The sequence below is a fragment of the Ornithodoros turicata genome, chromosome 1, assembly GCF_037126465.1.
Source record: "Ornithodoros turicata isolate Travis chromosome 1, ASM3712646v1, whole genome shotgun sequence".
Taxonomy (NCBI): Eukaryota; Metazoa; Arthropoda; class Arachnida; order Ixodida; family Argasidae; genus Ornithodoros; species Ornithodoros turicata.
The window spans coordinates 30186206-30257600 of record NC_088201.1 but is presented as its reverse complement, the minus strand read 5'-3'; the positions used below and the strand labels follow the sequence as shown (position 1 = coordinate 30257600).

Below are 71395 nucleotides of genomic sequence, written 5' to 3'. Positions count from 1 at the left end.
TCATGTGAAGGAAACGGCAAACGCTGTCTAGTAAAATCATGTTTGTCATGTGTAGCTCAATTCGTGTAGAGTAGTGGAAAGAAAAGGAGGAAATGGCTCTGCACCGAACACAACGTACTCACCATCAAAGTCATCAATTCTTGCTGCAGCCTGTAACATAAAAAGCATACCTCATATTAATGTGCGGGTTTTAGATATATTGTGGAGGAGTTGTCGCATTTTTGTAGTTACATTCCTGTATTTGGATTAGTTGCAGTTCCAATCGATAGGTACGTCTTGAACAAATTTCGTGCCGCTCTGCTTCACTAGACACCAAGCCCTACTAAACTGGCGATTAAATTGGAATTCTAATTGCCCATGTGTTATCTTACAACAAACAAGCTAAACTCAATCATAGCTTGTTAGTCAACAGTGGCCAGTCTGTTGATTAGGCTTAGGGGTTAGCTGAAGTCTACTACACAACAATAGTATCAAACAGTACCGTTTGGCTACTGAGTGTCGTCCAGAATCAATCTTCCGTTGTTCATCACTGCTTTTAGAATTACTCCCCACAGACAATGGATCGATATTCTGTGAAGCCATCTTCCAAGAGCGACCACACAGCCGAGTGCCTGCCAAACCACGCTCGGTTCAAAAAATAACGACTGCACCGGAGAGCCAATCACTGATCCAACGACCCAACTGCTAGCACTGCACTGACTGCACTGCTAGCGCTAGTGGCGACTAGCGACTCCTGCGTCAATGATAAATATTTTTCAAATAAGCGAGTAATATAAAGTAATTTCCCTTTTACTTGACCAAAGTACAACGAAGATATGTTTATTCATACTTTTTGCTCTAGTAATTAAACAAAAATGTCTTTGTTCCGTTCGTGACACGTCATTTTCGTTTTGGTAGTAGCGGTATGGCATAGTAGCGGGGGGCTAGGGCGCGATAATCGATAGTTTTTGACTATCAATTGTTCAACTATCGATTTCGATACTATCGCGATAGTTTTTTCGGGCTATCGATAGTATGATAGTATCGTGACATATAGATGGTGCACTTCACCTAGCTTCACATTGTTTGAGCCAAGCCAATCAAGACAATCCAGCACACCTTCTGAATTCTCGTTTCGCTCCTGCAAACTTTCATTATACTTCAGCAATTCCAGCACTTACTATCATGGTTAACTATAGCATTTCCTCGTAGTAATCCGCCAAAACTAGCCAAAAATTCAAAGCAGTTCTAGAGTGTACTAGAACACCTTTCTAGTCTTCTAGTACACTCTAGCAGTTCTTTGGAGCTTCAGCTTTCTGGAGCGGTCCCTACGTGGCGCTCCGCTCTCATCTTCCTCAGTGCCGTGTATGCCCACTGACCTCTATGTATAAATAGAGATGAGTGCGGGTATGAAAATTCGTACCCGCAACCCCACCGCAACCGCGGGGGCACAACCTGCACCCGCAGCAATGTCATTGACTTTACCCACATCCGCACCCGCACACCCCGACGCCTATCCGCATACCCGCCGGTATACCCGCAGCCCAAAATTTCACAGGTGCCTATTAATATTATATACCATGGATGCGGAATAGACGGGTTTACATTTAGCAACATTGATTTTTTTCTGGGAATGAATATGCCCACCAGAAGCGGAACCGGTTAAAACCGGTATGAACCGTTATTGTTTTGCTCCAGAGCGCGGTTTCAACAGTTCGGCATGTTTTCTCAGTTGATCCCTGCTGTTTGGCCTCGGCTGATCGGCTAGCAATATCTGTCGGACAAATTATTCCAACGTTACGGGCTGCTATAGCAGCATGCATTGGACATTAAGGTCCTGGGCCCCACCTGTGTTTGCTGGAATTTGTAAATTATCCTTTCGTGCTTATTCAGTACATGGACTGTCGTACTGGTTATTTTGCACATTATTCTGTCGTGGGTATTTATGATGAAAGGTGGAAGTCACTGAAAAGTCACTGTGTTCCAGCCTCAGAACATAAATTGTCTCATGTGGGTATTTATACTGTTTACAACGGCATGGCCAATTTACCTGTGATAAAACAAAGCAAGCCCCCACCCGGTCTCCTGTGTCCTTTGTTGCACGCATGTCGCTAGTGTTGATTCTTCTCTGTTTACAAATTGCTTGAGTTTTTGGTCTTGGATTTGCTTTCAACAGCGGTTCTGACATTCCGCGGCTCGACATCGCGATGGAACGCACGCGCAGCGCGAGCGCCCGCCCCGCGCTATACGTAATGGTGACGTACCAGGTGACGTCATTATGACGGAATTTGTAGTAGTAGTAGTAGTAGCAGTAGTAGTAGCCATGTCCTATCCCTTTTGAGTCAGGGTGGGCTATGCTCGACTTCTGGTAGAAGGTTCGCCATAGCCTCTGGGACTAAATAAAATACACTAAAAATACACTCATAAAATACACACGGGATAACAGAAAGAAAAGTCTAGTTTAAAATGTTCGTTGCTTCTTCACGGTTTGCGTTCAGGTTCAGGTTCAGGCTCGCTTCATCCCTTTTGTAGCAGGGCAGGTATCCTAATATATAGGGCACCACAAGCGAGAGACTAGACAAAAAAATGTCTAGAAGGGGGGGGGGGGGGGTTGAACGACGGGGTCGTTCGGGAGATGTCGCTGGTTTTCGGGTTTCCAGTGTTCGTTGGTTGATTCTGATGTGCTTGACTTGGCTGCCGGCGAAGGCATGGGCTTCAGGTCTTCATGCTTTCGCTTTCGTCATGGTTTCGGTTTCGGAATCTGGATCTGATGTGGGCGCTGTACTAGTTGATGCGGTAACGTTCTTCGAGTTGGTTGATGTAGGGTTACTGTTTCTCGTTTTCTGTTGTGTGGCTTTCTCCCAAGTCAGTAGAAGGCGTTTCGTTTTCAGGATGATCTCCTCGCTGGTTGGGTGGAAGCCGAGGAGGGGCGCGGTCGGTTTCGAAGAGGTGGTCGTATGGAGTGCCGGGCATCTTAGCAAGATATGTTCGATATCCTCTTCTTCTCCCGTATCGCATAGGATGCATATCGGGGGATCCTTTCCAAAAAGTTCGGAAAGCCTCTTCCTCGTTAGTAGTGAACCCGTTCGGGCCTGAAATAGTAGTCCACTGGCTCTGTCTCCTTTGTAGAATTTCTCTGGGGCTGGTGCCAGCTTGTTTGCCGCGTACTTGCTCATACTCTTCTTTTTTGTTACAGTTGAGTGCCATATGTCTTCTTCTATGAGGTTCATTTCCCTTTTTATTTTTTTGTTCCATTCGTATTCGTTTTTGGTCAGATGCCTGTTGGTGTCTTTGCTGTAGATGCGGTCAATGTGATTGATCCTTTTTATCCAATTAGTGCGGACGTTCGTGTACCGGAGGTAGCGAAATATTCTTGTTATAAGTGTGTCATTGGGCCTGTGGACTAGCCTACCTAGGTATCGGCTCTTCGATCGTGCTTCCCGGAACAAATACGTTGACCAGCCTAACTCTCCCTGGATGGCCGGATTTGGTGTAGCAAAGGAGCCATGGAGAATCCACCTCCCAATCTCTCGTTGTTGTCGTTCCAGTTGTTTCATTGTATCGTAGGTGAAGCAGACGACATCGTTGGCATACGTGGCCGCCGGCACGGCAATGGTCTTCCATAGTAGTTTGCCGACCTCGTATGGTTGGTAGGAGTGACGCGATAGATGCCAAATTTGGCCTTTCTTTTGGTTGATTTTGCGGATGATGTTTAGCTCGTGTTGGTGTAAGTAGTCCCTTCTGTTTTCTATCGTTACACCTAGGTAGGTGTACGAATCGGTGGACTCCAGCTCGAAATTTTGGAGGTGAAATGTTGGCACGGTAGGTGATGCAGCGAATTTCATTATTTTTGATTTCTCTTGGCTAAAGCGAATGCCTTCGGCGTTTCCCATATTCGAGCACAGGCTTAGAAGGTCCTGCATATCTTCTGCGGTGTTCGTAATCAGGATGATGTCGTCCGCGAAGGCTAGGGTCGTTACGCACGTGCTCTCTCTGCTTCCGTCTGTTTTTTGGGAGTGTAGGTACATCCCTTTCTTGGTAGAGTCCAACTCGAAGAGGAGGTCGTTAATGAAAAATATTAAATAATGTTGGGGACAGGGGGCAGCCTTGTCGTAGGCCGACTAGGGAGCCTCCATGTGCGTCCCCTTTTCAGGGAGGCGACAACTCCGTCGTCTGCTACGAGCGCCGCCATCTTGACTCCCACATCGCATTGGGCGTCAGCGGTGGGTTTGCGTTTTTCTCGATTTTTCGCGACAGGAAGAGGGTAAAAGCGGAATGAGGGATAGTGGCAATGCAAAACTGTCATATATACTAGTAGAGCTGGCCATGGGTTGTAAAATATGTTGTTAATGCTTTGTAACGTTTGTCTAAACACATCACTGCACCTGCACACGCAGTCGTGTCTCGACCAACGATTTACAATAGTAAGCATGGGAATGTGTATAGACAACAAAAATATGTTAATTGCAAGCAGATTTTATTACAGCATCTCATTTGAATAGGATAGAATAGAAATAGAAAGAAAAAAATGCAAACGTAGGTCGCACTGGTGCCGTTTTACTTGAAAACGACGTTGTTTTAGCGACATGCTCCTGTCGCCAGTGCACCCTCAATCGCAGTTGTACAAATTTGTCCACGATCACATGATATAGTTCTTCTTTGTGTTGGGTCACAAGCCGGAAGATTATTGTCCACGTTATTATGAATAAAAGTCGACACAGTCTTGAAAGGTGACTGCATCGCATAAATGCGTTTCGAAGCAGATATCGCACTGAATGCCTCTTCACATTGTACGCTGCACGCTGCCCGAAATATACCGAAGATTCATTGCACATGGTACGTGTTCACGAAGCTCCATGAGCTTGTTGTGGCTTTCCGGAGATTTAACGTAATTTAATTTAATTTAATTTAACGTAAATAACCACTGAGCAACCAGAATACACCGTACACACCGCACGCTGCAAAGGTGCTTGCTTACCTCGCACACGTACGAGCTCCTTGTTGGTTCCCATTCTGCTCTCTTTACTTGCGCGAGCCAAACCTCTTTCCGCTTTTTTGATGCTGGGAAGCGATACAAACGCGCACGTTTCCGAGAGTGATTGGCACACTTGGGCACACAGCACCATGGAATTTTGCTGCACGACGTATATCATGCGAGTAATGCGCATTGCAGATCTCCACGCACGCTGCTCTTCGTCCACCAACCGAATGTATTTGCTCAATCAAATAGGAACTACTCAAACAAGAGCGAGCTGGTTCGTGACCTAGCTCTTGAGCCGACAGACCAACGACCTCATACCAACAATACGGAGATGAACTGAGCATTAGAGAAAAGAAAGAAGGAGCATATTCATGCGTAAAGTGCAATGCAAAAGAACTGTGACCCGAACGTGGTACACGCAGAAAAAATGGGACGGAACGCTGGTATTACACGAGGATATGACTCGTGGAACGACCGATTTCAGTAGAAATAGAGGCTGTTCTGACACGTTCTGTTCCACGCTGGATTTAAAATTCCGGAGGGATGAGTTGCGATATTCGTTCCCAAAACATACAATGACGCTAAAATACAGAAGAAATGCAATCACTTGCGTGTACATGTGCCGGATGGCCGCTCGAACGCGCAAAATGCACAGCCGGCAATGGGCAGCGCGTAGCAAGTTGGGAGTCAAAATGCGCGCTCCGCGCGAGGGCGAGGAGGAAAGGCGGCGTTGGCATGGTTAAAGGGTGTCTCCTCCCTGAAAAGCGGAGAAGCCGCAGCAACCCATGGAGGCTCCCTAAGGCCGACCTCTAGTCTAACTTCTCCCGACTTGAAGTCTCCGATATAGTATTTGCTGGTACATCCTGTATAGATTGCCTGGATCATTTCTGTTGTGTTCGTCGAGATTTCCATGCAGTGCATTTTTGTTATTAGGGCGTGGTGTGGGACGGCGTCGTAGGCTTTCTCCAGGTCTAAAAAGCCCAAGTAGAGGTCTTTGTTTTCGGCTTCTGACAGTTCTATGAGCTGGGTGATGATGAAGATGTTGTCGCTAGATCTTCTATTCTTACGGAAACCATTTTGCAGATCAGATAGCTTTGTATCGCATTCAAATTGTAATCTCTTTGCTAGTAGTGCGGCGAAAAGCTTATATATATTACTTTGCAGGGCTATTGGGCGGTACGAGCTGATCTCTTCCTTTGGTTTGCCTTTGCCCTTGTGCAACAGTTGAATGTCTGCTCGTTTCCAGTCATCGGGTATTACTTTAGTATATAGTATATCATTGAAGCAATGTGTTAATGCCTGGAGTGCCTGCGGTTTCATTGCTTTGATAAATTCGTTGGGCAGGTTGTCCGGGCCCGCTGCCTTTCCCGATGTGAGCCCACGGATCCCCCTTTCCACTTCTGCTACAGTAAAGTATTCCATGATGTCTGCTCTGTTAGAGTTTGGCGCGCTTTCGGTTGGCTTTGGGATGACACTTCTTCTTTGAAGTTCCCCTTGCTGGTTAGTGAAGTACGTAGTTAAGAATCGTTCTATATCTGTGGCTGAAGAAAGCAGTTGTTCGTTCTCGTTATAGAAGGCGTACACTGGTGAGCTGTTTTCGTGTTGCTGAAGGTTCCTGATGTATCTCCAGAGAGCTGCCCCGCCTCTCTTGCCTTTTTCCTTGATGTCACTAGTGATTTTTTCGTGGAAGACCCGAATTTTGTCGGTTACCATAACACTTACTATTGCTTTCTGTTCTTGGTACAGTCGATCTTGTTCTGAGTAATCCTCCTTTAACTTTATGGCTTTCCTTTTTGCTCTATTTAGCTGCTTTCGGTGGTCTACTGCGGCTCTCAGCTCATCGTCGAACCAAGGCTGATTCCTTCTTCTAGTCGACCTTTTCTTTGATGTTTTCCCGACCGACTTCATCGCTGCATTTTCTATTTGTCGGATGAGCTGATCATAGTCAACAGATGGTGTGTTAGACAGGTCGTTCTCGAGGGTCTCGGCAAAGTCTTGCAGTTTGTTCACGTCCTGTGTTTTCCAACGCTGTCTATTCTTTTTGTCGCGATGCCGCTGGCGTGATCTGGTTTGTCTTCGAGAGGCCGGGTGAGTTACCGTGACTGATAATTTGAGGAGATTGTGGTCGCTGTCGCAGTTAAGCCTTCCTTCTTCGTCTATAACGAGCTTCAAGTTATCATTGGTCTTGCTGAAGGTCTCGTTTACCAGGAAATAGTCGATAGCTGATTTTTGCGTTCCTCTGATCCATGTAGTTTTCCCCTCGCAAGTCGGTTCCAGATTTAATATTCTTAGCCTGTTGTTTTCTGCAAGAGTGCGTAGTTTGTCTGCTGTCTCGCGCCCATCTAATTCCATGCAGTGGCAGTTGAAGTCGCCGGTTATGATTATGCGGAGTTTCTGGTTGTTGAGTTCGTTTAGATCCTGCTGTATGCAGTCGTAGATCGTGTTGTTCCAGTGTCTAGTGTCGCTGCTGGTGCCTGTTGCCATGTACGCGACACATACCGCCACTTCCGTTCCTTTTTGTGTTTCGAATACTGACCACATATGCTCTTCGCATTCTTTTACCAATTTTGCATTTACATACTGGGATTGATACACGAATCCAACACCGCCTCCTTTTTTTATTCCGGTTTTCCGATTTGTACCAATCCATTGCCAGCCTGTATTCAGGAGTGGCTGTTCTTGGTTCTGAAGGTGAGTTTCTGTGAGCGCATATACATGGATGTTCTCCTCTATCCCGTTTCTTTGGAGCTCCTCCCATTTCATTTTCGTGCCTCCCTGTAGATTTAAACTGGCGACAATTAGGTCTTCGCAGTTGTCGTATCTTTGCCTTCGTTGGTTTCTTCTTCGGGAATGTCTCCGTTGTACAGGTTGTATGGAGTGTTGTGGTGGGCTATCAGCTGCTTGTTGGTAACGTGGAATTGCACGATGTTCCTCGGTTGATTTGTCGTTTGGATTCCAAGGGGTCGGGTGCTGGTCACTGTAGTGCGGTTGGTTGTGCAGGGTTTCTGTTAGTATCGGGGGCGATAGGGTCGGTGCGGGTTCAAGCCCATCGCAGGGTTCTGTGTGCGGTTCCATTTCACGTATGTCGGGTTGTGAGGGTATGAGTGGCGGGACCAGGGGAAGAACGGTTGTGATCCGGGTCTTTGGAATCTGGGGTAGTAGGGAGGCTGGTGTCTCCTTTCGACGACTGGATCGATCTTTAAAAAAGTCATCATTTTCATGGCAATACGTTCGGCCACTCTATCACTTCCCTCGGGGGAAAAGTGTATGTCTACCATGCCGGAGTCTCTTACCCCGCGTAGAGCATGGTAGCTGTTTAGAAAAATAACAGATGAAGAACTGTGGCACGCTGCTCTTAGTTGGACGTTGACTTCCCTGATGTTGTCTCGGAGTTCCTGCCCTCTGTCTTTGACGAAGGGAATGGAGCAGATACCAAAAACTTCACTCCTCGAGTCATTGCTCTGTTGGCTAACAAACTCCATTATCGTGGATACAACATCGCTGGGCTCTTTACCGCTTAGTATATCATTGAGTCCTGCCATTATGATGGTAAGCCGTTCTTCATCTTCACTTGGGGACTTTTTAATCTCGTTAATTATGTCGTGTGCCGTCGCGCCTGGGAGGCCACTAACTGTGACGCGCTTGTCGCCGCGGAGGGTTTGTAGTAGCGGCTTCTTTAATCTGTTCACATTGGAATCTCCGATGAGCCACACTCGCTGTTCATGTCCAAGTTTAGGGGGACGATTCTCTCCGACATTCTGGCTTTGGTTATCGCTTTTACTTCCTTGTCTGTCTACTCCTCTTTGTTCCCCAGCGTCCTTTATTGGGGAGGCCTCGTACAAGGGAACGCGACCTCGTTCTTTTAGGGGCTTAGTCCGTTGCGCGGCTTCCTGACCTGTTTTTACCTTCTGAGCGTAGTTTACTCGCGTTTCGCCATTTTCTAGTATGTCGCTGTCTCTGTTTTGCATATTTGATGTGCATATTGTCGAACTGTCTCCTGTTATTTCTTCTACCGTTTGGAGGGCTCTCTGGAGTCTGGCATTTTCGTCATCTACTTCGTTGATCTTTAATGTCAGCTTTTCGATCACTTCGAGTTGATGTTGGTTCTGATCTGCGAGGCTCTTGACCTTCTCTTCTAACGTCTTTATATCTTCTTTAGCTTGCCTGGCTTCAGCTGTTTGGGCTTTTATGGAGCTCTCGAGAGTAGCGAATCTCTCACATAATCCACATTCGAATGGTTCTTGTGAGTGCTGTGCTTCGTCGAACGTAGCGAAGCGCGTTTCATCGACGAACATCCAGCGGAAGCACTGGTCACATTGAATCAATTTGTCCAATTGATCCTGATTCTTCTTTTTCCCCATTATGTTAAGCTAATGTCACTTACTGGGAGAACGAGAAAATTACTGACCTGACGGAGACTTCAAAACTGCGCGCTCCCGCACCGCTCCGCTCGTCCTCCTTGTCACCTCCTCGTCCACCCGCTCGTCCTCCTTTGCGTCTCCTCCATGTCACCAGGCGGCGCTTGGTGGCTTCCACTTCCGCTCTTTCAAAATCTTCATGCTCTGCGCTGTGGTTCACGTCAGTAGTCGCGGTTTGTGGGCCTGTTTCTCTTTCTGCCTTGTCTTTATTCCGCCCGGCTGTCTTTCTTTGCACGGTAAAACCGAGAGCCTGGGATAGGTCGCAACTTCTTGCGCCACCGGGTAATCCTGGACACGATACGACGACGTGCTCAACATCTTCCAAATGGGCGCCACAAACTGTGCATTTGGTGTCCGGTTCGTCGAAAAGGTCTTGCCTCCTCTTCTGGGTCAAGAGGGACCCTGTTCTTGCTTGGAACAGCAGGGCGCTGCCTTCATCACCTCTATAATGTTGGACGGTGCACGGTGTTTCTTTAAATGACATATACATGTGAAGGCTTGGACGTTGCCCCATGTTTTGCCTCCATATATCTAGGTCTGTCTTGGCAACTTCCGTTTTGATTGTTTTGTCTCAGTCCCTAACTGTCTTGGCTAGGTGCCGTGCTGTGTCTTTGCTGAATTTTGAGTCAAGGGCCGTGATTTTCTTTATCCAATTAGTTTTCACTTTCTTGTATCGAATATATCTGTACAGTCTTGAGGCATAGTTTTGTTTCGGCAGGAAAGCCAGCCTTCCAAGGTACTGGAGCTTGGACCTGGCCTCTCTGTGGGCATACGTGGACCAGCCCATTTCTCCAGTTACTGCAGAGTTTGCTGTAATCCCATTCCCTCCGAGACACCATCTTCCCAGCTCCAGTTGGTGTCTCTCGGCAGATTTCCAGAAACTTTGGGTCAGGGTCAATACGTCATTTGCATATGTGACAGCAGGTACCGCTATTGTCTTCCAGAGTAGTCGACCAATTGTATATCTGTTATAACTCTGCCGTGCTGCATTCCAAATAAATCCTTTTAATTTGCTTGATTTGCGCAGGAGGTACACTTCATGGGTGGATACTATATTTTTGTCATCTGTGATGTGGATACCTAGATATTTATATTCACTTGTTCTGGATATTTCTTTGCCTTGCAGATAGAACTTGGGGTGATGGTCTCGGCTCAGGTTAAACCCCATCCAGTTTGTCTTGTTTGCACTAAAGGTCAGGTGGTCTTCCTCAGCAACCTTAGTGCATACAGAGAGGAGATCTTGCAAGTCTGTTTCTGACTCTGCGAAGAGGACTATGTCATCCGCAAAAGCCAGGCTTGATATTTTTGTGTATTCTCTCTCTCCTGCTGTTGTGATGGTTGTGAAGCGAAGTCCTGGTCCATCTTCATGTAAGCTTTTTAGTAGGTGGTTCACATACATATTAAATAGGGTTGGCGAGAGTGGACAACCCTGTTTTACTCCAGCTGTCATTTTCACTGGCTTTGATGTCAGGCCAGCCAACTCAAAGACTGCCTGATTGTCTGAATACAGGTTTTTTAGCAATGTTAGAGTGCCATCATTGAGGTAGGCCTGGAGCTTTGACCAGAGATTTTCTTGTGGAATAGTCATATGCCTCTTCCAGGTCCAAGTACGTGATGTATAGCTCAGAGTTTTCCTGTTGTTTGTATTCTATTGCTTGTGTAAGAATGAAGATGTTGTCGCTGGTCCTTCTGTGTGGTCTAAAGCCATTTTGTGATTCGTGTAGGATATTCTCTTTCTCCAGGCTTGCCTGTATTCTGCTGTTTAAAATTTGGGCAAAGAGTTTATATGTGTTGCTCAGTATAGCTATTGGGCGGTAGGAGTCCAATACTTGTGGATCCTTCTCTTTTCCTTTATGGAGTAGTTTAATTGTCGCTTCCTTCCAGCTCTGCGGTATGGTCTTGGTGCGTAATATGGTATTGAAGCCTTCCCTGAGGGTTTCCACCGATGTTGGCTTCAGTGACTTCAGGAATTCATTTGGGATCCTGTCATTTCCGAGTGCTTTTCCGTTTTTTAGGCGTTTGATTGTCCTTATCATTTCCATGGTGGTTATGGGTTCCGTTATATCTAGGTTCGAGAGCTTTGTGTGTTTTTGGTTCCCACGTATATGGACCACTGGAGTCAGTTTGCTCTGCTGTTGGTTGAAATGTCTTGTCAGGTGTTCCTCTATTTCTTGTTTTGTAGAGAGCATCTTGTTACCATCCCGTAGTTCTGGCTTCCATTCGCTTGATTTTCCCATCATGTTTTTGCAGTGTTGCCATAGCTTCTTGCTGCCCTGTGCCCCTGCCTCTTTTATCTCCTGTTCCAGTTGCTGGTGATATTTGTCGATTTTAAGTGCTACTAGTCTTTTCGTCTTTTCTTTTTGCTCTACATAGCTTTCCCATAGTGCTGTTGCAGATGGTGGATGGTTCCGAAGTGCCTTTCTATGTTCCCTGCTGAGCTCTTGTCTCTTTTTTATCTCTTGCTTTATTTCACTGTCAAACCACGGTGTTATCCTTCGTCTTTTTGAGTTTTTGTACAGTTGGATGTTTGCCGAAGCAGTTTTTGTTAGTAGAGTTGCAAATTCTTCATACTCTACAGGAGTTCGCAAGTTTAGGCACTGTGCTTCTAGTTCATCCGCAAATTTCTTCATCTGGTCCTCGTCATCTGTCTTCCACTTTTGCTGTTTTCGGCTTGCTATTTCTTTTTTTTGTCTTGGTAATTTTGTCTGCATGCTTAGTTTGATGCGGTTGTGGTCGCTACCACAACTAAACACTTTCTGTTCGTCTATTTCTATAGAGTTAATATGAAGGCCATGGTCCTCAATGTTATGGTTCACCAGGATGAAATCGATTGCTGACTCCTGGCTATTCCGGCTCCATGTTGCCCTGCCCTGGCATAGTGGGTCAAGGTTAAGTATCCTGAGGTTGTTTTCGTCTGCCAAATTCCGAAGACCTTCGGCACGTTCGTCACGTCCACAGATTTCCGCGAGGTGGCAGTTGAAATCCCCAAGAATGACTGTTGTTTCATTTTTAGATTGTTTGTTTATGTCTTCCTGTAGGCAGCTGTAGATGTTTTGATTCCATGTTGGCTCTTCGTTTCCTGTTGCCATGTACACTACACACAAATTTATTTTCTTTGATCCTTCTAGGTTCACTTTTATCCACAGATGTTCTGTGTCACTGCAGTTGTAGTCTTCCACATATTTTACTTTCTGTGTGTTAATAAGGAAACCGATTCCCCCTCCTCTCTTTTTCCTTCCTTCTCTGTTCTTTCCTACCCATATCCAGTTCTGGTTGAGGAGTGGTGTTTCACTGTTTCTTAGGTGGGTTTCTGTCAGAGCATAAATATGGATTCCTTCTTTGTCGGCATTGTGTTGAATTTCCTCCCATTTTCCTCTACTCGACCCCTGCATGTTTAATGTGGCAATCACAAGCTTATCTTCTTTTTTCCTTCTCCTCTTCCTGAAACGCAGTCTTTTTTTGCTTTCTGATTTCTGTGATCTACGGGTTTCCCTCTCCTGGTCAGATATTTTTTCCAGCATTGTCTGTCTGTTATTACTGTTAAGTTCAGGTGAGAGTAGTTTTTCTCCTTGTCCGGTAGGGTCCGTGTGAGTCTCTTCTCTGTTCTGGGCTTTTAGTAGGATCTGCCCCATCTCTTCTGTGGCCTCTGCTCTGTCAGTTGCCACAGCATCTGGGAGAGCAGCTGGGCCATGTCTGGGCTCGTTGCTCTCTCCCTTGGCATCCACGATCTTCCCCAAGGTGGTGCTGTATTGTGGTTCTTCACGGCCTTTATGCCCAAAAAAGAGGCAATCTTCTCGGCCAGCAGTTGACCCACAGCTCTTCCACCGGCCTCTGTGAAGTGTACTCCACTTATTGCTTTTGCTTCTAATCGCCGTGCGACCCAGAAGGTGTTGAAGAATTGTGCCCTTGAGCCCATTTTCTCGCATGTCTCTTTCAGTAGGAAGTGGAGTTCCCTAATATTGCCCCTTGTGCTGGGCTCCTCGGTTTGTACCATCGGCACTGAACATACCCCATACTGTGCGAGTGGATTTTTCTCCAGCATTTTTGAGATTCCAGCAGTGATGGTCTCCACTGTCTCTTGTGGGGTGGCTCCATTGAGCAGGTCGTTCAGGCCAACGTGAACAATGACAAGTGACTCTTCTGTATGCTCGTTGTCAGCCAAACTGTCGAGTACAGCCTTTGCTTTAGCCCCGGGAAGTGCCTTCACAGTTATATTTGGATCCCATTGAAGGGCGTCCAGAATTGGTGCCTTGATCCGGCGGGTGTTAGAGTCGCCGATAACCAGTACTTTTTTCGCTTTGTTTATCTGAGATTTTTTTCTCGAGTTAGTTACAACTGTCCAGCCCTCTTCGTGTGCAACAATTGTTGCTGGATCATCATCGTCTTCGAGGTCAGTTCCTGTGTACTGCTTTCTGGTGTGCCCTTGTGTGTTACAGGCTATCTCTGTTGATTGTTGGTCCGCGTTCGTTTTGTTATGAGGGGTGAGACTCTCCTTGTGCCATCCTGCTGTTGTGGTCTCTTCTAAGTTTGCTTGTGTTAAACCTGCTTCTGTGTGCACTGGCACAGTCTCAACATTATCGAGCCTCGGGGGTTTCCATGTTGCTGCGAGTGTTTTCATTTCCGCATGCATCCTTTCGATTGCCTGCGTAACTTCTATCTTCAGTTTACCGTGGTCGTCCTGTAATAGTGCAAGCTGAGCTTCTGCCTTACGTCGGGCTTGCTTTTCTTCTTCTACCATCTCTTTAAGCACTTTCTTTTCCGCGTCTAACTTCTCTTCTAGCGATCTTTTTATCGTGTCCATCTTCTCGCAGATTTTGCATTTGAAAGGTGACTTGCCTGCTGTATCCAGATTATCGAAAGGGGTTTCGTCTATGAACACCCGCCGACTACACTCCTCACATTGGATGTCCGGTTTCGGCTCCATGGTCTGTGCTGTGGCGGTGTCGTCCTCGCTGGTTGTCACTTTCGGTTTCTCACCTCCTGTTACGTGTTTTTGAACTAGCCGCTTTTTCAGGTTGGGCATTTGTTGCCGATTTTATGCGAGAAACGCTTTCGCTTCGTTTTCCACTAACTTATCGCCAAAATTAACACATTAATTTGCGCCAATAACGCGATTTAGTATTGTGGTCTACGATCTAGAGGCACCTGCGAAACGCCATCCCATCCCACGTCGTCACGGGGGGGGGGGGGGAGGGGCAGTTTGCCCCGCAAAGGATGGATGGCGCTGACCGTCTTTATCATGGCCGTCCTTGAAGAGCCATTTTGCCCGCCCAAATCCAAAATCTTGCCATTCTGGCTCCTGGCTAGCCAGCGTTAGGTTTGCGTAGCACATGTTGTTGAACCGAATGGTCGCGCTTAATGTCACTCACAAAAAACATTATTTTAACCGGGCCTCCTGGAGTAGGAAAGACAACTCTAGTGAAGAAGGTGTGCGAATCACTCGTGCAAAATGGAGCCAGCATACATGGGTTCTACACAGAAGAGGTGCGTAAGGACGGACGTCGAATTGGCTTTGACGTCGTTAGCACAGATGGGAAGAGAGCCCCCTTGGCAAGATTGTGTGGTTTGGTGAAGGATGTAAGGGGACCATCAGTAGGACAATATACAGTCTGTCTTCAGTCATTTGAAGAAGTATCCCTTCCTTCTCTACAACCACCATGTAACTGTGATCTTATAGTACTTGATGAAGTGGGGAAAATGGAGCTTTTTTCTCATTCATTCGATGATCTAGTGCGACAATTATTCGACAACTCTAGTACACCCATTCTGGTGACTGTGCCGATTACAAGAGGAAAACCGATACCGCTTGTAGAAAAAATCAAAAGTTGCCAAAATTCCGTGCTGTTTGTGGTCAGCCGTGATAATCGTGACCGGCTTGAAAGTGAAATACTTGTCGCGCTTGGAGCAAAGAAATAAAGAGTATTATATAAACCAGTGTCCAGAGGAGCATGGTTTTTACGTTCACATGAGGTATCCAACATGCTTCAAGCCAGTCTGGAGGAGCAGCTCAGATTGGGAAAAGAATATGGTTTGTTGCTCTTGTGACACGTGTACAAATGCTTCAAACAAAAAGTAGTTTTCTAATCTGGTACCCATAATGAAGTGTTCTTCCTCGAGGTAGTGCCAGTCCTTCAGCTGCAGTGATTTCCCCAGAAATTCACTGCTGGGGGGGGTGCCGAGCTTTCGGGGGGGGGGGGGGGGGGGGGGGGGGGGGGGGGGGTATGCTTGGTGCTCTTAGACACGGAAAGAATCGTGGCACAATTGTGACATATCTGCACAGCTTTCCCGTTTTATTAGTACATGTTATTACATTAGAACACAGTACATTAGAATATAGATTCATTATGAATGGCATTTCAACATTAAGATGCACAATCGCACGACCGACAAAGCAAAAATACTAGCACCTTGTCTCACGAAGCTCAATGAGCAACCAAAGGTGAAAACCTTACACGAAAAAATCAGAATACCTTGCTTGATTGAGTTGGGCGCAAATGGTTCTTGATGATCCACATTGAGTTTGCGTGCCCGCACACATTTTTGCTGGTATATGCACGCAATATATGCATTGAACAGTCACTTTCAAATGATTTTGGACAAATCCATGGTACGATCATCTGAATGACTGGTCCTACAGCATAAGTTTGACTGTACAGGATGTAATTCGCAGCGCCGGACTCACTACCAGAATGTGTTGGTGGCAGAGTTGGGTGGGGTCACCAGAAAAATTTCAGGGGGGGTGTTGCAAAAATGCAGGGAGGGTGTACACCCCCCCGGGGGGGGGGGGGGGGGGAAATCCCTGTTCAGCTGTCGTTGAGTCGAGTCTGGTGGGTGTTATGGCGGCCACCATGTCGTTCGCAGAGTTCGTCGACTTTATTTTACACATTGACGAACAGCTTTATTAAGGTGCAGAACACATTTTAAATAATGGAACCTACTACTATACCCATTTTCTGTGCCTCACTTTTGTTTATGTTTAGAGGTGCAAGAGACGAGACTATGGCTTAAGTGAAGGACGATTGAAGGACCTCCTTGCTGGAAGAATCGACCGGATGCGTCATGGAAGCCCAATGGCTCCTCAAGTGCATGGGAGAGCACGTCTTTTCTCCACTTACAGGAGCCGAGGCAAAGTGATTATTTAAGAAGAAATGATTATTTAAGAATATGGCCGTTATTTCTAGCTTTACTTCCACTTTTGGCAGTATTGCCCACTGCCTTGATGCCTGTGGATATCAAAATTACCTGGTGGTGCTACACGCTGCTGTAACTGAAACCACAAATGGTATATGTTGCTTTGTACTGCCACAAAACTACCTGCACTCATCATTTATAGGCAGCGGCGTAGCCAGAATAATATTTCGGGAGGGGCGCTGTGGGGATTTTACATGGGAGAGGAGGGTTTTCCCTCGTTTCCCTCTCCCAGATGCACTATCAAAGGTACCACTTCAGGGGGTGAACACCACCCCTCCCTGGCCACACCAGTGTTTATAAGCGAACATATTTTTGTGCTTATTCTGTACCCAATATTAATTTGAAGTGAAAAATAAATATTTAGTGATTCAATTGCTTCTGCAGCCTTTAACAAGGCATGCTGTGCAGTTTCTTTTGTGTCGCCTTCTGGCATTCTTCTTTTGGGAAATTCTTTTCATTTGTAGATGCATACCACTTCAGGTTGTACAACAGTGTGGGACCCACTACAATGGTGATGTTCGGTACGCAAGCTATCTTACAATCGCATTACTATCACAAAGACTTGTGGTGAATTGCCATCAGTTACTCTTCAATACATAATTTTATTCTGTGATTTCATTACAGAGAGAAGGTTCACTTTCATGAAACAACCTTCCAGAGCTTTTTGTACTCAAAACACTTGTGTACCACCACTCACAAGCCTAATGCATGTTCCAATCACCTCTTGACGATGTTATTTCCCTTTTGAATCTCCTGTAGAGGGTAATACTTCCTTGGGTCTGAGGATCCATCTCTACGGCAGACAAGATAAGGAAAAGACCAGCTAGCTTGCTTGCTCATACTCTTATACTTGTTCATACTCTCTGTAGTTTTCCAAGATAGCAGCATACTGGAAAGCCCATATGTGATATTCCCATCAAAGAGAGTGCAAGAAGTTCCACGTTTCCTTCCTGAGCAAGAACTGGTGCAGAGCACAAATATAACATCTTGTATGAAACTGCCCTTAAGGCAAGCACCTCTTAATATGTATGCATGTTATTCATCGTGAGTGCAAATGGTCGTTAATATAAGAGACTTTTGTAACATCTTCATCATCATATTCATCCTCAGGATCAACACAGTGCACATCCCGCAAAGAATGCGCCCTCTCTGGAGTTTGCTCACTCCCTTCACAATCGTGAAACATGTGTAACGACTTTCGAGCTTCCTGTTCAGGTTTTTTACAAAGAGCTGCCTTTCGTTTTTGCAACTGAACAAACTCCGTAACCATACACTGTTGGATAGCACCACTGGTGCTACTAGCAGATGACGCACACTCAGTATTTAATTTGATATTCTCGAGTGTGCCGTGGGTTCTTTTCTTTTTGGCAGTAACCTCTCGCATGAAAGCTGCATGATCCAGTCCAAAAATGTCCATCCTCATATCACATGGCACCTGTGGGGTAAGCCTCTGCTGAATCAAATCAGTATCAGTTTTCTGCTCTTGAACAATTTTGTTTTCTGTTGTGGCACTACAGTGCTGAAAAAGAATAGAGAAAAATATAATGTACATATATAGTGTCTTGTAGCTTCGCATATGTACATATAGATGTACAAAAGAAAACTTGAAGCTCTATGGCTGCACGTCAAGTATGTGTTTATTTATCGAGTATGCCATTATTCCAGCTACGGAGATCCTTTTTGCCCCAACTAGGGCTCTTCAGCACACTCTAGGGGAATGCCACTCATTAGGGTCTGCGCAAGCAGTGTGCCCAGGTGAGACATCAGTGCCACATGTGCTTCAGTGTTAGTAACACCTGGAGGCCACAGTGCAGCAGTGATGGACAGTACTCAATACCACTTTAAGTACGTTTCAAAGTACTTGTACTTTACTTTTAGTACTTTTTTCTAGTACTTTCCCATCAAGTACCCAACTGGAACTGCAAAAAAAAGAGAGAGAGAGAGAGAGAGGAAAATATGAAGCAAGTTTTGTGTCTAGAAGCAGTATTTTTAAACAAGAAAATGGATTGCAGTCCCCACCCACATTTTTTTAAGTATATAAAGAGATAAAAGGATGAATAAACCAGGAAATAAAAAATACTTTCCACTAGCACAGCTGATTCCCTGAGCAGCTGTAAACGGAAATTATGCCACCTGTTACAGTTCACACTCCTGGACAAGCACAACTAGCTGGACTTGAGAACTAGCATTATAAAGAAAAAAAGAAAAAAAGCTCACATTGCATTTAGCCAATGTAAGCAACACATTCACAGGCACAAATTTGCAACAAACACTCTTCCTTAGTCCCGTTTTTTGCATGCACATATATTGCAAGTTTTTCCTCTTCAAGATGTACCAACTTGCCTAGTTAAGTACCGTAACTCAGTTGCAATGTACTTGGCAAGTACTTTAAAGTACAATTCCCAGTACTTTAAGTATACATATTTAGATGCAAGGTATTTTGTACTGTGCTTCAAGTACCATTGAAGCAAGGTATTTTGTACTTTCCTTTAAGGCGGTGCATCACCACCGACGCTCTATGGGAATCCCCATACATATTTCAACTCCTGCAGCGCCGCGAAAATTTGGTTGATCTCCGTGCAACTGCTTTTAAATGGAAGAGGATGCTTATATCTAGTGCCTGATCAAAGCAGATTTTGCGTTTCAGACTCAGAAATTTTTATATCGTTGTCGAAAGGTTTGGGAAAAGCTATATTTCGAGATTCCGCTCGCTTACAAAATAGAGCCGCCCAAAATCGAAAATCTGGCTCGATCACGCACTAGAAAAACATATCAAGAACCAATACCAACAAAAAGATTTCATCTATGTTAAGCCGTTGACTCGGCACACGAGTTTTTGTCAGGTATGGTCATCTGTGGAGTATGCCACTTCAGAATGGGCAGCGCAGTGCTGCCATCTCTCATCGAGTGTGTCGTCACAAGCAACAACAATTTGACCGCTGGAAATGATATACCGCTGCACGTGGCCGGAAGACGAGGAGGCCGACATTGACCATGACGCGGGAGCACGAGCACGGGCAGCGTAGCCCAGCCCCAAATTTTGTTTATTGTTTGTTCAACGATGCTCATTTTCTCGGGGGAACAGTAGATGAAACTTATTTGTCTTGGAATTCCCAGTCGCAGCCACAGAAATGTGGAAGGATCATGCTTGTAAAAAAAAATAGTGGTGCTGGATAGGTTATAGAGTGAAATCTTTTCTTTTACACTGGATGCCGGAAACCTGGCAGCGCTTTTAGCACTCATCTAGTAGGATGTCAACGGGAAGGGGGGTCTGTTGTTTCATGGGACAACTTTACAATAGTTATTTGAACCGCACTGGGTATCCCCTCGTCCCATGACGTGGTTAGGAGCGCGGATCAGGTGCGGTCCCCTAGACTCTAAGCATTTGGAATTTCGGGCGGCGGATGGAGCTGGTTGGGGCAGATTTCAGATACGTCCATATCGTTTAGTGTACAATAAGGTACAGAGGACAATTTCATGGGCAAGTGTGCAGATATGCTTCGGCTGAGAAAAGTTATTCAGGATCGAAGTTGAATCAGAATGGAAGCTGAAATGAAATCGCAGCACTTGGGACCCAGGTCGAAGTACAGTAAATAAATGGATAGACCGACGCCATCTTCCTGGCCTTCTCAGCGGACGCCGAAATGCCGGGCACCATCACGCTCTGCTTCCACAGCTACAGTGTGCGGGATCCCCGGTGTCTCACACAGTGCTTCCAGTGCCACAACTTTGGACACCTCGCCAAGAACTGCGACCGTGAACTGTGCTCCAAAGTTTGCGCCGGTCGTACTGCCATCAGAACTGCACGAGGAGGATGCCACGCAAATGTGCCAACTGGCTTCACGCTACAATGTACGGCGGTTGCACAGCACAGAAACCCCTCTGCCCACGCACGTGACCCCAGAGGACCACAGCAGGCGGATCCACCGGCAACTGAGGCCACGCCGACATAATAAAGAACCCCAAGACGCCGCCAATGCGAGACGGCGCCATCACCAGCCACATCCGATGCCGGAACCCACCCTCCAACCCGAGACAGGACATCCAGTTATCAGAAGTCACAGTGCCCTCGTCGCCTTCAACCTAGCAAGAAGACGAGACGGCTGACACCCGCCAGCCTGGGATCACGTCTGCGGTCTGGACAGTCCTCACAGCAGAGGATGGCGATTCTCAAACAAGTTTAAGGAGCATGAACCAATGGCTACAAGACAACCCTGCAGGAGCCAACCTCCTGCTCCTTCCCTGGCCACCACCCAGTCACCACCTGAACCACGGCTCCTCTAAGCGCGGAAGGCGACACCGCCGCTGAGCCCACAACCGCGCCCACCTTCGCGAAAGAAGGTCCCCCTGCCCTGGACACAGTGACCATTGCCATGGCAGTTGCCCTTGCCCCTACAAGACCCGTTCCTCCTGTCTCTGTTTTCCACGGCCAGCTTCCCACACCCCTTTCACCAGCGTGTGAAACGGGAAACATATCGCCGACTTGGCTGGGAGACCTCACCTTCTTTTACACCTCCTACCTTCAGATCTACGTCATTTTGTCAAACCATTGCTGAACCAACTGAACACTGTTTCTACTCCCTCCTTACCGGCTGTTTCGCCGTGTCAACGGCTCGTTTTGCGCTCATTAACGAGTACTATGTCCTCGGGCGTAACCTCCCAGAGTGCCGCGTCCGCACCAACAAGCGTGGTACTCTTCAGTGCCAACTTGCGGACTCCGTTGTCTCATTATCTGCGCTGTGACCAGGAACACCTTCGTCACTCGTCCTGCATTACAGTCCTTCATGTTAATCCATCCAGCAGTGTGGTAGCGTTCCGAAAGTCTTCCCCCGCTACCGCGCCGTCCGCCAAGCACGCGAACACACTCCGAGGTGGGCTGGTCTCACCTTGTCGAGTTGCAGTACCGAGGACATCGACGCGGAGGGACACGATTATACCGAGGCTGGACTTTCATACAAATGCCTTTTTCTTGTGCACGCTATGAAATCATTAGTTTTTCCAGGGGATCTTTGCTGCGTTATGGATACATGAAAACACATGTGCAATTTGACGTCGCTTTGACAGCAGCGAAGTGCGTATTTCAGACGACTGAATATTTTAGGCTTTAGCTACATGTCAATATTTTGGGTTTTAGTTACATGTCAGTATTGTGGGCTTTTGTTGCATGTCAATATAGTGGGCTCTAGTTACATGTCAATATTTTGGGTTTCAGTTACATATCAATAGTGTGGGATTTAGTTACATGTCAGTATTGTGGGGTTTAGTTACATGTCAACGTTTGGGCCTTCAGTTACATGTCAATATTTTGGGTTTTAGTCACATGTCAGCATTTTGGCCTTTAGTTAATGTCAATATTGTGGGCTTTAGTTACGTCTGTCTTCACTAATGCATCTGTTCAGTAGCTTCAAGGCGCTCGGAATCTATCACCCATTCAGTTGTGCACTTGCGGACATGGAAGTCGTTTCTGAACGCAGAAAGGGACTGCGCAGTGAACTAACACTGCAGTGCAAAATGTGCACACTAAAGGGTGTGGCTGACACTGAGGTTCCACCAAGCATCGGACAAGATCATATGGACGTGAACATTGCTGTAGTTTTGGAAGTCCTCTCTAGTGGAACGGCATATTGAGCCGATGCTCAGTTATGTGCCACACTAAACATGCCGTGTATGGTGACCGGAACATTCGCGAAATATCAGGACCAACTGGCGCAGGTAGCAAGCGTACAGGACAGAGTCACGTACCGGAACTGAGGAAGTGCGGTCTGTGGAAGTGCGCGCATGTCTACTGGTACCAGATCCACGGCCAACTCCACGTATAACCAACCGGCAGTACTGCCTCTTCGTTGTAGGTACTGGATGACGCCTTTCGGAACGAGAAAAGGGTGGTGTACCTTGCACGAATTTATAACGACTACCTCCTGCCAGAGCCTGTTGACCCTCGCTATCCTCGAAGCATGCGAATTAGAGTTCCCAATTACAGAAGGAAGTACGCTAAGCCAGAAGAATTGTAATCAGTGTGCCGTGTGCATTTTGCTAATCGAGACAAGGTCATGCGATGTCGGCAGCCTCGACGAGGACGAGAAAGAAAGCTAGAGTGGATTTGTGGAAGTTCCTGCGCGGATATGCAAGATGACACTCACAATGACAATTTGTTATGAAATGCTCTCACTGCGAGATCCACGAGCTGAAGGTCACTTCCAGACGAATGGGACATCAGATACCCAGTTCACAGCATGCTGATCTGTACTTGGGCGAAGTCTGGGGCCGTGGTTAGTGACGACCAGGATGAGCACAACAGACCCGAATTATATACTCGACCAAACTGGAAACCTCCATTCGCACTTTACGTTCCAAGCAGCTGTATGGTCCACGCACACACATTTTTCTCCTCTAGCCTGCTTTTCTTCCCTTTTCTTCTTCTCTTTTGCCTTTCTCCTCCTCCTCCACTGATGTCCAAGGATATGGGAAACGCTATGCAGTCTGTTTGCAGTTTTATTTCATTTCCGTTGACTGCGCAAGTAAATGAAGCGTTTTGCACCACCACAACGTGGTCTGAAATTTGTAAGCCCAGGGTGAGAGGAAATAAAGAAAACAGGTTGCGGTTTCGTTTCACAATTTCCGCGTAATGTCGGTAATGTCGGTAAATATGCGAAAATGCAAAATATTTGAGCACTGCACGAGTTCTGTGGCTGCTTTTTCCTACTGCTCTCTCGCTGTCACCCTTTCTCAACTGACATCAGGCTGTTCCTCAAGGCATGGGCCACCCCCACTTCCTAACGTCCTGATCGATACCGTTATTTTTGTTTTGTTAAAACCTGGTAGAACGTACATACTTATCGAGCAGCAGAATCAGTGATTTTACTTTTCTTATCTGCATGGTTTTTGGAAGTTATGGATTGGCAGTTTTATTGCGTGACATTTACGAGAGGAAATTGCGAACTGGGTCTGCCTGCCTGGGGCAGCCTGATGTCAGTTGCGAACGGGTGACACCGAAATGGGGAGAAGAGAAAGTGGCCGCAAAACCCGCGCAGTGCTCCAATATTTTGCATTTTCGCATATTTTTAGTAGAGCACAGAAAAGCGTTGCAGTTTCGATTCTTGCAGGGTAGACTCCTCAGAGTTGTGTTCTACAACTTTGCAATTAATGCAGTCAACCTATTTTCATTAATGATGAAGATTAATTATGAAAGTTACTTAATGGCTGCACTAATTACTTATACACCACCACCTTTGAGTAGGCCCCATCGGCCCATAGGAACTCAAGAGCTTTTGCAAACGAAAAATAAATTGCGAATTTAATAAAATTCTGGTCAGTCTTACGTGACACACCCTGTCGTTCGTAATGACTCTTCAATAAATGAGGGAATGGTAATGATTACCAAGCTGGAGCTGGTAACAGTAACAAAAATTAAAACACATACGCTGTTTCTCCATTACTAAAAACTGAAACAAAAACAAAAATGATTAGTTGACATTAAATTCAGGTAATGGCTACTACTGCTATGCCACAACTTTTGTGACTTCCGTTTTTTCTTTTTTCTGAGGACTCTATTCCCCATAATACGTTCCTTGAATACCACAATGTGCAAGCCTCGGGATGCATTTGTAATAAAAATGGAAATGGTACCAACAATACAGCACACCCCTCATTATAATGAAGTCAACAGGACTAGGAAAAATACCCATATAAGCAGGAATTGGATAAGAGTGGAAGTGACAAAAAACGGTAACAGAAGCCTCAGAAGTGCACGGAAACACGGTAGGAACTTTAAAACAATCATTCAATCAAGCAAGCAGACATTGGTGGTGAGTGCCTTAGCATAACAAAAAGAGAGGAAAGACATAAGCTGGAACTAGGATGGAGGACGGGGTAGTTAGTAATGATTAGAGCCTGAAGTTTTCGGAAAATATTTTTTTCTAAATTCGGGGGGTAAAAATTGGGTAAATAAACATGTGCTTGAAATTCATGCAAATTCCGGTGGAAAAACTTCCAGCATGCAATATTCAGAACGAAATCGGTCTCAGTTACTCAAAGAAACAGTACTGGTTTGGTACAAGCGGTGATATGTAACTGCATTTTCTGCCAAAGAAGTTAGTGTGCATTCCTACACACGTCTCAGTGAGAGCAATTTGATGGGTAAAAATGGGGTTTCACCCTAGAGAGGCAACGTTCAATTCGGCATGCAAATTCGGCGAAGAATCGGGTTAAACCCTAAAACTTCAGGCTCTAGTAATGATCCATTTGAATCAACTGACATTCAGAATGACATCCTTCTTCCTTGATTTATTGAAATGGGGAGGCCTTTTGTGGCAAACTGGATACATGTTACCTAGTAGTAGATGAGGCAATTGGAGGATGATGCCTGGTGGCATCTCTGACCAGAAATCGGAGGATGTGGGGTCAAATCCCACTGCTTTCGTCAACTGCTATTATTCAAACGATGGATACGTGTTAACTGACACAGATTGACTCCAACTTCCTGTCTCCCGGAAAAGGAAAAAAAGTAATCAAAGGAAGCATCTTAGGGTAACTTACAAAGTGAGTACAAGTTACTTCCAAAATGTCCTGAAGTCAGATACTAAGTTGTTTCCAAAAGTACTTAAGTTAGAGCAGCTTGAACAGAGTATTTAAGTTATGTACAAGTTCTGATAGGTTATTTTTTCCTTCTTGATATATATGCATACCTGCCAACTCTCCCGATTCATCCGGGAGACTCCCGGATTCGGACTGGTTTGTACGATTGTACGGCCGAGACGCAAATCTCCCGGAAAATGCAGTTTCACTCTCTATATCTTAAACGCCTGTTTTTTTCTCTGGGCACACAGATGAAAACGTCAATCCAATACCAGCCCAATTGCCGTCGGCATCGCTGCCGCTTCCCGGAGCCACTGTGTTACGGAGTTCAGGTGTTCTGGTCATAGTTCTAGTTCTAGCACTTCTAGATTCCGTGCATTTCCTCCATGTTTTCGGGCGACAAAGGTGAGAAAGACAACAAAGAGCACAAGAAACAAAGATTGGTCACATCTAAGTTTGAAAACTGCCTGGGACCACGCTCGTGAATATAAGGCCGCGGTCTTTTATGAAAACAGCAAAATTCTCTTTTGTAGAGCTTGCGCAAAATCTGTTGGTCACAGATGAAAATCAACGATCGACGACCACATCGCTACCAGCAAGCATCACGAAACAGCTGAAAGCTGAAAGCATCCGACGAGTTGAAACAGGAACAAACACAGCAGTCAGGGGATGATGCGAGCGCAAGGTTAAGAACCCTGGAATTCATGGTGAAAAGCAAGGTAGCCAAAGAAGACGTGGTAACGGAATTCCTAGAAGCCCTAACCTCCGCCAATATTCCACTGGAAAATGTGGGCAACCCCAAACTTAAGCTTCCTCCAGCGACGAGTGACTAACGGCGGCTCCATACCTCATTCTGGCGCGCTTCGCGTTCGTGTTCCCCCAGCTGTTCGAAAGACATGTAGCGGCTCTGAAAAACATATTGCGAGGATCGACTGTCTCTGTATTAGTGGATGAGGCCAGCGACGACAGGTCGAGGTCTGTCGTCAATGTTCTCTTCGTGAAGTCAACGAGCAGCGGGAGCGAACGCCTGAAGCCAATGCTCGTCGAAGTGCAGTTCGTTGACGAAGTAAACGTGGGTACCATCAGCCACATCGTAGCCAAGATGGTGACAACGTATGGCATTGAGTTCAAAGACGTCACGGCTTTCATGAGCGCCAATACCGCGTACATGATCAAGGCGTATAAGGAACACGTCTGACTCTTGTGCGAAAACTCTGTGCACATTACTTGTGTTGCGCATACGGTGAACCTTGTAGGGGGCACGATGCAAAACTCTTTTGAACTCGTCGACCAGTTTGTAGCGGCAATGAAAAAAAAAAGCTTTCAGATTGTCAAAGCAGCAAACGTGCTCTCTACAAATTGTGTCTGGAACAGTGTGGTGTAGAAGAACCCAAGACACCCCCCGCACCAGTCAAGACACAGTGGAACTCGTGGCTAGAGGCTCTCCAAGTACATTTGTCGTATGTTGAGCACTACCCTTCTCTTCTAACGGAGGTTCAAAAAAAGACTGGTGACACAGTGCAAGTTGGCTTTCTTCAACAGCTACTTGGTGATCAACACACAAAACTAAAGTACAGCATGCGCTGCATCAGCGTTTTTCAGGAAAAGACAAAGCCTTCTGAAGGCTGCAGAGAGCCAACAGATATCTAGTCATAAAGCCTACAATGTTCGCTTAATATTGTGGGGCCATTTTAAGGCTGCAGCGCAAGAGGACTTCAAGAGCTTAGTGCTAGCTGAAAATGTGCCAGCACTCGAAGCTTTCCACATTTCTAGGAGACAGATGGAATGAAGAAAGCTACAGAGAAAGCAGAGAGCTACTTGGAAGGATCTGACACATGGAAGTTTTTCGAGTGTATATAAGGTGTTTGGACCCTCTGCAGATCATTTCACTGACACAGGACCGAGAGCACTACAGTGGACCTGGACTTGCAGCTCACTCAGCTACTCTGTCTGCTGAATGGCAGTTGGACCTTAAAAGTGCAGGTGAGTCGCAGGCCTGTGACAACCCACTTTCTCAGTTGCTTTCAAAAGAAACACACTGTGGCCCAGATTTTGACATCATGAGTTTCTGGTCCGGAATGAAAGAGTTTACGACTGCTTTAGCATCTATTGCTCTGGGGTATCTGCTTGTACCAATCTACTCAGCTGATGCTGAAAGGTCATTTAGCCAATGTGTCGGCAGGGCATCCCAGGGTGGGCAATGAGCAAGAAAGAGTGTAGTGAATATTGGGTCGGTTTGGAGACCTTATGTACTTTGTTGTGATAATAATTTTTGGAAAATGTTCACTGTTGGTAATATAGCACAGTGCACAAAAAAAGGTGCACCTTGTATACCTGTTTGGTGCCCCTTAAAGACCTACTGAGTATCACATAAATGTCAATCATAGTAGATAGCTCTGGATAGCTGTATGGTCCAGCGTTTGAAATCAAAGCCATAGGACCCTGGTGAAAGTCCTGCTTGAAGAAGCAAAAAGATGTCTTCCTCGAAAAGGAATGTGAGCAAGTGGAGAGGGAGTAGAGTCCCCCTCAGTGGCAGTATGAAGAGGGTTGCCAGAGTAAAGGACGTCCCGATCAAATCACATCTCACAAATTCAGACATTATTGCTGTCAGAATGCATTCTGCATTAAAAATAAGCCAAAGCTCTGTGGCTGCACATCAGTTTGTACACTGCCTCCACACATACGAGTTTGCAACTTAAATGTCCCAGTACTGCTAATTCGTTTTAGCCCTACTAGCAGTGCATGGGTAGATGTCGTTTGAGGAAGATGTATCAGAAGGTTACATAAAATATGATGTTCATGTGAACATAAACTTCTAGATTCATAATTTAATTTTATCACACATAATTCAAGGCTACGCCGTATGCACTGACTGAATAATGATGCCGGAGCAGAAGACCACTTTTTTGGGGGTTTCTAACCTAAAGCAACTATTGCTAATTATAATAAGAAAGTTTAATATTGAGAAAATTAGGTATTACACAAGGCATTTTTTTTTATTCCCTACAGATTTTTTAATAAAAAGCTATGAGAGGAGCATAGATGTCATTTTTGCAACTGAGTTGTACGGCCATGCAGATATCCTCTCGAAGAGTGTATGTAACTACAAGACAACTAATTACCTAAAATTAATTAATTAACTCTTCAATTAGGAAATTTCAGGCAAACGAGCGTGTGCCATGAAACATCCATCACCGAATTTCGCTACGTAAATGAGCCAAAACCAAACAGGTGCGCGTCAGAAGTGCATGACCTTTGCCGACGGATGCTTATCTGGGCCACAAAGCAATGGATCTGGTCAGCAGATCAGCACAGACTCCAATCATCTCCATCACTCCAAAGCACGTGGTCCTCTGATGTGGTATAAGCGCTGGCTCCCTGCACTCCCAACCGGCGTAGTAAAATTCGGTGACGGATATTTCAACACACGTGCACATTTCAGGATTATTTAGAAGTGGAATGGCTTCCAACAAGGATTATCTCTCATTCTGCTATCTCTCTTTTGCCTTAAATCCCCTAATTAAAGAGTTGTATGTTTTAAGAGTAGTTATGTTGTAGTTACATACTCTCTTCATGAGGATGTCCGCATGGCCGTATAACTCAACTGCAAATACGATACATCTCTGCTGCTCCCATAGTTTTTTAATCAAGAATTGTAAAGGATAAAAAAATATGCCCCTGTATATGCAAGAGGCACTCATTTATAAGGTATCACAGAAAAGTTTGCTGCTTAGTAGAGCCTTCTGTACTTACAAAGTCTAAGTGTGAGCACTCTTGTTCTTGTTGTTGAATTTCCAAACTGACACGATTGATAACCTGCTCCATGTCTCGAGCTCGTAGATAACTTGCATCATGGACAAAAGTTATTCTTGGAACCCTTCCCATGAACACGCAACTGATAAGTTCAGACCTATAAAAACAAACTTTGTTAGCAACTGCTGCTCTCTGTACCATAATGTTGAGACATGAGGACTGAGGACTGAGCAAAAATGACCCCTCTATCACTAAATATGCAGAAGAGAGTGTGACTAGCAGACATGTAGCTCCAATGATCAACATTTCAGTAACTGGTTTTGTGCTTAAAGGGACAGACATATCCGTTCAAGTCAATTTCGAAACTATAGTGTCACTTTACTCCTCCTGGACCACTGACCACGGTATGAAAAATCCCACGCGAACTAGTGGCGTAGTTTGACAGTTATTAGACGGAATACATAACAAGAGCAGACACCAGATGTTCAGAGTATTCCAAAATTTCTTCTCCGGAAAAACAAGCAAACGTCAGTCCCTAAGAACCAATGAGGACGCGACCTCAAGAAAATGAATGCCATGACCGTGCGGACATCTCACAAGAGTTATGGGGCATCTGGCCGGTACCCTTCCTCCTCTGAGCGCCACGCTCTCACTCCCCCACTTAGGGAGTGACGTCACACCACAGAAGCAGCGCTGATCTTTAAAATTTGTTTAGTATTTAATATCTAAGCATGTCTCTGACAAAAAAATTAGCCAGGTAGATTATCGGCCGATGCCGAACATAGTGGTATCGGTTTTGTAGATGGGTTTCCGAATGTGACCGTCCCTTTAACCAAATCACAGGCCATCAGAACTACAGTATGGAATGTCAGTTTGCAATATCCATAGTTTGCCACCCCTAAGAAACATTATAATATCCATAAAGAAAACAATGAGTCTTTTGGGTTATCTAAAAATGTGTTTGGTTAACTTTAACTACGAAAGTGGTGTCCCTTGCCCTTGAGGTATTTTCAAGGATGTCACTAAACACTGAACAAATTTTACACTCAAAATGAAGCATAAAGCTCATCCAAAGATAACAAGAGAGATAGTACGAGGGCAATCCCAAACGTAAGGTCTCCTATTTTTTTGAAAGACAAAGAACTGTTTATTTTCTGTGATATTTACATCATTTTGAAGCTTGAGCAATTATCTATTTTTCTACAGAATCGCCGTTTCGGTTGATGCATTTCTGAAGACGCTGTGGTAGTTTTTGGATGCCCATGTCGTACCAGCTCGCCGCCTTGTCCTTGAGGAAGCGTTGAACCTCATCTTTCACGTCTTCGTCGTTGCTGAATCGCCTTCCTGCCAAATGTTCTTTCAACTTAGGGAAGAGGTGGTAGTCGCTTGGTGCCAAGTCCGGACTATATGGTGGGTGGGTGATGATTTTCCAACCGAAGTCTTGCAGGAGAGCGACGGTTTGACGGGCGACGTGTGGGCGAGCGTTGTCGTGGAGAATGCTTACGCCCTTGCTCAACATCCCTCTTCTCCTGTTCTGAATTGCCCGTCTGAGCTTCTTCAGTGTCTCACAGTACCTGTCAGCGTTTACTGTGGTCCCTGCAGGTATAAAGTCGACCAGCAATACCCCCTTCCGGTCCCAAAACACAGTTGCCATCACTTTACCAGCGGATTGTGATTGTTTGAATTTCCGCGGCTTGGGCGAATAGGGGTGCCGCCACTCGCGTGATTGTTGTTTGGTTTCAGGTGTGAAGTGAAACGCCCAGGTTTCGTCTCCCGTGACAATCGAGTCCAGGAGGTTGTCCTTTTCTTCTGCATAGGTGCAAAGAAATTCGCGGGAAGAATCAACTCGCTGCCGTTTGTGGTCTTCCGTCAGCATCCGTGGCACCCATCTTGCGCACACCTTCCGATATTGCAATTTTTTTGTTAGAACCCTGTGGATGGTGCTTCGGGAAACCTCAGGAACCAAAATGTTGAGATCATCCAGAGTGACACGCCGATCTTCACGCATGGCTTGCTCAACCTTCGTGACTGTCTCGTCGGAAATTGACGGTCTGCCGCTCCTCTGTTCGTCGTGAATTTCAGAACGGCCGGCTGCAAATTCTCTGCACCACTTGCGGACGTTTTTGACACCCATGCATGAGCCTCCATACACTTCCACCAACTGGCGATGGATTTCGATTGGTTGAACGCCTTTTGCGTTCAAAAATCGAATAACTGCGCGAAGTTCGCACTTCGCGGTAGCGTCCAGCGGGAGCTCCATTCTCAACGGCCGCCAAGCCAATACCCAATACTGTGCGTCCTAGTGAGACGCGTGCATGAATGGATAGGAGAGGAGGACGCGCCAATCACAGCAGTGCGGCCAGCAGCCGCACGAACAGCTTCTCTGGATCCCCAACGTTTCGGAGACCTTACTTTTCGGATTGCCCTCGTAATTAGTGAAGGCAATTATAGAACTAATACCTGTAATGATTCAAGCTCCAGAACACCAAGTAAGAAGTAAACTTAAAGAGGCAAAGGAAAATTCTTAATAACCTTGCGAAGCAATCACTCGGTAAATTCTAGGGTGCTCCTTTACACCAGGTGGTTTTAAAGGGACTATGAAACGATTTTTTTCTTCGTTTCGTTCGAAAGAAGACATTTTTCTGAGTCTAGAACCGAAACTTTACTTTCGTCGCGCGAGCGGATTTCTCGGGAGCGAATTTAAACGTTGCGGCGAAGGGAGGACAGCTGGCGCCACGCCGTAGCGAGCTGCCGAGCGGAGACACAGCGGGTAACTTGACGCGACCACGGCCGGCTCAGCAACACGTGATCGTGACGTGTTGCCGAGCCGAGGAATCCCGCCAGGAGCATGCGCCGTAGGATCCCGCGTCTGCGTTCATCGGGAGTGGAAATCTCCATGACAGCAGCTTTCGCGCGATCGGCAGATTTCGGCAGTGGCGGCAGCCACAGCGCGAGCTCGCGGCATTACTTGCCATTGTGTAACACCGGTGACGTAACGGGTAACCGAAGTGCGGTCCGTACAGTTACACCATCGGCAGGGAAATATGCGCGGGAGAGGAGAACGCGGAAGAGACATTTCCAGCGCGCGCTCCTCGCAGAGTGGAGCGATTTCGTCCGGAAAAATTTGTGGCATATTAGTTTCTCTGCGGGAAGAACAGTTTCCATCGAAAAAAAGTATGGGGGTTCGGGAAATTTCATAGTCCCTTTAAAGCAGAACAGTCAATGAGTACGTACTCTTTGCATCATCATGGTCAAGTTGGATCAAGACTTTGGTCTCTTTTTGTTGAGAGTTAATCCTTAAAATGTCAGACTGGGCCTGGGACTGGTACTGCATGGTATTAAAAGCGCTAAAATAAGGACTGATGACAAACACATGTCCGAACATGTTCTTTGTGATGTTCTTTCACATGTGGGTGTGATTGTGGGTGTGATATTATGCTTGTGACACACAGATAAAGGGAAGTTTCGTGATAGCAGGGAACGTGAAATCTGAGAAGCTTTCTTGATTGGGGAGGGAGGGAGTAGATGCGTGAGCAATGCCCCGATTGGACTGTCTGAAAGGGAAAGGGAGTTCGTTTGGGGTTCTAAGCTGAGTGTCATTGTTGTTTCTTGTCAATAAACATTGTTGATAGTGGGCTATCTTTATGTTGTCGTCTGTCCTTATTTTAACCATTTTAATAGAGTTTAACAGAGTTAATGCACTGTATTGCTTACACCTTATCAGGCATTATTTGGTCTAAACTACACACTTACAGTAGGTGCTATCTTGATCAACCTACAGAACAGTACTTGTGCTCCTCATTGCAAGCACATGCATATGCAGAGCTGTACACGTTGCTTTGCAAGTGTAATTAAGTTACGGTTATGTGAAGAAGCATAACTAAGTTAGAGAAACCATTACTGAACATGTAAACTTAATTAAATTGTCATCATAGGTACTCCTAAAAGATAACTGTGTAACTCTTACATTGTGTGTTTAAAGGATCTATGAAGGCATGTAACACAGTACTAGCCGAGGCAATGAAACATAGAAGGACAAACTCAACACATCAGCCACACAACACTCAGTTGCATGGTTCGATTAAATATCACTGCCGGTGCCTTTTCGCCAACTACCATTCTGTAATCGAAGTATGATGGTACCTGTTATTTTGTTTGGCAGAAGGTGTACCCAGGCATACACAGCAGAAGTTGCCAGTGAGCAGTTTTCTCAGAAGTGAATTTAAAAACAATGCATTGTAGCTGTCTTTGATTGGCCTGCAGTTCGTGAACCAGTGCAAACTGTGCAAGTTCCCGCATTCGATTCAGCAGAGGTGCAGCCTTTGTACCACACTCGTAGATTCAACTGGAACAAGTGCTGTGGGAGTGGAGCACGAGTTCACAAAAATGATGCACCTCGGACATCCATGCAACTTTTTGCGCATTGTGGAGCAGACGACGTGAATAGGGTGGCCATGGAATACACTGTTTGTAGGCAATATCTTATCATCAATCTGTTGCATAGTGGCAATAAATTTGTCAAGATAGGCCGGTTCTTGCTCCTTGAGTCAACTGACAACAGTTGCTCAAAAAGTTGCGATGCAGTGCAGACATCTGTGACAAACGATCTGACTTTTCTATTCGAGAGGGGTCTAGTGTACTTTGTGCAAGGGCAGCATCTGTCATGCACTTCGCTTGCACTGCACTCCCTATGCACTTTCTGACAAACTGAAGACAGCTAGTGTACGCTTGCAATGTTGCAATGTACGTGCACTGTGTCAGGCAACCCACACGTGTTAAACCGTGGCGACCCATCGAGAACTTTCCCAGTAAGGCCTAACCATTTGGCCCATCATCTGATATAAGGCATTTTTGTTTTATCACACAGGTTCATGATGACTGCAGGAATCTGGAAGAAGTTCACAGCTGCATATTTCTTATTATTAGGAGCCTTCCTTGTGGAATTCAGAACCCTTCACTGTGCACATTACTTGAACATATTACAACATGGTGCAACGGACAAAACTACAGGCAGGCTTTTGCCATACAAAATAAAGTTGTTGCACAACTGAATGTTAGTTGCACCATGCTGAAATATACCACATACAGGCTTGTACCCTAAAATAAAACGAAATGGAACGACAAGTATTTCCAGGCCTGCCAGTAGCATACAAATGGGACTGATATGCACAAAACGAAAATCAAACTATGCTAGACCTACATCACGGCGACATACTTGCAGCGGGGACAAAGCACAGTCTTTCATTATTTCCTAATCCCTAACAATTTCTTACATGTATATGCTACCTCATTATTCCCTTATTGGCGTCTGTGGCCATGTGCAGGAAAAAGAGCAAAATTCATTAAACGTGTCACAAATAAGTAGAGTCAAAAGGCGTACCTTAACAACCCACAGCAGGACAAAAGCAACTTTGAAATCTTTTCTTGAATTCCAGGAAGATTGAGAGATGTGACCCAATAGACGTTGAGGTGAGTACAATCTGCGGAAACGCGTACCTAAGGAATAAACGTAACACTCACTGCATCAGAAAGGGTAAGCCGATGCGCGTGCGCAGCATTACCTCTGTAAGTTCTATTCCATAGCCTTGAAGCCTCTCGCCAATTTCCCCAACAAACATGATGTTCGAAACATTTTCCATGAAAACAGCATTTAGTACTTTCTGCCTCTGTGTAATTTCCTGTGGTTTCCTGAGCGCACTGGGGACAGCAGAATCATGAGGCTGCAGAAAATGAGAGAGAGCAGGAAGAATTAACTCTGCCACATGCTGTCACACGTGTCATATGGACGGACATGCAAAACTGAAGCTCAACTTACAGTACACGCATACAGGTTAGGTGTCCGTGTCCTAGTAGAGAGATAGTGCTTTAGCATTATAGTAACAACACACTTCAGAGCCGACTACGAACGACTCGTGAGACTCAAGCAAATGATGGGCAATGAAAGATATGACGAGCTCGATAATCCCCTGTCCCTAAAAAACCTGAATTCCTCTTTAGTAGAGTCCAACCTTTGGCCCATCACATTAGGTGACAATACAGAAGAATTGGTATTATTTTTTAGGCATGTCCGCATTAGAATGCTGGACCCTCGTTACAAAGAGGCCCGCCAGGGGTGCCACTACAATCCATCCAGAACCCGCCTTTGCAGGCACTTCCAGCATGTGAATCAAAGTTGTTCCAGTCCTCATGAGTGGTGATAGATCAAAGCCTTCTAATTATAGACCATTTTTCATTACAAGCATTTCATCCAAGCTCTTACAACACATGTTGCACCTGCACATGATCTATGTAAATTTAAATCTCAGCACTGTTCTAGGAAGGGCTACCCACACAATATTCGGTTAACTTTGTCTCTTAATGGCTTACAGCTTAATCTTGATTCTGATTATCAAACGGATACAACCTTCGTAGCTTTTTCTAGAGCTTTTGATAGAATGCCTCATGGCTACCTTCGTGCAAAACTATGATAGCTCAATATTAACCCTGCTTTTATTCATTGGATTCCTACCGTAGGCAATGTGTTCTTGCAAATAACACTGCATCCAATCTTGTGCCTGTTACTTCCGGTATTTTGGTCCCTCTCTTTTCCCTTATTTGTAATAATATCATTCCTATATCGCTTGACTCTACTACTACATTCTTTTTTCAGGTATTTGCTTCATTTATTCGAAGACACTTTCCACAGAATATCGTGTTCTGCTACAAAATGACGTGGCACAACTCTTGAAGTGGCACAACTCTTGAAGTGGCATACTGATTATAGCTGATTTTGCTTTGTACATTGGTGCAAAATTCTGTACTTCACTTGTAGTAATCATGATATCTTATCTTATTATCTCCAAAACAAACCACTTTTGCACATACAAATACTTGGGCCTACACCTAACTCACCTCGGTCCACTCGCATTTAGCACATTGTCTCTTATACCGGCAGAACACTCAGATGCCTTAAATGGAACCTTGCTTCATCAACATTCAGCTAGGAACTCGAAACCTCAGCTAGAAGCTGTTCAAAATCGCGTGGCACATTTTATTTTTTGTCATTACTTGTGCTTCACTAGTATGTCCTTACTAAAGCACGAAGTTGTTCGCAGGATCTTTTACTGAGGCAACAGGTCTTGTGTTTATACCTCTTTCATTCAAATTTTATTCAGTTGTCTATCTCTCTGTGACCACATATTCACTCCAGCTGACTATATTTCCAAAAGGCAGAATTTGCAGACAAGCTGCTACATTATGACTTGGAGGCAGTGATGGGCAGTACTTGAAGTACTAAGTACTCAAGTAGTACTTTAAGTACATTTCTGGGTACTTGTACTTCACTTTAAGTACATTTTAAATCGTGTACTTTGTACTGTACTTCAAGTACTTTTTTCTGAGTACTTTCCCATCAAGTACTCAAGTACCCAAACTAAGACTCCAGGCAAAAAGTCACAAAAGAGTATCAAAAATACACCCTACTAAAAGCGCTAAAATAACAACGAGACGACGAAAACACACAGATAGGGCTATCTCTTAGTTTTCGTCTTCGTGCCGTCACTTCAGCGCTTTTAGTGGGATGTGGTACCAAGAGTCCCAGTCTGACATTTTACCAAAAAGGATTTAAATAGCATATTTGTTGAAGCACATCTATTGTTGAGAGGCTTGAAATGTTGAAAAAGTATCAACGCTTCTATTATTATGTAAAACGAATGGAATACAAAGACAAGCACACATTATGACATTGCAACCGGCAGCACAATGACTTGGTCCATTGCCATTTCAGTCCTCGCAATGCAGAGTTCTATGCTTTTTTATATTGTTTCCTTCATTCGCAATTAATAAGCATTTTTATCACATTATATGTGTGATTGTATTACATGATGAACACTCTAAAAGACACACCGGCTTTCATTTTTACATTTTACGTTTTTTTTAATTGGTCACATGGATTACATTGCAGCAGATCACAGTCGTATAAAAATGAAGGCTTATACCGTGCTTCATCCTTTTTTACTTTCTTCATATTCTTTTTCTAAACAAAAAGCAGCAAGAAATGCTCAGAAATATGTAATTTCTGTTGCCTTGTACTTTTTTCTCCTTGAAATTTCCTAGTCTGTTATAGCAGAAGATTAGTACCAGAACACCACACTAGGCAGGTGATCCTGGATCAGTCAGGCACTAGACTAGTCAGGGTGTAATACTATTTTGCATAATCACAGCGCAGCTGCTGATTACCTTTCTACATGTAACTGCAAATTATGACCTCTGATTAAGTTTATATTCACGGGTTAGCACTTAACCTAAGACTTTATGGCTTCAAAGCATTTGTCAAGAATACTCGCTGAACTTTTGCCAAAAAACAAGTCACAGATACTAAAGAGTGAAATGCAAAGTGATACAAACTAAATTGGCAATGTACTTGATGAGTACTTGAAGTACTTTGCCTGGTACTTTGTACTTTACTTGAAGTACACTTGGAATTGGGTACTTTGTACTGTACTTGAAGTACTAATGATGCCAGGTACTTGATACTTTACTTTAAGTATAATTCTGAGGTACTTTGCCCATCACTGCTTGGAGGTGACCGGAGGCATGGAACAGAAATGATGACACAAATAAATTTTTCTTGTTTGTGCTGTCGCCTCTGTTCTGCGCCTCCAGTTATCTCCAAGTCATGACTGTATTTCATCACATAATGACTACACTTCGAAATTAAAATACCTGAGACGTCCCTCTTCTGCCTTATTCTTACCTACATCATAGCATTAAGGACAGGAATAACGCCTACAAATCCATAGCGTCAATGACTTACACTGTTAACTTAAAAAGACAGCCTTAGCAGAGGCCTTAGATTTTGCTTGATGTTACATAACATCATCTTTGTTCTTGTCACATCTGCGGCATGGCCAAAAAAATATTTCGGGAGGGGTTCTATGGGGCCTTTACATGGGAGAGGAGGATTTCCCCTCGTTTCCCTCTCCCAAATGCACTACCAAAGGTACCATTTTGGGAGGGGTTTGGATACCCAGAACCCCCCATGGCTATGCCAGTATGTGATATGTATATATTCTGTTGGGAAATACCTCTTGGAAGAGGCCCTTAACGAACCGTACATAAATATCAATAAATATGAAGGCGTGACTGAACACTTCAGTCTGCTGCATGAAACAGCATTATGCGAAAAGGGAAAGAGTGGTACAGTGTTGGACAAAAGTTTACGGAACACGCTCCGGCACATTCCTTCCTCGGAGTAACACGCTAGCAGCGAATGGGACCGCATAGGCTTACAGACATGTGTCTGGGTAACCCAGTCACACGTTTGTAAGTCCGTACGGTACCATTCGCTGCTAGCGTGTTACTCCGAGGAAGGAATGCGACGGAGCGTGTTCCGTAAACTTTTGTCCAGCACTGTACATCACACCAGAGCGTTACACCTCAAGCTCGACCCTTTTTTAAGAAATATTTTTAAATGCCATTACGAGCCGCCAGTTAGCTAGTATCTTCGCCCTCCACGTGAGACTGCACCACTATGCATAACTACAAGCTAGACATTTTGAACCCTATGCAAGTGCAGTTCAGAAGAGACATTTGAGTGTAACAAACTTTCAATTGGAAGGTCATATGTACACATTTCTGCGAAAAAATAAAATAATGCATGGTCAGAGTATGAAACATACTTCGATTTTGCTATCAGCTTGTGCAAAAAGTGTCCAGTTTTGGCTGTAGCGACGGACGTGCTCGAAAAAGCACGCAAAACTTGCCGAAGTGTAAAAACGTGCGCAAAGAGAAACATCTTGGCCTGACATAGGGAAGCACAGACTGTATAACACACAGATCTCACACTTCACACGAATTCTGCATTACGCCTCGACTTTCTCGAGAACACTTGAGTTCGCTTGTGAAGCTGCCATGAGTTTTCGTATATCACTGGTGTTTTCTCTAACGAAAACAAAAATTGCTTCATAATCGGACGTAACTAATTTTATATATTTTATTTATAGCGTTTATTTATTATTTAAATCGTTATTACATGCATAAGACGAAAATAAGCTACACAAATGGCGCTACCTATTCCTTGGCTTCGCAAGTCGTTGCCCCTCTGTTGTTGTATTGAGAAAGGAGCAGGCTTGGCAAACGCAAACAGATGGTCCTGCGTCTCCCACAGAGCGACAATCGGGATTGTGTCATATACGATGAGGGGTTTGCTGCGCATCATTTTAAACATTGTTTACATGATCATAATTTAAACTCAGTACAAGCCAGGATGATAGCACGTCTGTCTTTGTTCAAAACCAGCAACAACACGATCAGCAGCACGGAAGAATTTGTATGCCCGATCTGCCTGGAGATTTTTCAGAAACCAGTTACGATCAGCTGCGGACACACGTAAGACATCCTTGGAGCTTTGTGGCTTTGTTCTCGAGCGAGTGCATGCTTGGCTCTTTCGAGAAACTTGTTCTTCGTGAATCACTTGATATTAAAACGTAACCTCTCACAGACATATTGGTTGTCATTCATATTGAAGTGATTTCTCGTGGGGGAAATATTAGCTGAAACTAGAAAGCCCTTTGTTTACATTTTTTTGGCACATATGATAATTTGGTACAACACATTGTAATTGCGCAGTATGAACGGCTATGGATAGAACACAAGCCCTTTTGTGCAGAAGACATTGGAAACTTTCAAATGACTGTAATTTTAAAGTAACTGTCGCGAGAATGCCTGGCGGAACGCTTTGGCAATGAGGCGCTGTTGCTATGCGGACGGATCTGTAGGAAGCTTGAACCCCAGGTGAATGGGCATTTACCAAAGCTAGACTGGTGTGCAGTGATTTCGCACTTGGCGAAAATTGCGCAATGAGGACAACGTTTCTCTGTTTCATCAGTCTGCGAGTACGGCAACTGATGTGCGCACTTTCGCTAGTCAGCTCGCGTGGCAAGGTTTGGCGCGCTGCTGCCCAAGTTCCACGAATCACTCTCCTGAGTCTTTATCATAAGTTGTGTTCAATTTCGCTCAGGTCATGAATCGCATTACATTAATAACACGAACAGCCCCGTCAACAATAAAAAAGCAAAAAAGAAATGGCACCGAGCTACGAATTTTTGTGGAGTTCGATATTTTGACGACTGAAAGTTTGCAAGTGAATCATTAGGATGGATACAGGCCGTTTAGTATCACAGCCAAAACCAGTGGGTAAAAAATCTTGGCAGACCTACATAGGATAAATTCTAGTTAATCTCAGGGAATATAATATACCCTAAAGCAATCACATGCACAGCTTGCTAGGCATTGTTTCAATATTTTCTGGATGTTTTTGTAATATATATTTTACAGGCAATGCTAGTTTTTATAATAACGTGTTGTGTTATTGGGAACAATTCTTTCTGCACTCATACAAACACATGAACAGGGGGTTCTTCACTATTCAAGTCGTCATTGGAACTGTCTTGATGAACGTCTTGCTGAAACGCCTCAGACGATCGTGAGCTTCTCCCACAGTGACAGGAACTTTTGTTTTCGTGACACTCTGATGTCCACAATAACAAGCGTGTTCATCACATGCCTGATTGGGGAGACGAGAAATAACAAAATGAGGAAAGCAACACCAGAATGCTGCATTACACAAGAGAAGGAAGTTCATGTGACGTACACCAGGGGATGGGCCATTGACAACTAGACTGGACGTCTGACGGCTGGAGCACGTTTTGTAACGGAAACTTTGTTACGTCAAATATGAAAAATGAAACTGTTTTGTTGCATTTGAGACATCATGAAGTTCATCATGTTGGCGTTCACTACATCAAGATCTGGCTATACAGAAAGTGGATGGCAGAAACTGAAGCCTCCATAGTTAATTGTCTATAATATATCTTTTAATGCAGGTAAAATATATAACAGTTTGAAATAAAGCAAGACGTTGTCTTATTGGAACCACATAATCACCAACGCAGGCAGTATTTAAAAAAGCAAGACACGCACATTTATGCAAACCTAAATACCACTATAACATAATACCTTGAAGCACAGTTCTCTATGGCTTTTGTTAACAAGAACATGACGTGAACAACATTGATTAAAAAAGGACAAAGCAGAGGTACAATGTATCTCCGTCTTTACAAAAGCTTTCGTGCTGGCCTAGTACGTTAGTAAAAGAATACAGTTCAGCATTTAATATGAAGTTAAAACATGGGATACAAGGTATATAGCAACACCACGGTACATATATAGGTGGTGGTGTTGAAAACATAAATTTCAACCAGAGGTTTAGTTTGGCTTTGGTACTCTATCTCAGCTACTACCCCATGATTAGCATACACAGACCCAATCAAATGTACAGCAACACTTGTGCCCTTTTCTGTGAGTGCAATGTAGCTATTCTCAACTATGTAAATAGTGGGACACGCAGTACATATAGTTTACCCCGTGAACGTATGACCCCAGAATATAGACCTTGTGGCACTGTAATCATCATACTGCTGATGTTACTTAACAAGAGCTGACGAGCAAGTATTCCTTTCTTAGGTTCTGCAGTGGATGCTTGGCACAGTGCAAGCAAGATGACCCCAAGTGCCCACTGTGTCGTTCCATGTTTGATCCAAACAAGACAGCTCGTGCAAAAGAACTCACCAAGAGCATCTCTACCCTTAAAGCACCTTGCTCTGGTTGCAGAAAAGTGGTGTGTATATGGTCTTTAGATGTCTTTAGATGTTAGGCATAAAAGCTTCGGTACTGTTTCTGTCCACAAAAAGAAAGAAAGCGCTATTCTTCTCCTATATATTCTTAGCATTTTCCAATACATGAATCAAAAATTATTCTCACACATTTTAGCGAGCTTCATCTTATAGTAGCCAATATAGTACAGTGAACTTTTTTTCTTTTTTTAGTCAGGGTGTTGAACCTAAAAAAAAAAAAAATTTTTGGGCAAACTGGAATTGAACGAAAAACTTTTTTTGTTGTTTCCTTTCTGGAGCAAAGCCCAAAATTAGGGTTAATGGTTCTCGGTTCAAGTGGAAAGTTGGGTCATCTGGAACTCGAAGGTACGTACAGAAAAGCAGTGCGACGTATCACCTTGGAGCCGGGGTTACATGCACACATTGTCTGTGTGCTTATGTCTGTGTCATCTTTCAATGTTTTAGAGCTGGTAGTTTTGTTTTACCGATATTAAGATTGAGTACGACCAACAAGCCCATGCAACCGCTTTCTGAACTCACTGTCATGTCACGCTTTCTAACACATCATCTCTGCCATTTTCAAGTTTTCAGATGGTGCTCCTCCAGAGCATTTCTTGAATCCGTCTTAAAATCTCCCATCGAATGGCCGTAGATCTTGGACTCTTATTTTTTCGTTGAAAAGCTCCCAGATTCGCTACGACCTTTACTGCCAAACCGAAGTGATTCCTCAGAAAACCTTATCAGTAGCACATAGCCAAGAAATAAAATTCACAAACCTGTTGGGTCTTGATTTGCAGCTTCATTGAAAGCCGTGCTTAGTACTAAAAAAATTTTGAGAAATTTGGAAAAGCCGCCCACATTCCCGGATCCACTTCGCCTGCGCGCCGGTGCACAGGGCAATCCGAAACCGTTTCACAGAGAACATCATAGACGGCACCCGTGGTGGCATCAGAGGTATAACTGGTTCAAACCTGTATGAACTGTGATATTTTTATTCCAGAACTGAACCATTTTCCTCAAACTGGCATGGGAATCAGAACCAAAAATGTCTCAGTTCATCTCCACAGGCTTAGTAACAAAAATTACCATGATCGTGGATAATGACGTGCACAGTTTAGAGTTGAGGTTTCAGTTTCAAACATAACTAGCAGGGTGATGAGTCTGGAGGATATCCTTTCCTCTATGTATCAATTTCAGTTAAAACAATGGGGGAAGACAGAAACAAAGTTTACCATTTTAAGTACAGTTTTTCTTAAGAGTACAGTGTAAAACATACTCTGCCCTTGTCTTTTTCAAGTTCAGGGTTTTTTGTATTATAATTACACATTTTCTCCAGAGGAATACATATCAACTGCAGGAATATTAACACAAGAAACGTTTGTGATGTAGAATTGCTGTCTTTTGATGTGTGTTTGTCAAACTTGCAAAATAACAGTTTGAGGTAATAACAGAAGGACTGTGTTTGCATCAGAACAGGTGTAAGTCTAAGCTTGGCATCTACATCAACGGAAGTTTTATAGCAATACTAAAATCTCTGGCCTGGAGGTCCTTTCTTTAGGACACAAGTTGCTCCAAAATTCTGTGTGATGCGTAGTACATCAGTCTTGTGATGCTAAAGTAATAATGCAGAGTGCAACACAACAACTGTCTGGACGGAACAGCCATTTGTACATAGAAATATTAGTATATATTCAGATAGTGGCCAAAGGCTGGTATTTTTAGCCAGGCATGTGTCGTTTTGTAGAAACAGGTGCTTGGCGATACACATTACTGTAGGACAGGGTCATATACTGCATGTAATCCTCATGTTAAGTGCACAGAGTGCCACAATTTTATAGTAATGAAAATTGAATAAAAATGGTATTCTAATTGAGGACCACATACTATGTGCAGCTGTCTCTATCCAAGTTGCGTGCTCATCACAGCACATGCATGGAGCAGCTAGAGGGAGCCACTGCTGCTGCTCCACCTGTGTACCGACCACCTTTTCGTGTGTGCAGACTGTCTGAGGAAACAAACAAGTTCACCTTTCCATGCCCATACTGTGAAGTGGACAATTTAGATTTGTCTGCTCTCAGGGACCACTGCAATGCCAACCACTTTGATGACCAGCAGTCCGTGGTATGACCTGATCTAGATATTTTCTCTCTGTATCTGATGCTATTTTCACTGATGAAAAGTAAGTAAATGTTTAACTGGAGTAACCTGGTGACTCCACATACAGATGAAGCAATTTCTAACTGCCATGGTTTCATCCGCACCATTTAAAACTCAGAAATTTATGAGATTGATTTGGTCTGAGTTGATCATTTTTCCTGTGTTGCGAGCACCACTTTCGTAGCACTGAACCTCTCTGTGCTGGTGTGCTAATTGTTCTGGTTTGCGGTTCTCAGAGGGGGAGAAAAGAATGTGTTTCAGAAGAAAGTTGTAGACAGTTAGTTTTATGTAATCTGTGTGAAAGTAATGTTTTCTCAATAGGTATGTCCAGTGTGTGCATCAATGCCATGGGGAAACCCACATCAGAAGTCTATCAACTTTCTAAGTCATCTCAACCTCAGACATCGTTACGAGTATGATACTTACAGGGTAAGATGTTACATTTCATTTCAGATTAAAATGTGGCGTTTGATAAAAAGGCACCAGGAGTGGGACTGGAACCGGGGCAGACAAGGCGGAAAAAATTCACCGGAAAAAAATTATCGGAACGGCCCTAGGGTAGAGATGCAAGGCCTCGAGAAAAATGAACAAACAACAACAACAACAAAAAGAAAGTTTGGTGGGGAAAATTGTTCCTTTCTATTTTATTTCAGCGTCTAAAAAATTGCCCAAAATTTCCAACCCCAAAACTAAAAAATTCAAAGTTCTGGTAAAATATACACAGTGCATAAACGAGCCCAAATAGTATCAATAAAACACTATGCCTTTTTGGAGTCAGACCAAATAAAAGCTATTGCTACTCATGTTCTTATAACACTAAGGCTATCTACCTTGAGCCACTGGACGATGCAAAGTTAGTTTTTCTCCTTTTTCTCTAATTCTTTCTGAAACGAAAATCTGTGAAAGCCGTTCTTCTATTTCAACAAGCCAAAACTATACCGGGAATTTTGCATATCCACATAATTTTATGTGTTTGCTAGTTCCAGTCCAGCCTAGCACTAATGATTACGACCTAAACCTGCTATATTTTGTATTTGTGTGCTAAACAAATAAAATCTATATTTATCATTTATATCACGCCATGATTTGTTCTATAATGTTCACTTATAAACCTACGTTGTGTAAGAGTGAAAATTTTTGCTTCTTCCCATTTTTCCAAAAAACGAAAATGAAACATTTTTTACAGCAGTTCAAAAATTTGTGAAATTTTGCGTCTCTACCCTGGCGAGCTCGGTGACCGAAGCATTTCAAGCCGTTCCCCGGCAAGGTCTATGGCCAACACCCCCTCCTGTACTGGAGCCATCCAATTACCAGTCAGAGGGTGTGGGATCAAGCACCACTGCTGGTGCAGTTTTCATAAAATTAAAAGTGCCCCCAATTTCTTTGTTGTGGGGATGTTTTGGTTGACACCCATATTTTGTGCTTTTTTGTGTGTGATTACCATAATGTTTCTGTGAGGAAACTATAAACATGGTTTAATGAGCATTACAGATCGTGGTCCAAAACAGTTAATTTGTATTCTGTCATGTTTTTGTATTGTGGGTAGCATGTTTCATGCATAGTAAGTTCATGGCATATTAGACGGCCTAAGGCACCGTCAGTGTATACTACAGGGTGAATTTAGCGATCATTACGCATTTTGATCATGTCCCAAAAATACAAGATGAGGCTAACTCACCTCACACTTTGCAGACTGTTAGCCACTTCTCACAGAAACAACGCTAAAAATTCTGCAAAATTTTACCCCACGCGTTTGAATGGCCTATTTAGGATTATGCTTCATAGAATGAAGGACATTTGTAACCCATGGTTTTCTTATAGTGCTACGTTTGCTCAGTAATTTTGTAGCACTCTATTGTGGGATGTGGATCTCAGAGTATAACACTGTTGTAGTTGCCTCGTCGTCGCGATTCATTGCCAGATATCCGCGGCGGCCTGCCCGGAATCGAATTTCGCGGTTTATTCCGAGATATTCGTGGCGATCTCCCCGGAATCGAACGTCGCGATTTATTCCGAGATATCCGCGGCGATCTCTCCGGAATCGAACGTCGCGATTTGTTCCGAGATATCCGTGGCGATCTCCCCGGAATCGAACGTCGCGATTATGCCTCATCGTCGCGATTCATTCCGAGATATCCGTGGCGATCTCCCGGGAATCAAATATCGCAATTCTGCCTCATCATCGCGACTTATTTCGAGAGATCTCCCCGGAATCGAACGTCGCGATTCTGCCTCATCGTCGCGATTTATTCCGAGATATCCGCGGCAATCTCCCTGGAATCGAACGTCGCGATTTGTTCCGAGATATCCGTGGCGATCTCCCCGGAATCGAACGTCGCGATTTATTCCGAGGTATCCGTGGCGATCTCCCCGGAATCGAACGTCGCGATTTTGCCTCATCGTCGGGATTTATTCAAAAATATCCGCGGTGATTTCCCCGGAATCGAACGTCGCGATTTATTCCGAGATATCCGCGGCGATCTCCCGGAATCGAACGTCGTGATTTATTCCGAGATATCCGCGGCGATCTCCCCGGAATCGACCTTCGCGATTTATTCCGAGATATCCGTGCCGATTTCCCCGGAATCGAACGTCGCGATTATGCCTCATCGTCGCGATTCATTCCGAGATATCCGTGGCGATCTCCCGGGAATCAAATATCGCAATTCTGCCTCATCATCGCGACTTATTTCGAGAGATCTCCCCGGAATCGAACGTCGCGATTTATTCCGAGATATCCGCGGCAATCTCCCTGGAATCGAACGTCGCGATTTGTTCCGAGATATCCGTGGCGATCTCCCCGGAATCGAACGTCGCGATTTATTCCGAGGTATCGATCCGTGGCGATCACACCGGAATCGAACGTCGCGATTTTGCCTCATCGTCGGGATTTATTCCAAAATATCCGTGGCGATCTCCCCGGAATCGAACGTCGCGATTTATTCCGAGATATCCGCGGCGATCTCCCGGAATCGAACGTCGCGATTTATTCCGAGATATCCGTGGCGATCTCCCGGGAATCAAATATCGCAATTCTGCCTCATCATCGCGACTTATTTCGAGAGATTTCCCCGGAATCGAACGCCGCGATTTATGCCGAGATATCCGCGGCGATCTCTCCGGAATCGAACGTCGCGATTTATTCCGAGATATCCGTGTCGATCTCCCCGGAATCGAACGTTGCGATTTATTCCGAGATACCCGCGGCAATCTCCCCGGAATCGAACGTGGCGATTTATGCTGAGATAACCGCGGCGATCTCTCCGGAATCGAACGTCGCGATTTATTCCGAGATATCCGTGGCGATCTCCCGGGAATCAAATATCGCAATTCTGCCTCATCATCGCGACTTATTTCGAGAGATTTCCCCGGAATCGAACGCCGCGATTTATGCCGAGATATCCGCGGCGATCTCCCCGGAATCGAACGCCGCGATTTATTCCGAGATATCCGTGGCGATCTCCCCGGAATCGAACGTTGCGATTTATTCCGAGATATCCGCGGCGATCTCTCCGGAATCGAACGTCGCGATTTATTCCGAGATATCCGCGGCGATCTCCCCGGAATCGAACGTCGCGATTATGCCTCATCGTCGCGATTCATTCCGAGATATCCGTGGCGATCTCCCGGGAATCATATATCGCAATTCTGCCTCATCATCGCGACTTATTTCGAGAGATCTCCCCGGAATCGAACGCCGCGATTTATGCCGAGATATCCGCGGCGATCTCCCCGGAATCGAACGTCGCGATTCTGCCTCATCGTCGCGATTTATTCCGAGATATCCGCGGCAATCTCCCTGGAATCGAACGTCGCGATTTGTTCCGAGATATCCGTGGCGATCTCCCCGGAATCGAACGTCGCGATTTATTCCGAGGTATCCGTGGCGATCTCCCCGGAATCGAACGTCGCGATTTTGCCTCATCGTCGGGATTTATTCCAAAATATCCGCGGCGATTTCCCCGGAATCGAACGTCGCGATTTATTCCGAGATATCCGCGGCGATCTCCCGGAATCGAACGTCGTGATTTATTCCGAGATATCCGCGGCGATCTCTCCGGAATCGAACGTCGCGATTTATTTCGAGATATCTGCGGCGATCTCCCCGGAATCGACCTTCGCGATTTATTCCGAGATATCCGTGCCGATTTCCCCGGAATCGAACGTCGCGATTATGCCTCATCGTCGCGATTCATTCCGAGATATCCGTGGCGATCTCCCGGGAATCAAATATCGCAATTCTGCCTCATCATCGCGACTTATTGCGAGAGATCTCCCCGGAATCGAACGCCGCGATTTATGCCGAGATATCCGCGGCGATCTCCCCGGAATCAAACGTCGCGATTCTGCCTCATCGTCGCGATTTATTCCGAGATATCCGCGGCAATCTCCCTGGAATCGAACGTCGCGATTTGTTCCGAGATATCCGTGGCGATCTCCCCGGAATCGAACGTCGCGATTTATTCCGAGGTGTCCGTGGCGATCTCCCCGGAATCGAACGTCGCGATTTTGCCTCATCGTCGGGATTTATTCCAAAATATCCGCGGCGATCTCCCCGGAATCGAACGTCGCGATTTATTCCGAGATATCCGTGGCGGTCTCCCGGGAATCAAATATCGCAATTCTGCCTCATCATCGCGACTTATTTCGAGAGATTTCCCCGGAATCGAACGCCGCGATTTATGCCGAGATATCCGCGGCGATCTCTCCGGAATCGAACGTCGCGATTTATTCCGAGATATCCGTGTCGATCTCCCCGGAATCGAACGTTGCGATTTATGCTGAGATAACCGCGGCGATCTCTCCGGAATCGAACGTCGCGATTTGTTCCGAGATATCCGCGGCGATCTCCCCGGAATGGAACGTCGCAATTTATTCCGAGATATCACTGCCGATTTCCTCGGAATCGAACGTCGTGATTTTGCCTCATCGTCGCGATTTATGCCGAGATATCCGCGGCGATCTCCCTGGAATCGAACGTCGCGATTTTGCCTCATCATCGCAATTTATTCGAGATATCCACGGCGATCTCCCCGGAATCGAACGTCGCAATTCTGCCTCATCGCCGCGATTTATTTCGAGAGATCTCCCCGTAATCGAACGTCGCGATTCTGCCTCATGGTCGCGATTTGTTCCGAGATATCCGCGGCAATCTCCCTGGAATCGAACGTCGCGATTTATTCCGAGATATCCGCGGCAATCTCCCCGGAATCGAACGTCGCGATTTATTCCGAGATATCCGCGGCGATCTCCCCGAATCGAACGTCGCGATTTATTTCGAGATATCTGCGGCGATCTCCCCGGAATCGACCTTCGCGAATTTATTCCGAGATATCCGCGGGGTCCGATTTCCCCGGAATCGAACGTCGCGATCATGCCTCATCGTCGCGATTCATTCCGAGATATCCGTGGCGATCTCCCGGGAATCAAATATCGCAATTCTGCCTCATCATCGCGACTTATTTCGAGAGATTTCCCCGGAATCGAACGCCGCGATTTATGCCGAGATATCCGCGGCGATCTCTCCGGAATTGAACGTCGCGATTTATTCCGAGATATCCGTGGCGATCTCCCCAGAATCGAACGTTGCGATTTATTCAGAGATATCCGCGGCAATCTCCCCGGAATCGAACGTGGCGATTTATGCTGAGATAACCGCGGCGATCTCTCCGGAATCGAACGTCGCGATTTATTCCGAGATATCCGTGGCGATCTCCCCGGAATCGAACGTCGCGATTCTGCCTCATCGTCGCGATTTGTTCCGAGATATCCGCGGCGATCTCCCCGGAATCGAACGTCGCAATTTATTCCGACAGATCTCCCCGGAATCGAACCTCGCGATTTTGCCTCATCGTCGCGATTTATTGCGAGATATCCACGGCGATCTCCCCGGAATCGAACGTCGCAATTTATTCTGAGATATCACTGCCGATTTCCTCGGAATCGAACATCGTGATTTTGCCTCATCGTCGCGATTTATGCCGAGATATCCGCGGTGATCTCCCTGGAATCGAACGTCGCGATTTTGCCTCATCATCGCAATTTATTCCGAGATATCCACGGCGATCTCCCCGGAATCGAACGTCGCGATTTATTCCGAGATATCCGTGGCGATCTCCCCGGAACCAAACATCGCAATTCTCCCTCATCGCCGCGATTTATTTCGAGAGATCTCCCCGTAATCGAACGTCGCGATGCTGCCTCATGGTCGCGATTTGTTCCAAGATATCCACGGCGATTTCCCCGGAATCAAACGTCGCAATTTATTCCTAGATATCCGTGGCGATCTCCCCGGAATCCAATATCAAGTTTTATTCCGAGATATCCGCGGCGAACTCCCCGGAATCGAACGTCACGATTCTGCGTCATGGTCACGATTTATTCCGAGATATCCACGGCGATCTCCCCGGAATCGAACGCCGCGATTTATGCCGAGATATCCGTGGCGATCTCCTACATCAAATAGTCTTCCGTTCCATCAAGCATGGACGAAATACTCCTCGATGTCTGTCGCATTTATCGTTCATCACTATGGCGCCAGGCGTTCCTTCTCGTTGACTGCGCGATAGGAGCGGCCACGCGAGCGTGATACGCTGTCTGGTGCTGCACGAGACTATCGGGCTGTGCTACTAAAGTCAGGGTGCATGTAATGTGCGGGGAACAAAAAAGTACCAGTTTTTCGGCACTCAAGAATTGGGTGCGTTCAATATGCGAGTGTGTCCAATATGCGAGTATATTTGGTATGTAATAAACCCCATTGTTCATTGCACTGTGCTTCTTCTAGCTTACCAAATTAAATAAAGGAACATTCAAGAACAGGTGTTTGTTCCAGACAGATACAAAACGAAAGTTTCACAAAAGTATATCAGCCATGTAAGATGCATAGGTTGCACCCTGATTTCAGCATGGTTCTCTCTCTGTGTTTTCCGTTTTTGCTGTCCATGTACACTGACACTCGTTCATGTGCACTGACATTAGCACACGGACACAGAACACTCAGATTTAACTCACTTGATGTGGTTTGCAATGCCATGCACTTTCACATATGAGGCGAGGGAACGTGCAGAGGTTTTCCATGGATAGTACTGGAAGCTTCCCAATACATCGGGTCATTAAATATGAAATGTCAGATTTCGAATCAAAGGTTTTGCTTATTATATTTTACACAGGAAGCCGCAAAATTAATCAAAGTGTGTGCCTAAACTATCAACGCAGTTTTGCCATCTTAATGGTAACTTGTTTATGCCGGCAGCGAAGATGGAGGGAGAGTTACAATGTAACTGTGAAAAGCGTTTTCCACAGCTTGTTGACAATTCAATATTTTTTCTTGCAAGAAGTGGTCCAATGCCTGGAAGAAGTGGTAGTCTGTTGGAGCAAGGTCTGGTGAATATGGTGGGTGACAGGGAGTTTCCAAGTCCTATTTTTTTGTGCGACGTGTGGTTGAAAATTCTCTTTCAAAAGGATTGGCCTCTCTCTATTGATCAGTCTCGGCTGTTTAATCGCAAGCATCCTCATCATTTCATCCAGTTGGTTGCAGTAGACATCCGCTGTAATAGATTGACCAGATTTCATGAAGCTGTAGTGGATAATGCCAGTGCTGGACCCCCAAACAGGCACCATTAGCTTTTTTTGGTGAACATTCGGTTTTGAACTGTGTTTCTGCACTTCATCTTTGGCCAAGCACTGTGTCGAATGCTTGCGATTCATAAAAATAATCCATTGTTCATGACACGTAACAATACGGTGTAGAAATAATTCACCTTTTTGTCATGACAGCAAAGAAGGGCAAGCTTCGAGACGATTTCTCTTCCGACGCTCGTTTAATTCATGCGGAACCCATCTATCTAGCTTCTTTACCTTGCCTGTTTGTTTTAAATGGTCCAATATTGTCGGGATAGTAATGTCAAATCTTGCTACTAATTCACGCATAGTTTGAGATGTATCTGCTTCCACTACAGCTTTCAGCTCATCATTATTCACCTTGGTCTCGGTCACCCACATGGCTCATTTTCACAGGAACAGGATTTCTCAAACCATCAGTGTACTGCGCATTCATTAGCCACATCCTAGCCAAATACTTCATTGATATTTCAAACTCGTGTTAGAAAATAACACATATTTTTTACTTATCCATTGTTTTCACAAAAAGTGCTTTCTAAGAAAGACAGTTCAAAAGACAATCACAAACCAGAATGTGCTTTTCAAAGGGTGAGCATGTACCTTCACAATAAAAAAATTCGAAGAACGGTCAAAGTGAAATGACAGAGATATCGAGTGTCAAACTTAGTACGTACATAAGGAAATTGGACATTTCATGTTTAATGACCTAATAGTTTGTATGACATGGCTTCTTCTCTGGCTTATGTGCTTGTCTATATTTTGTTTTGGCCATTCAGATGCTAGAGGCAAGTGGTTCTGATTATCTGCTGTTTTTACATCTTGTCCTATGAGTTCCTTTAAGGTCTTTAAAATTATTTACGACTTACTTACAAGATAAGGAGAAGTCTCCTACCCCACCAAATTGTTTTGTGCAGGTTACGAAAGTACATTAAAAGGGTTGTGACAGTTCATCCAAAGTAATGATAAATAGAATTGGAATTCTGCAGCGGGTGCGTGACAGCCATACCTACAGGCAGGCTTGTTGGCCTTTTTTTACCTTTTTGACAGATATTTTGGGAGGTGTTGTGAGGTCTTTGGAGGTGGGGTGTGGGAGGGTACTATGAAAATGTCTGGTAGAAAAATTCACTGTATTGAAAAACAGTGAGAATGAACACCTCATTATTATTGTTACGGATTTATCGCACTTGTGCAAATTGTGAGTTGTAACTTGACACAATCGACAAATCAACAAACAGTGGAACTTGATCAATCAAATGGAGGCTCCACTGGCCAATTATTAGATACCAATTGAATAAAGAAAAAGAGAACTTTGTGTATGAGATACTGCTTAAGCAGAGGCACATACAGGATGTCTCAGAAAACGTGTCATTGAATTCTAATAAAAAACTACGCCACCTAGAATTATGCGGTCAACGTCATTTGTTCTTACTAGATTTTTGCCACCTCCTGATGCGCATGTCATCTGACTGAAGTTTATTTATGTAAATTTTTGCGAAGTGAACTCGGAAATTTGTGACGAAAGGTGGTTGAAAACCCAGCCCACACCGGCATGGTAGAAAAAGATAACACAGGCATAGCTTATCACGTCCGGCTGGGACCATACCTTCCCTCTCCCAATTTCAGGAACTGTCACTTTTTCTACTATTACTCTGTGGGCTGGGTTTCCAACCTCCTTTTGTCGCACTGACAGCGATTGCGCTCAAAAAGTCCTCGCGCGTTATACTCAAGTGCCCCGAGAAGCATGATGTTCGGCTATTTTTCCCGATAGGATAGATCCTGAACATCACTGTCAATTATCATGAATTTGAGTAAATTCAGTATGCTCTTCATGTTGGTGGGGTAAAAAAGTGACCTTTACTTGGCAAATTTCCGAGTTCACTTCGCAAAAATGTACACAATTAAACTTAGGTTACATGACATGCACATCAGGAGGTGGCAAAAACCTAGTAAGAACAAATGCCGTTGACCGCATAATTCTTGGTGGCGTAGTTTTTTTATTAGAATTCAATTACACATTTTCTGGGACACCCTGTATAGCAAGGTAAATAGAGTAAAACTCATGCATCATGATGCATATTGAGATCCCTGAGACTAGGGGCACAAAAAAAGGACAACAACACACAAGGTCTCAGGTCATAATGGTCCTCGCTGTACCCATTACCTGTACATTATTGTTATTGTTATTTATATATCAACAGCAAAGATACATAATTGTTGGAGTAGAATGGATGTGTCTGGTGAGAGTGTCAGAATTCAATCCTACTTCGAAATAGTATAACCTAATTAGTAATTACGGTAGTTTCTTTAACAAATTGAGGAAATGTTGTCTTATCCTGCAGGAGCTGACTCCCGCCCGCTATTTTTCGTTACTATGAAGTGATATATGCCTAGTAGTACCTTTTGTCTGTAACAAGCACTTATTATCAGAACTGCGCTTGAAGTTCAATAAAAATTTCAGAAGGCTTCACTACCACCGTGTGAGAGAAATTTGATAATAATTCTATACACAACGCCACTTGTCACTTCTTTCTCATAATTGTAAAATTGACTGAGTGAGAAGGTGGTAAAGTCATGGCGTACATGTTTTGACACGTCATAACTAGGGTTCCGAGTCTTCGGAGTTTTCATTTTGGAAAATTCGGAGGCTGTTTATCAGAGGTTTTCCGAAATTGTTTCTCTGAGAAAATAAAAAGTCTGAAAAATGAACGGTGCCGATTTCGGAGTAGTTATCACAGAGACAATGCAAGGAAAGAAGTGCAAGAGTGACTGAGACCACATGATATAGAGCACGGACGTTTTACTACCCAGAGCTATTGAAGTACAAACAAACGTATTTGCACAAATTGTGAATGGTGCCCTAGGTTCAAAATGAGTAGCAGCTGTGACGAACACACAACTGTTCTGTGCCAAACTAGCCCAGTGCCTGGGGTCAAGTAGAGTCACAAGGGTCGAGGATGCATAGAACAGATGGGACAAGTGTGTGCACTATCCTCCTTTTGGGCCATTCATGCGTGGATCAGTTTGAAGTCGAAAAGTAGGTGTGGAAGAGGGGGGGGCAAAGGAAGAAGGAAATGGGAAAAACCGTAAGGCCGCCACATGGGCCTTGGAAACATCGGAGTTCATCGGATAAATCCAAAAAGTCTGAAGCCTAGTCATAACGTATCGTAACATGCATAGCACCACAGATTTTATTATGGCAGGAAAGGAAACAAAAAAATATTAATATTCAGTCACCCTCATACTAATTTTTCTTAATGCATCAAGCAGCAGTACTTAGGAAAATGAAAGATAAATTGCTGAAATTGCCATCAGTTCTCCATCTGTATCTCTATTGGTATTGGAAAAAAATAATCTTAGTTTCCAACCACAATGATTTCTTTCCACCCATGTGTTGTTCACATGATACCTTGCTCCAACCCTCACTAAGAATTCTCCACGTGTTCTCCTCGCTAAATTCCCGTTTACTTTGCTTTTGTTGTGACATGCTGCTCATGCTTATCATCTTATGAAGTGTATAAATATGCTTTTCCCTCACCAAATTTCACCAGTGGAGAGTTTGCAGGCTTGTTGTCTTCTTTACGTTCTAACAATCATGTCTTCGTCCCTATGCTGCATACATCCATGATGCATCCGTTAATCATCCAGTTTTTGTACAAAATGTAGGACAATTAGAGTCAAACCTCGTTAACCTGACATCCTCGCTTTATGACCATTTTGCTAGGGAACCATTCCCTCGCCATGTAAATCCTCCTTATTTATATGATAATTTGCATATCTGACAATAGGCCCAATACCTTTTTGCACAAATAGAGGGAGAACGCATGTATTCTACCCTTGATACTATGACTGCCGGCACTCAAATGAGTGGTCCTCCTGATCTATGAATGCCCTGTGGTTTTGGATGATGCATGCTGAAGTTGCATGCCCAGTTTCAAGGTGACTCACGATGCTCTCTGTGACACCGGCATATATTATGCTTAAAGGGGTTGCGACACTTTATCTCAAGTTATTCCGGATAAATGTAAAAGTCAACTGCAGTATTTGCATCAATGTGAACCATCATTCCAAGTTTTTACAGCAAAGGGGGTAAGACGCGTAGAAAACAGGCACAATGAATACCGAAACTCATGCAGCTCTGATGTCACAGCAGGCTTGTTCACCAGTGAGGAAGTGCAAGAGAGGTCACATGCTTACGACTACCAATGGGAATGGTCAGAGCTCTGATGTCAGACCTTGAGGAGTGTGTGTATTCAAGGGCTTGTATCTCACCAAGTATGGCATGTAGAAAAATAATTGTTTTTTCATCAGTACTCTAGTGTGCAATAGAACGTGTGCATGATGTAATGAACCACATCTATCAAAGTATCACAACCCCTTTAAAAGAGCAGTGTCCTTGGTCACCTGGTCACACTGACCTGCTGCAGTCGTACAGGACAGGTACATTGGCCATTCCTGGAATGAAGCACACGTGGACAGAGCTCACCGCCGGAATCAAGAAGCGAATATGCATCTGATTTAAGTAGAGCCCTTCTACCCATCAAGAAATAGATTAGTAGGATAAGAGGGAGGTTTCCTGAGATTAGGAAAATCTACTGTGTCCACAATGCTTAAAGGTTCCTGTCGACGAATCAGGCACTGTTTGTGAAGGGCCACCAAAGTAGAGAAGGCACTGCTAAGCAGGGTGTCGAACCGCAAAAAATACGGGTTAGGTTCGGGTTCGCGTTGCTTGGATTACGTTTTGGTTCAGTTCTGGTTTGGCCACTCCAAAAATAGAACTGGTTTGCAAACCGGTTCAACGCGTCCATTTTATATCTCCAATAAAACTGCTTTTATCAGGAAATGCGTGGCTAATAGCTTACTGCTGTTGTCTGCATTGACGTTTTTAGTGTCCAGGTACTCCCCTTTAGCGAGAGAAAGGAGAAATGGATGAATACTTTCAAATAGCATTCACGCTGATGAAGTGGTCTAGTCCTGCTACTTTCTGTTCCCCATTTTTGTCTTTATCACACCATCTGTTCCCAAAATCTCTTTTTTCACAAGCACAGTGCCAGCAAGATACACTTAAAGGAAGCCTAATAAGATGGACAGCATTTTACATAGAAAACGGTATTTGCCGGCACACTGCATTCGCAGCATGAATTCGGTTCGGGTTCGGGTTCGGGTACGGAAAAAATAACGGTTCGGGTACGGTTCGGGTTCGGTTCGACACCTTGCTGCTAACACAGTTCAATGATATGAGAGCTAGAGGAGCCATCGTCAAAGATGCCTTGCTCACAGCGAAAGAGAAGGTCTACAGTACGTTATTCGGCTATCACAATCAGCCAGTCAAGTTCTCAGAACAGATCTGCTATTCTTTCAGCAACACAGACTTGCAGAATGTATTTGCCATTCATCATGCAATACTATCATTGAAAAAAAATCTGAAAATGTAACTAAGCTTTTATCAGCCTTTTTCCCACAAATAAACTGTGAGATGTTCATTAACAATGCCTTCTATTTTGGAGTAACTAATAACACGGTCATATTAACGAGGTTCAACTGTGTCCGAGTCTGTGCAGGATTATTGCAAGGGCGGATGGAGCATGCACATCTAATCAAGTCTTATTAAAACTCTCATATTCATATCACGTATGATTTTATATTTCGTATAACCATAATATTGCTCATCATTCATTTAAAAAAACAATCTAGAGCCCAGAACAATCTTAGATGCAGTTGTTCTGTGTGCCAATTTCTTCAACTGTTTGTAATCTCCACACCAGACGTTTTAGAATGAATTGTGGCAGATAATTTATAGACAAATTTTTTTGTGTAGTACGTTTCATCTGAATAAAGGCTACACCATCCGTCTGCATACTACTTCCACAACTGCATCATATGTCTATGGGAATGTCACCTTCATGCGATAGAGGTGGTTTACACAGGGACAAACTGGCCAAGAATGATACAAGCATATGAGCACACAAATGAGGCATGTGGACAGGTGGATTGTTTTTATTGAGTTTATCAAAGACTACAGGGGTCAGAAAGAGTGACATTTTGTGTGTGATATGTACAGTCAGGTTTCAATTGGACGTAAGTAGTTTTAGAAGAGGGCATGGCCAACCTGTCACTTTAGGCACTGAAACTGGAATCTGACAACATTAACATAGAAGCAAAAAGCTGAACAATTTAGAGAACAGAAAATTAACATAAAGGTAAAACCTTCTCTTGCCATGACCCGAAGCAATTTGTTTCCAGTGTCTGAATGTTGCTTAATGAGACTGTTCTTTGTGGCCTGGTAATTGGCCAATTCTTGGATCTGACAATTACGGATATTGAATTTTTCTTTCTTGAAAAACATAGTTACACATTATGCACTAAGAAAACGAATATGTTTTTTGTTTTCAGCAGGACTTTGGATTGACTGACGACGATGCACTGCAGCAGGCACTGGAGGCATCGCTTAAAGAAAAGTGAAGGCATGCATGTACATCCCAATGGGCTCAAAGGGCATACACAGAGCCAACATGTCAATTTTGGACTTTGTTGTTATTGCACCTCACATCAACAGCAGTCACACCCATTCAAAAATTCATCTGTGATAATGACTTGCCAATCTATTAGTCACACGTGCAAACTTTTTAAATTTAACTTTGGGCTAGCACCCTATTTCAACTGGGAAAAGTAATGTCCTTCTTGCTGCACTGCCATGCTATAAGAGTAGCGCAGTTGTTTTCTTAAAGATTCATAATGCATAGTAGAAACAATAGCACAAAAGGAAGGTAACAGTCCACGAGATGGGGCATGACCCTTATTTGTTATCCTGAAGACAAGGAATAATGTGCGTCATCAGATGTTTAATGCTTTGGTAACCACAGTCAGTCAGCCCCCTGTGGAAAAGAAAACCATTTGTTGTGCCAGTATAAATTTTTTTTTTTTTTTTAATGTATGTTTGGTAGTTGTACTGCTTTCAAGATTCTCTTAGAAACAGGTACTTATGCTCTTGGTTAGATTCACAGCATCTACCATGTGTATTCTGAAAATATTGTTGCTATAGCTGCTGCTTTAGTAAGTAAGTACATGCTGCATTATGGAAAACAATTGTATGTGAAGAGCTCCAAAGCAACACTTAAAGGCTTATAAAGAGGCAGTCATAAAGAAGAATTTTGCTAGCTTTTTTGGGGGGGGGAGGGGGGGGAATGGTTTGCACACAATATGCTATCTCGTCATCACTTGCCATATTGAGCGTACGTTCCTGGTCGAGAGTCTGCACAAATGACTGGGTGATGTGTGTAGTGGATGGTTAAGCAGCAAAATCTCCCAAAACGCTGGAAATTCCATATTTTCCTTTGCGATCACCACAAATTTGGTATATCCCATCCACAAAAGAAAGAAAACTTGTTTTAATAATGTATTAACTCCATGTTGCAGTATAGCCGTCCCACATCCCAACATTTAAACCACTTTTTGCAAACTAGATTGCCCTCATTAAATACTGAGCTTTACTATCTGAAAGTCTTCGAACAGTACATGAACAGAGTTCTGTGAAGGAATAGCAATGTTTTAGAATGTTGAAGTGTGCACCCATTCATGTGCGAAATGATTCTGCCTTGTTGAACGGCCTGCTCATTAGCTCAGGTTGAGCTTTCAGTAATGCTTCCATTTTGATGTTTTCAAGCAGTTTTAGTCATGTAGCACATCAAAAGTACTTTTGATTTATGTATTACACGGTGCTTTTAGTATAGTACTCTGTTTTCCTAACTTGTATCTTCCTTTACGCCTTTGTGTGCAATGTTTGTGAAAATGGTACTTGGATGGATAGCGTGCCGTAAGAAGTTTTGAGCAGGAATACAGCATATATCACCATAAAGATAGCAGTACCCATGAGATAAAATGGGGACACCCGTCCTTTAACCTCATACGTTAAGGTTGACATTTTTCATTACAATGTAAAGTTATGGCCAGCATTGAAATGTAAAGTTAAGGCCACCAAAGTGCCACCTATGCTATGTAGAAGTCATTAGTTTCACGTTTCTGGGCAGAAATGGCTTCAAAAGCGATTCACGAGACACGTGGAAGATTCTGACAGTTCAGCAGAAATGCAGGAAATCCAGCAATCCAAAATGTCACTTCCTTAGTGATCATGACGTGCGTCACACTGAGAACCACTGAAATAATGAGGCAACTGTGCTCAGTTTCATGGACAACATTATCCATACAGACTGTTGAAAAGTGCATAACGAAGAGAGAACTGTGTGTGTACTGCAATCTGCATCGTCGTCGTCTACGCTGTTCAGCCATGGCTGAAAGACAAAGTTACAGCGCACATAATTCACTGTGACTGAAGCTGCGTGAAGCATGCTGACACAAAGCGCATGGTTGTCTGTTACATATCTTTGTCCATACTTTCTGTACAAAGGCCTTTGTGGATATTAATGCAAAGTGTTCCCTACTACTACACAAGAAATCAGCATATATTCTGATACAGTTTCATTGCTTAACTCATCCGTTACCATGCTAGCATGCTCTGTGGGCATTGGCAGCAGTTGCACTACGAAAAAAATGAAATGGGGGTTCAGTGCTACCAAGTCTCCTCCGTTACAAAAGTGTCATGTCACAGACTCTTCAGCTTCTTCAGCAATTAACAGCCCAATTTGTAGACCAGGGGTGTCGAACTAATTCCATGCATACGGGTTGCATGGCATGCATGACATGGTTGTATGGGTACAGGTATGAGTTCAGTAAGCAGGTGGAAGAACCAAAATATAAATGTAGGAAAAATTTAGTGAAAACATCTGAAATATGAATTTTGATAAGTTTAGTAGCAGAACATAATTCCTTTTTGTTTCGTTCATTACAAAGTAGCATTTAAATGGTGCAAACATATTTCCTGCCTTGCTTTGTAAGAGCACGCTTGCGATCATGCTAAAAACTTTTCACACAGTTTTCTGCAGTCCACAGTCTTAGTTTCTTGACTGTGCGCACTTGAAAATATGTCTCAGTAGAGATATGTAAAAACTCTATTGTGTTTCATAACATAGCAAACTGTGATGATGTCACTCTTCTTGTTTGCTAACATTGCAATGCAGATGTGTTAATTAAGTTGTTGAAAGTCAGAAGTGACAGACCATGAGTTGCAAATTGTAGGAATTTTCCACATTGAGCAATTAACATGAACTAGGAACCTGTACAGTACTACGGCAGGACAATGCTTTGGCTGTGGACCACAGAAATATGCTTGACATGCTGGGTGCACAGCAGGATTATTCATTCAGTGCACAATCATGTCCATTCTGCAAAAAAAGACCTATTCCACTATTTTACCACACATCCTTCGGTAATTTCCAACACATTGTCGTAACTGTTGCCTCAAGTTGTGTCCCGCCATTGGTAGCTGTGAAATGTGATAGCAAACCACTTCCATAGTACTCTTGACAGATTGTGTTGGCACATTGCAAGGTACACTGGACGTTCTTCTTATGTTGGGGGAGATTGTATTTATATTTATGTACTTAAGTATCTTAAACATACAACCCGGTGCATGTAGAAGCAACGGTGATCCCCCCCCCCCCCCCCCACACACACACACACACACACCAGGGATTTGGTGTGTCAGCACTTGAAGGTTGTTGTCAAGCAATTGAGTAATATGCACATGGCATGACATCTGTGGTTTTGCAACAGTGTAAGCACAACTTGAAAAGCGATTGGAAAACCATCAACATTGTTGAATTTATTTTATTATAATTGAAATGCTGTAATAATGACCATATATAATAATAACTCCATAATGACAACGACCATAAAGCTGCTGCTGCTGCTACTGACCGCTACAGTCCTATGCTACAGTCAGCCCTCAGGAAGGAGCCGAATTGTTTCCGAAACATAGGGAACCCCTTCTGGTGAAACTTTGAACCTTGGTTGGAGTTTCACATTTCCCACGTAGTTTGACCCAACCAGACACACTTGTGTCAAAGATGTTCATGTTCAATAATGGTCATTGTCTGATTTACAACACTTTGTCCTTTGTGGACTACACGGGTAATGCGACAAGCTCCGACTAGATGGCACCAAGTGGTCCACAGATTTGGCACTCGTGCTTGAAACTCAGGTTTTCGTCGCATTAAAAGAAACCTCTTGAATTGCTCTTAGCTGAACATGCAAACGACTGAACTCCTGCAGAGAGAAACCTTGGCAGGCGCATGTGATTGGATGAATGCTGGAAGGCAAAATTGCATCAGAAGCAGAGTTCAATCTCCTGCACTGCTTCCTTGTGGGAATTGCACTGGTTATTCCATTCATGGTACATCATAGGTGAAGTAGCTTGGAATGGCTTGCATAGCATATGTCACGTGTGAACTTTCATTCCTTCTTTTTTGATTGGCAACAGCTTTGCGTGCAACTGACTCTGATACTATGCTGCGCCCCATCCTCCCAACATGGAATAGCATAAGCCTGCAGTAACTGGGACCAGATGTGGCAGCAGTAATGAGCTTAGATAGTAAGATCACCACATCAGCATGTCGGGGAGAGCAGTTATCCAGTAGGAATTGTACCTGGACATGTCGCATGTACCTAGTACATGTTGCAGGTACTTAACTGTGTTTCTGGTGTGCCGTATCATGTTTCTACAAGACGTTCCAATTGTCCAATGACTTTCGAATACTGCTTGCTCACTTGTTTTGTGGAAGGCAAACAGTAGTTCCATTTTGGAGTAGTGAAGAACAGTCTAGTTAGCATGGAGGAGAGTGGCTGCATCGTGTCGACCATTCCTCTTTGCGTTCATGCTAGACCACTGGACAAAAGTGAGATGGAAATTTCAAAGGGACTGACACCTTTCTGTTTCCAGCATGATTGTGAATTTGGAAAGCCCAACACTGTGCAAAGCTACTTATATATTTTTTTAGGGTTGTTTGTTGCATACTGAAAAAGGAATGGAAATGATCCCCAAGAGTATGTGTACATCTTGCATTGCCCTTGCTGCCTGTTCACCTGACGGCACGGGAGCCATCTAGTGCTTAATAAATAAATTTTAGAAAAAGCTTTGTAATTCAAGGGAGAGTCAAAATAGAAAACTTGTTTTTGTAGATTAATGAACTGCATCTTCCAACAAATTTCTAAACCTTGCATCATGATTACTCACATAGTTAATTCACACTTGTGTATTGGCTCTCTGTCAGGTTGGGAATATTTTACGCACTTTTCGGCTCCTAGTGCTTTTACTCTGCTCCGCTCCTGGCGCTTTTCAGCTTCTGGGGCACTTAATGCATGATGCTGCGCAGTATGCGAATTACACATGCATATTCAAGCTTTCTGTGACGAAGCGTAGAGAAGACATGGAAATAAATCTCTTACATGTGGTTGAACATCTTGTGTTGAACAGTTCTCGTGGCCACATATGGTTATAGTTTGTATAGCCTCAAAGCTTCATTTTTTCCCCCCCTTGTGCCAGTTCATAAGAAGCCTGTGGAGTGCTGTACCAGCATAGCGATGATACCAGGACTGGCAACTGCTACACATGTGGGTGTTTTAAAGTCCTTGATGAAGAATATTCATGACTTGTGTTGTAGGTGGAACATAAACTTGGTTGTGGATATCAAGGCTTGGAACTACAGTTCCCACAAAATTATTGCAAAAAGCTTAAAGAAAATTTTTTTTGGGCACGTTGTTGCAGAGGAGACAACCTCGTATGGCAAGGTCTTTTGAGTAACTGTGACATGACCACATTCTGGAGATGGTGACTCGGATGATGTAGAATAAGAGAGTAGTGCAGTGCATATGCATCTTGTATTACGGCCTTATTATTATTATTTTTTTAATGCAAATGATATTCACCTCTATGGCACTATGTTTTCTTTTGGTGAACGTGTGTAAAAAATGCAAGTAAACACAGTACTAAAAGTTCCATGTATAACAGGCAAAAGGTCAGGCCATACCAATATGGTCATTGTTTTTGGACTTGAGTGAATTTGTTGCACAACTTTGCAATGTTACAGAAAACATCAAAAAGCAAACACAGTTCTTGATAGTGCCCCTGAATAATGACCATGCATTGTTTTTTTTTTTTTTTTTTCAACACTGTGTTAAAAAGCAAATGAAAGAACACTGAAATGCTACAAAGTGGATCACAGGCATGATGACTGCTGATGTTCACAGCACATGCTGTTTTAGTTGGACCAAGTTGAATTTGCAGGTGAAGCACTATTCCTCTGGTGCTAAGCGTTTTCTTGTTCGAAAAAGTATTTTTTGTTTGGGTTTGGCTATGTGTACCTTCAAATTTTCACTGAGAATGGTATAATCTGATATTTCTATATTGGTGCCTTGAATGATAACCAGTGATGTTAATAGTTGAAAGTAAATTGAAGCTAATAGTTAGTATGCACATTTACAAACTTGATGCATAAACAATCCTTTTCAAATGTGCATCCTGTGGCAGGGTGGGCTTTAAATTGGGCACATTGAAGACTAGATTGTCAGGCCACAAATTACAAACACATAATGTAATGGCATAGTGTGGCTTTGCAAACCATGTGGAACCTCTTTGACAACTTTTTCTCTTTACAGTATGTTTTAAGCATCTTTAATGGGCACCTAAGCACAAAGCAATCACACTGTCAAATTACATTATCCCTTTTTATATCAGTCATATAATGCCTCATATTAATGCTTTTTTTACCATGGGCTTAAGGTATGACTTCCCGGCTAACCAACTAAACTAAGTGTATAGGACACTTGCGCACATGGCGGCACTATCAGCACCCTGCCAAGCACATGCTAAATTAAGTTGCACTTACCCTCATTATTGTTTTATGATTTTGTTTATTCCATGTTATTCCTTCAATTTCCATTGTGGCTTTTACAAATGGGTGCAAAGTTCATCTCAAATTGGAGCTGCCAAAAAACAGGGCCAAAGACAGAAGCAAAGACATAGCAGTTGCTACTATGTCCTGCTGTTGTCGCCCGTTTTTTGTCAGCACCCATGCAAGGTGACTCGAAACATAAATGTATGCAGTGGTTCGACCTAACCGTAAATGTTTCCACACAACAATGGACACAGGAAGCCTAGTCTGTGTGCTTTGTTGCAACATCAAATCAATCAGATTGAAATCGCCCACGTGGTTGTGTTAGTCGCATCGCTCGCTTGGTTGTTTTCTTTGTCTTATGCCTGTAGCTTTTGTGGTAAACATTGAAGTCTGTATTGATATGTGCTGATATGCTAATAGCATTTTACATCTACTTCAAACATACTTTATGTACAAGTCTTCCTAGATGACACACTTAAGAATCTTTTGTATGTTTGTATGTTATTTGTAAATATGCACCTGTTTCTGAATTAAACATGTAAAGAGAATGTTCGACTTCTGTGTACTGAATGAATGGTGACCGCTGAACGTGATCTTGAGGAAACTGGGAAAACAATGCGGCCGCCACTACAGACTGATTGCGAGCAGGTCATTCTAATGTGGCACATGCTATCTCCTGATGTCATTGCGAAAAGCTTTATAAATGGAATTTCTTCAATGGATGACAGAATAGAAGCTGACTTCGTACAACAAGACTGTCATTCAAATGCCAACAAGAAAAGTTTTATCATTTCCAGAAACGCTGACTCGGATGCTTCGGAATAAAACTGTAGTTGAGTGTGCCTAGAGTCTCGAGATACATTTTTTAAGTGTAATTAACGCACCCTCTGTACAATGCAACTACTGAGTAGAAAATTCATTAATTATGCAAGTAAATAGGTTATCTGCTGAGACAAACTGTCTCCAAGGGGGGACATAAGTTTCAATAATAATTTGGATGGGGGTACTCTATAAAAAGCTTCGAGAAATCTAACAGGATCTCTATTTGACCACGATTATCATATCTGAACTCGATTAGTTTGCAAAATCCCAGTTGTACCTTACACAGCAAGTTATATTTTATAAGGTATGTCACAATCAGGGTTGTTGAAGTTGCATTTAAAAAGTATATGAGTTACAGATACATGTGTTCAAAAAGTATCTGAGTTACAGCTAGATACCCCCAGAAATACACCCAGTACTTTTACAGTTAGTTTCTACATTTTACAACAATTTTCCCACTTGCTATCACTTTTCCTTCCAGTCTGCCTATTTCTATGGATCTTTGTTTGAATAACAGATTGTGCATACACTGACTAGATAGCACTGACTGATAGCACATGACTAGATAGTACGCAGTACTGGACTGGCAAGCAATGCCACATTGGAAAGCTATGATAAGTCGATAGCTCATTGTGAAATGAATTATCAACTTATCATAGAACTTCATCTGTGTTTACTCGCATTTTTGTATCTTTTGTTTCCTCAAAGGAGCACAGTCCTTTCAAAATGTTTATCATTCATACGGGGTCGGAGATTCGTAGTCACAAGACGCCCCAAACTAAACAGCCTCTCAGCTGCGGCACTGCTTGACAGTCCAGTGTTGTACTTAAAAAATACAGACTTGAGTACTGGGAAGGGCTGCAAGGCAGTACGTCTTTCAATGTTATTAACGCTGCGTACTTTACAAACTCCTGTTCCCACTCGGGAACCGATGTTCTTGTTGGACTGAACGAAAAAGTGTGTCACAACTCTCTGCGTCACTATCTACAGTACTGTACTGTACTGTACTGTACTGCGTGCAGCATTGCTCACTTCCTTAATTTCTCGCTTTAACGACTGCCACGCAAGACACTGTTTACTCTCTTCTAACCAATGCGTTTTGAATTGTGGATGTGACATGCCAGACAGAACTAATCTTTCATCGGACATCATTGAATGGAACCGCTCTCTTATCCTGCATTGAAGTTTCTCTACCAGAGGTGCGCAATATTTCATGCATTCACGTGACAGTCTTGCGAATTTTGTTTGAAGCATGGTTATGGTCGGAAGAAATAAGTCTCCCTTATACATATGGGACTCCAGTTGCAACAAATTAAGAGCTTGTGCTAGTAGTGTCATGACATGCACGTACCCTCAAATAAAGTCATAGCATGCCTTTGTAAAATGAGGAACGTTAAATTTATCACAAATGTTCCATTTCTGCATCCTTCTGTGTGGGTACTGCATGAAGAGTCTTCAAGGCATTGAGTGCACAGAGCATTTTCAGAGCAGATTCAAAAGTACTCAAAAATGTACTAAAAAAAGTAAAAGTTACCTGTAAAAAGTAACTCAGTTACAGGTATCTTCACAAGTACAAGTTACAAATACCTTCATAAAAATGTATCCCATATTTTACTCAAGATACACAAAAAGTATCTAAATACAAGTACTCAGTTACTTAACAACCCTGTTCTCAGGAAGAAAGACAGAAAGAAAGACAGACAGACAGACAGACAGACAGACAGACAGATAGACAGACAGATAGACAGACAGATAGATAGATAGATAGAAAGATAGATAGAAAGATAGATCGATCGATAGATAGATAGAAAGATAGATAGATAGATAGATAGAAAGATAGATAGATAGATAGATAAAGAGCTCGAAAATAGAGCTAGGATATTGCTAGCACAAAGTGACATTTTGTCAGTTGAGCAACATATTCGGCACACCACTTTTAAATATCGGAAGGGACATGAACAGTTAGTTTTGTACAATAGAATAGTACTGTAAAATCAGCAAGAAGTAGTAATTCAGTAAAACAGTAGTTCAGGTGAAAAAGATATGTAGCTTATCATGTATTGCGGTGGAGCTAGTTTGCTGTTTTGCTTCACCTAGCAACACATCATTTTAAAATAATTATAGTGCTCGTTTTCTGTTTTACAGCGATAGCTGTATCAAGGAGCTTTTGTGGCATTGACAGTGATTATGGCGAGCATAGCAGAAACGAAATGACATTACCGTGCCATCATATCATCACGTGGTACAGTGGATGCCACAAATGACATCACACCACTGGCCGGCGCGGTAGTCAATGACAGCGCAAGGAGAGGGAAATAAACCTGAAGCTGTGCGCTTGTTGCCACTGTACCAGACTCCTCACAATGGGCTGGCCATGCAAAGTATGCACGCAATCTGAAGAGTGCGAGTGGAAAGCGTACCGCGCTGCTGTTGCTCATGAGCGTCATCGTACACAAGTGAAGCACAACAAGAAAGCCACATACAGCTAGTAGTAGCATACAGCTATCGCTGTCACTTCTTTGCACATTGCGGGCAAAAGGCATTGTTTTTTCAAATAATCTTTATTCTTCAAGGTAAAAATGATAGCCATTTGTTGAATATGTGCATACAAGACATTCAAGATGGAAACCCTGAGAGTGTCTTTGATGGTAAAGCGATCAAATTCCATTGCCAAGACATCTGGGCTAGCAATGTTTCACTTTTGGTGTGTCACAATGCTTTTTTTTTTCATTGAACTTTCCAGATGAGACACTTATTTCATGACCTTCTATACTGCTGAGGACTTTGTAGGAGTATTTTTTTCTGTGCAGGAATTACTTTTTGCGAGACGAAGAAAAATGTACAAATGTAAAGGAGCCATGAAAACCCCCTCCATAAACTTTTTGTTATTGGTTGTTCAGGTCGCAGGACAAATGCCAAGTGTTCTCACACAGGAATAATAATCGTAGCTAACCTGTAGGAGAGATCTTTGATCCAGATTCGCTCTAGAAACTCCTCAGGCTCCTTCAGAGAGCTCTCAAGAGAGTGAGGTTGACATCATTCCATAACGTGGTGGGAGTAGATGGGAGTGCCCACAGGCTCAAATGACGCGCTCTCCTCTTGACACATCAGGTGGTCTGCACTAAGGGCGAGATCTCTCATAATTTCAATGCTGTTCATTTGCAAAACTTATTTCTCTGTTGCACTGCATATAGATGGGCAATCATCAAGTCGTGTGAATGCAAACTTCAATTTTATTTCCATGAATTAACAAATTAGTAAAGTTAAATCTTCATATAAAACAAAATCAAACAGAATCAAAAGATTTTTCCAACAAAAAAAAAAAAAAAATGCAGCGAACAAACACGACCAGTACAAAATTTGTGCGATCAGTGGTGCTTATATTAACGATGATTTGCTGGATTTTGAAACACAATACAGACGAGCTCTAAAAGGATCTTTTTGCAGCCCTCGGAATTACAGCATCGGTGTAGTCCATGATTAATTATTCAACCAGTAAGATAGTAAAATATATACCGGGAAAAAATGTGCACTATTTCATTTTAAAGGCTGGGAAAACAGCATACATTATGTCATCACTGAGGGAATATGTTTGAAGCTATCCCTCCAAGCTGTAACAAAAACCAGAGCAGAACTGTACGAAAACATTAACTGCAAAAATCTAATTCTAGGACAAATGAAAGAGGCATGTTAGGTTTCGAACACCAGAAAGTTTACAAAGCAGATGCCTTAACCACTAAGCTATAGAACTCTCAAAACAACCTTAGATTGTGCAGACAACGCGCTTGCTTCACACCCTCCGTTACCTAATTTAGAAATTTTATAAAGGGTGCTTGACCCTACCAATAAATGTGACATCCCTCCTGCACTTTCTATGAAGATTCAGTAGCACAGAATCGCTTATAATAGACAAATTTTCCCTGAGCAATCCTCCACCTCCCCCAAGGACTCCTACAGTGAATGTACTTCAAAGCGATACCTGTAAGGATGCAGTCAAAGCAGAACAGAATTTAGGGGTTGCGTGAACAGATAAGTAACACCCAGCGGCGCCACTAGGGTATGCGTCACCCGGTGCGGGAGCTCCGTCACCCCCCCTCGCAATAATGTGTCCCTTTCCATCCGAGGCGATACACGATAATTAACAGTATCATATCGTAAGCAGAAAAAAATCGCATGCTCGCCAAGGGCTTCTTAGGTTGTTTTTGGCGTCACCTCGCTACAGAAAAAGAGAGGAGGAGGCGGTACTGGTGCAGCATGTCACCCCCTTCTGTCGCATCACCCGGTGCGGACCACACCCCCCTAGTGACGCCACTGGTAACACACAAACTGTAAGGCCAGTTATAATCATGACATCAACAAGGCATATGTGGGTCTGATTTAGAAGCATAACTACTCCTTCTAATGTAGCACACTGTACTGTACGAGGCACTATATGAGGCACTGCTTTTCCAATTATGTAACATTCGTTATTCCTTCAACGAAAAAGGGACATTGCTGTCATAGCGGAGCGCCCATGCAGTAAGATGGCAGAGATGCTCCAGAACTGAGATTGCCATCGTCTTTGGCATCCTAGTTGGAATTACTTCAGGCTTTCAAACCTCTTCTTGTACAGTGGAAAACAGAGAGGTGGGCAAATGTGGCAGTGATTTTTTTCTTTCCCGGGATGAGGAGGGCACACAGAACTGTGATTATCTTAATCATTTTGAGCTAAAACATGTCTACAGTGTCCAATGCAAGGCCAAGAGGGGGAGGAAAGATCTTTTCAGGACACCCTCAAGTACTACTTAGTGCATCAAACATTCTCCATCACTGACACTGGGGAATATGAAAAAGTAATGCACTTTTACACGATCAGCATTCAACAAATCCTGGGCTTCAGTTATTTTGGGACAAGTCCTTTTCCTCAAATTTGGGCAGTAAAAATTGTGAGCCACTCTTTACCCGTAATTTAGAAGTTATTGGTTTAAAAGAAAAGGAGATGGCCAGTCCCACTAAAGACTTTTTTTTTTCAATAACCAATCACAACGCAAATCGCAGAGGCTTTTCATCAACTGCCATGTTACAAACCAATCATATTTTGTGGTTGGTAGCTTACCAGGCGACGGGTACACCATGCACATTAAAAAAAGATGTGTAATGTCCTAGCCTTTGTTTGAAACACAAGTGTATCTGTTGCTTAAGGGAGTAATCACAAGTGTTACTCTTTAGTGGATTTCACTTTTAGAACTTTAAGGGAAGAATTGAGTATTACCCAATCCAGACCAAAAGTATCAAAAGTTAATAGTGGCAGCAGACAATTCTTGAGCCTTGCAAACTGGTTGATAATGAACAAAAAGCAAAAAGTGCATATCACATATACAAACAAAATTTGCTGAGGGCACAATGTAGTGTAGCAGAACAACTCAGTCATTATATACGAAGGCTGAAGACAAGTTGCAAGAAGTCCTCGTACGATATCTTGATCCAGCCATCTTGGTCGGTGTCATGGAAACGGAATGCTGCCGTAAGAGTCTATTGAGAAGAAATACGATTGAACATTTCACATTTACAGCATATGCAATATAGCCCATGCCACAGAAAATACAAACATAGAAAACACATCATCTCTCGTATGCATTTATCCCAGTATGCCTCCTGCATATGAAACATGGCATACTCTCAAGTGGCGAGGTTGTCTTCCATGAGAGGTGTAGCATGTTGAGTTTCAAGATAAGTATTTAAAGAGATTGAAACATTCAAACAATTTATTTTACTAAAATACAAGCTTTCAGATGGAGTCCGTCCGAAAGCTTGTTTTTTAGTAAAATAAATTATTTGAATGTTTCAACCTCCGATAAAGATGTATATATAGTGTCTTTCTCCAAAAACCTTACACACAAGTTAAAACAGCTCTATACCAAAACTTGTTTTGTAGCACGTGAGCAAGACAAGCATGGTGGTGAACTGCTGCAAGTTTAGAGCCTTTACCATATGTACATAGTAATGCATGCTTCTAAATTAAGTTTCTCCAACTCAAACTGTGTGGTAATGGAACATCTGATAACATCTAATGGCTCAACCTATCAAGAGATAGATTACCATAATTATCACAATTATTAATTAAAAGAAGCACTAACAAGGGCCTCGGACCGATTCCCAACCTGGAGGACAGTCTTTCAAAGTCTTAATCATTCAATTTTAACTTTGTATAAACATTAAAGGGGGTGTGATACTTCTTCCCAGGTTATGCCGCATAAATGTGGAATAAAATTATTTGCATCGAACTGAACACGCATTCAAAGTTCTGCAGCAAAGGGGGTAATAAACAAGTAGAAGATTGGTAGCGTGAATACTGAAACTAATTCGGCTCTCACATCACTGCAAGTATCTTCACTAGTGGGTCTGCACAGGAGAGGTCACATGCTTACGACTACTAATGAGAATGGCATAATGCACATGTGTCTTCGAGAGTTTGTATCTCTC

General features: G+C 43.7%; 5 protein-coding genes across 9 annotated transcripts in view; 2 read left to right on the top strand and 3 right to left on the bottom strand.

The window, feature by feature from the left end:
• LOC135377840 (ubiquitin-conjugating enzyme E2 C-like) overlaps positions 1-706 on the bottom strand; it is a 9448-nt gene extending 8742 nt beyond the window's left edge. Inside the window, exons 1-2 of the mRNA XM_064610548.1 lie at positions 482-706; positions 123-150 (exon numbers count right to left, since the gene is read on the bottom strand). Of these exons, the coding sequence (XP_064466618.1) occupies positions 123-150; positions 482-582 (129 nt within the window). The 5' untranslated portion in view covers positions 583-706. The remainder of the gene's footprint in view (positions 1-122; positions 151-481) is intronic.
• Positions 707-14607: 13901 nt separating this feature from the next.
• Positions 14608-15313, top strand: LOC135377839 (cancer-related nucleoside-triphosphatase homolog). The gene has a single exon (XM_064610547.1). The coding sequence runs from the start codon at positions 14737-14739 to the stop codon at positions 15292-15294; it is 558 nt and encodes a 185-aa protein (XP_064466617.1). The 5' UTR covers positions 14608-14736; the 3' UTR covers positions 15295-15313.
• Positions 15314-17141: 1828 nt separating this feature from the next.
• On the bottom strand, positions 17142-38782 carry LOC135377838 (ribosome-binding factor A-like). Of its 3 annotated transcripts, none has more exons than XM_064610546.1 (6): positions 38556-38782; positions 34712-34742; positions 34458-34616; positions 34277-34392; positions 28897-29053; positions 17142-17530 (listed from the first exon to the last, which is right to left on the bottom strand). In XM_064610546.1, the coding sequence occupies exons 1-6, from the start codon at positions 38669-38671 to the stop codon at positions 17486-17488; spliced, it is 624 nt and encodes a 207-aa protein (XP_064466616.1). In that variant the 5' UTR covers positions 38672-38782; the 3' UTR covers positions 17142-17485. The 3 variants fall into 3 exon arrangements, with proteins under 3 accessions (XP_064466616.1, XP_064466615.1, XP_064466614.1); XM_064610545.1 differs by having other exon boundaries at positions 17142-17362; XM_064610544.1 differs by having other exon boundaries at positions 17142-18088; positions 38556-38778.
• A 221-nt stretch (positions 38783-39003) lies between these two features.
• LOC135377837 (E3 ubiquitin-protein ligase RNF114-like) lies at positions 39004-64666 on the top strand. Of its 2 annotated transcripts, none has more exons than XM_064610542.1 (5): positions 39004-39264; positions 41401-41554; positions 43443-43670; positions 44028-44135; positions 57720-64666. In XM_064610542.1, the coding sequence occupies exons 1-5, from the start codon at positions 39023-39025 to the stop codon at positions 57783-57785; spliced, it is 798 nt and encodes a 265-aa protein (XP_064466612.1). In that variant the 5' UTR covers positions 39004-39022; the 3' UTR covers positions 57786-64666. The 2 variants fall into 2 exon arrangements, with proteins under 2 accessions (XP_064466612.1, XP_064466611.1); XM_064610541.1 differs by having other exon boundaries at positions 57717-64666.
• Positions 64667-68148: 3482 nt separating this feature from the next.
• Positions 68149-71395, bottom strand: part of LOC135377835 (programmed cell death protein 6-like) — a 10850-nt gene continuing 7603 nt past the window's right edge. For both annotated transcript variants that reach the window (XM_064610540.1, XM_064610539.1), the window contains exon 7: positions 68149-70444. In XM_064610540.1, the coding sequence (XP_064466610.1) occupies positions 70343-70444 (102 nt within the window). In that variant the 3' untranslated portion in view covers positions 68149-70342. The remainder of the gene's footprint in view (positions 70445-71395) is intronic.

Excerpts from the sequence above, each read along its gene's own strand:
- LOC135377839 (XM_064610547.1), top strand. The coding sequence starts at position 14,737 with ATGTCACTCACAAAAAACATTATTTTAACCGGGCCTCCTGGAGTAGGA.
- LOC135377838 (XM_064610544.1), bottom strand. The coding sequence starts at position 38,671 with ATGTTTCTCTTTGCGCACGTTTTTACACTTCGGCAAGTTTTGCGTGCT. Across the intron at positions 34,617-34,711 it reads CTAACCTGTATGCGTGTACT|CCTCATGATTCTGCTGTCCC; the intron begins GTAAGTTGAGCT and ends CATTTTCTGCAG. Across the intron at positions 29,054-34,276 it reads TCCTGCTGTGGGTTGTTAAG|GTCTGAACTTATCAGTTGCG; the intron begins GTACGCCTTTTG and ends TTGTTTTTATAG.
- LOC135377837 (XM_064610541.1), top strand. The coding sequence starts at position 39,023 with ATGGTCCTGCGTCTCCCACAGAGCGACAATCGGGATTGTGTCATATAC. Across the intron at positions 39,265-41,400 it reads ACGATCAGCTGCGGACACAC|GTTCTGCAGTGGATGCTTGG; the intron begins GTAAGACATCCT and ends TTCCTTTCTTAG. Across the intron at positions 43,671-44,027 it reads TTGATGACCAGCAGTCCGTG|GTATGTCCAGTGTGTGCATC; the intron begins GTATGACCTGAT and ends TTTTCTCAATAG.